Raw genomic sequence first — 72089 nt, forward strand, 5'->3', positions numbered from 1 at the left:
TCTGTATATTCTTGCCACCTCGTCTTAATATCTTCTGCTTCTGTTAGGTCCATACCATTTCTGTCCTTTATAGAGCCCATCTTTGCACGAAATGTTCCCTTGGTATCTCTAATTTTTTTGAAGAGATCTCTAGTCTTTCCCATTCTGTTGTTTTCCTCTATTTCTTTGCATTGATCACTGAAGAAGGCGTTCTTATCTCTTCTTGCTATTCTTTGGAACTCTGCTTTCAGATGCTTATATCTTTCCTTTTCTCCTTGTTTTTTCCCTCTGTTGTTTTCACAGCTATTTGTAAGCCCTCCCCAGACAGCCATTTTGCTTTTTTGCATTTCTTTTCCATGGGGATGGTCTTGATCCCTGTCTCCTGTACAATGTCATGAACCTCATTCCATAGTTCATCAGGTACTCTGTCTATCAGATCTAGGCCCTTAAATCTATTTCTCACTTACACTGTATAATCATAAGGGAAAGTTTAGTAGCCTACATTTAAATCAGCTTTTCAGTCAAAGCTTTCACATCTATGGTTAAATGAGCCGGTTGATTAGGCGCCATAACTTAGGCCAAAAGTGGAGGGGATTCCCCACCCCCAGCCTGTAAATCAGACGTCCAATTTGTCTAAGTGAAAGCGAGAGGGTGAAGTATATTCCCCCAGGGTTTTACTATGCCAGCTGAACCCAGACCAACACCAGGCCTTCCCCAACACTGTACCTGTCAGCCTCTTTTTGAACATCTCCAGAAACCATTCAGCTTCCTCTCCAAGAGAACTGCTTCCTAACTTCTGATCACTTTAAAAATGAATTCGTAATACATTTCTTGACAACTATAATATTTGACAATAGGCATTAAGAGGGCTTCCCTGATAGCTCAGTTGGTAAAGAGTCTGCAATGTAGGAGACCCCAGTTCGATTCCTGGGTTGGGAAGATCCACTGGAGAAGGGATAGGCTACCCACTCCAGTATTCTTGGGCTTCCCTTGTGGCTCAGCTGGTAAAGAATCCACCTGCAATGCGGGAGACCTGGGTTCGATCCCTGGGTTGGGAAGATCCCCTGGAGAAAGGAAAGGCTACCCACTCCAGTATTCTGGCCTGGAGAATGCCATGGACAGTCCATGGGGGTCACAAAGAGTCAGACATGACTGAGCGACTTCGGACTTTAAGATGGAAAGCTTTAGGAAAATATGAAGATATTCTCTTTATCCTTCACTTGCATGATGTTTGTCTCCCTCTTTTAGTAAATCAACAAAGATAATCAGGAGGCTCTCGGGACCTTGTTCTTGAGTCATTTTCACATCTCAGGTTCAAATTCCACTTCTATTAATTTTTAAGATGTCCACTGGTTTGGGGAGAAGAACTTATCACTTCTAAAACATGGTGACTGTGCAAAAAAATGTCAGCATCAAATATGCTAACCGTCTAGACACAGGGCCACATGTCTCCTTTTTAATTTGGGCAGAGTTTAATGTGAAAGTTAATGTCTAGCCAGATCTTCCTGCCTGGTTTTCCAAGCATGTCCGCACAGGCTGGCAAGGGGAGCGGAGTGCGTAGCCTGGTTGAGGAAACAGTAACGGGAGGCCGAGATGCTCCCCAGCCAGCCTGGTTGGCTTTGTGCTCCCAGGCAGAATGAAGAGGGCTGGTGGGGACGCTCCTTGCCCATTCACCACTCCCACGCGGAACTCAGTCTGAATGGCCTCTGGTGTTATTATTTGTTGGCGGATTCTGCCCGCGCCCCCTCGGCGTTACACACTGGCATCTCTGAAGCTGGCTTTGTCTCCCACCCATTGTTGGGTTTGGGCTGCATTTCTGCATTTCAAGGCCCTTAAAGAACCTTACAAAGTAGAAGAGAAAAGAAAGGGGGCAGTCAGACAGGATACACTGGTTGTACTATTCTTACCATCCATCCAATTCCAAGAAGCTCCTGCATCTTGAATAGATAATAAAAGGTTGGTGTGCAGCTGGGCCCCATTGACCCGCTACCCTTCCCTTAAATGCCGGATGAGGGAGGCTTTAGGATGCCTCAGTGAACACAAAAATGACTACCTTAAGAAACAATCTATACTTACAAGTATTCTAGTTAAAAAAAATAAAAGGTCAATGTGGGTCCATCAGTTGTAACAAAGATACCATCCTGGAGCTGGATGTTGAAGGTGGGAGAGACTGTGTATGGCGGGGAGAAGGGGCATATAGGAAATCACTGTACTTTCTCTCAATGTTTCTTTGAACCTAAAACACTCCAAAACATAAAATCCATTAAAAACTAAAAGCCATGAGGCAATCTATTTATTTAAAATAGTTTTCTTAGCCAAACCTTATTCACATATACTGTGGGAATGAAACAAAGTGAAATTTAAATGAACAATAAAAATATTCTTTATCATTAGGCAGCAGATATTTGCATGTTATTTAAAATACAAGTAGTAAATTAAAACACTGATCATCTTGTGCTTAACTATTCATTAAACATCTGCTGAACGATGAACTTCTTAAAAACAACTCTGTCCAGAAAGTGCTATTATTATCCCTTCTTCCCACAAGAGGAAATAGGTTGAAGCAGGTTAAGAAAATTGTGTCCTGTCACACAACCAGTAAATGAGCAGCTGGGAAATTAGCATCCACTGAAGAGAGGGAAAAATAAAGGAGAGGGCATTCACCCAATATTCTTTTGCCTAAAAAGACATAAATTAAGCACATTTTAAAAATTTAATTGAAAAAAAAGAACCTTATCCTTACCTCTAAAAGATAAGCTGTACTTAATAAGTTTGGAGGAGCAGAGAGATAAGGAAAAGAAGAGGGATATAGAAACTGGATACCGTTTTTAGTGGTTTTGTTGTTCAGTCCCTCAGTCGTGTCTGACTGTTTGCAACGCCATGGACTGCAGCACTCCAGGCTTCCCCGTCCATCACCAACTCCCAGAACTTGCTCAAACTCATGTCGGTCAAGTCGGTGATGCCATCCAACCATTTCATCCTCTGTTGTCCCCCTCTCCCCCTGCCTTCAGTCTTTCCCAGCCTCAGGGTCTTTTCTAATTTTCAGGGGAGAGAGAGTTAAAAGAATTCTACTGGGGCAGGGGATGCGGAAGGTCAGGGAGGGAAGCTAAGTTTGGAGACAAAAAGTGAAGAGGGGAAAGGGAGAACATGAGAGAAGAGAGGAAGAAATATATTAAAGAGTGGGACAATTTAATTTCTGTGACTGTCATATTGGAATGTATTGGTTTCAACAAAATGATAGTCTATGGTGGCATCACATGGGCAAATATGCTTTCAAATGAGTCAGAGTCAATTGTATGATTTAGTTAAAGACCTTTAAAATAGTTTTCCATCTTTGTTGCCTGTAGATGCTGCTGCCTCTCTAGGACCTGAGGCTGCTGTTCCTTGTTCCTCAGGGTCAGACCCCCGAGGCCTCCATGGGGGAACATCTCACGATTCACTGTCTGAAATATGTGTTTGGGGTACACCATGCCCCGCCGAGTGCAACCCAGGGACTTCATCTAGTGCTTACAGGAAGAAGCAGCCAATGCCGGGGGAAACTGAGCCTGTTTGTCTTGACTGAGGGCCTGTGAGCCAGTCTATTCCTAAAGGATTTTCAGAAGAAGCCTTAACTTTGCTGGACATTTGCCTCAAGGGCTAGTGTAGAAATTAACCCCATGCACAGACACACTCGAGGGGCCGCTGTCTCTCTACACCCTGCCCACCTGCACCCAAACCCCAGAACTATCCAGGTAGGGGAGGTGAGCCGTTAGGAGAGGCCGCTCCCCAGTATCAACGATAAGTCCTCCTCCTGCGCTCTGTCCTCTTCATTAAAACATTCATTGTAAATGAATGACGCATCTTCAGGTCAGCATTTTTAAAATCAAGGCTACACTGGTGCCTGAAGGATTGATCCTGACTGGCAAACGGCTATCACAAAACTAGGAAGCTGAGATTTCCATGGGCCTCCAGCTCACTACTCTAGGCGATCTTGGGCAAGTCCTCACCGGGGCCCAAATTCCTCAACTTGACAGAGTAAGTCAGATGACCTGACCCTTCCAGCCACAAACTTCCATTATTCTGCTCACCTGCCGCCTCACAGCAGGGGCAAAACTGGAGTTTAAAAGAATCGATCTTGAATTCTGGCCAACGCATGAGCCCACCCAAGACTGACCAGTTCACACTTACACGTCAAAACGCACATTTCCATGTGCCTTTATCTCACATACCATATGCAGGCTAAGGAAGTCATATCTCACAAACAGGAGCGAGCAAGATAAACAGTTTTTATCACTGCATGGGACTCCACGGAACATCCAAGGACAAGTTGATGATAAGGAGTTAGAATAATCCGTCTTTTACCTAAAATATGACTGAACTCCTCAATTTCTATAGACTCTGTTATTATTTTTAAAAGGGCAAAAAAAATTAAAGTGATGAGTTAATATTTAATTATTGAGCAGTCACAAAGAAACCCAGGGGATACTGAGAATGCTTAAACATCCAAATGGTGGACCACTCTGAAACTGTCACATCTAATAACCAACTCGTAATGCATTTGACAGAATGTGGTCCACTGGAGAAGGGAATGGCAAACCACTTCAGTATTCTTGCCTTGAGAACCCCATGAACAGTATGAAAAGGCGAAATGATAGGATACTGAAAGAGGAACTCCCCAGGTCAGTAGGTGCCCAATATGCTACTGGAGATCAGTGGAGAAATAACTCCATGAAGAATGAAGGGATGGAGCCAAAGCAAAAACAATACCCAGGTGTGGATGTGACTGGTGATAGAAGCGAGGTCCGATGCTGTAAAGAGCAATACTGCATAGGAATCTGGAATGTTAGATCCATGCTGCTGCTGCTACTAAGTCACTTCAGTCATGTCCAACTCTGTGCGACCCCATAGACAGCAGCCCACTAGGCTCCCCCGTCGCTGGGATTCTCCAGAATCAAGGCAAATTGGAAGTGGTTAAACAGGAGACGGCAAGAGTGAACGTCAACATTCTAGGAATCAGGAAACTAAAATGGACTGGAATGGGTGAATTTAACTCAGACGACCATTACATCTACTACTGAGGGCAGGAATCCCTTAGAAGAAACGGAGTAGCAGCCATCATGGTCAACAAGAGTCCGAAATGCAGTACTTGGATGCAATCTCAAAAATGACAGAATGATCTCTGTTCATTTCCAATGCAAACCATTCAGTATTAAGGTAATCCAAGTCTATGCCCCAACCAGTAACACTGGAGAAGCTTAAGTTGAATGGTTCTATGAAGACCTACAAGACCTTCTAGAACTAACACCCAAAAAAGATGTCCTTTTCATTATAGGGGACTGGAATGCAAAAGTAGAAAGTCAGGAAACACCTAGAGTAACAGGCAAATTTGGACTTGGAGTACAGAATGAAGCAGGACAAAACCTATTTAATAGAGTTTTGCCAAGAGAATGCACTGGTCACAGCAAACACCCTCTTCCAACAACACAAGAGAAGACTCTACACATGGACATCACCAAATGGTCAACACTGAAATCAGACTAATTATATTCTTTGCAGCCAAAGATGGAGAGGCTCTATACAGTCAGCAAAAACAAGACTGGGAGCTGACTGTGGCTCAGATCATGAACTCATTGGCAAATTCAGACTTAAATTGAAGAAAGTAGGGAAAACCACTAGACCATTCAGGTATGACCTAAATCAAATCCCTTATGATTATACAGTGGATGTGAGAAATAGATTTAAGGGACTAGATCTGATAGATAGAGTGCCTGATGAACTATGGACTGAGGTTCGTGACATTGTACGGGAGACAGGAATCAAGACAATCCTCATGGAAAAGAAATGCAAAAAAGCAAAATGGCTGTCTGGGGAGGGCTTACAAATAGCTGTGAAAAGAAGAGAGGTGAAAAACAAAGGAGAAAAGGAAAGATATAAACATCTGAATGCAGAGTTCCAAAGGACAGCAAGGAGAGATAAGAAAGTCTTTCTCAGCTATGAATGCAAAGAAATAGAGGAAAACAACAAAATGGGAAAGACTAGAAATCTCTTCAAAAAAATTAGAGATACCAAGGGAACACTTCATGCAAAGATGGGCTCGATAAAGGACAGAAATGGTATGGACCTAACACAAGCAGAAGATATTAAGACAAGGTGGCAAGAATATACAGAAGAACTGTAGAAAAAAGATCTTCATGACCCAGATAAACATGATGGTGTGATCACTCACCTAGAGCCAGACATCCTGGAATGTGAAGTCAAGTGGGCCTTAGAAAGGATCACTACAAACAAAGCTAGTGGAGGTGATGGAATTCCAGTTGAGCTATTTCAATTCCTGAAAGATGATGCTGTGAAAGTGCTGCACTCAATATGCCAGCAAATTTGGAAACCTCAGCAGTGGCCACAGGACAGGAAAAGGTCAGTTTTCATTCCAATTCCAAAGAAAGGCAATGCCAAAGAATGCTCAAACTACTGCACAATTGCACTCATCTCACACGCTAGTAATGCTCAAAATTCTCCAAGCCAGGCTTCAGCAATACATGAACCGTGAACTTCCTGAGGTTCAAGCTGGTTTTAGAAAAGGCAGAGGAACCAGAGATCAAATTGCCAACATCCGCTGGATCATGGGAAAAGCAAGAGAGTTCCAGAAAAACATTAATTTCTGCTTTATTGACTATGCCAAAGCCTTTGACTGTGAGGATCACAATAAATTGTGGAAAATTCTGAGAGAGACAGGAATACCAGACCACCTGACCTGCCTCTTGAGAAATCTGTATGCAGGTCAGGAAGCAACAGTTAGAACTGGACATGGAACAACAGACTGGTTCCAAATAGGAAAAGGAGTACATCAAGGCTGTATATTGTCACCCTGCTTATTTAACTTCTATGCAGAGTATATCATGAGAAAGGCTGGACTGGAAGAAACACAAGCTGGAATCAAGATTGCCGGGAGAAATATCAATCACCTCAGATATGCAGATGACACCACCCTTATGGCAGAAAGTGAAGAGGAACTCAAAAGCCTCTTGATGAAAGTGAAAGAGGAGAGTGAAAAAGTTGGCTTAAAGCTCAACATTCAGAAAACGAAGATCATGGCATCTGGTCCCATCACTTCATAGGAAATAGATGGGGAAACAATAGAAACAGTGTCAGACTTTATTTTTGGGGGGCTCCAAAATCACTGCAGATGGTGATTGCAGCCATGAAATTAAAAGACACTTACTCCTTGGAAGGAAAGTTATGACCAACCTAGATAGCATATTCAAAAGCAGAGACATTACTTTGCCAGCAAAGGTCTGCCTAGTCAAGGCTATGGTTTTTCCAGTAGTCATGTATGGATGTGAGAGTTGGACTATGAAGAAAGCTGAGTGCCAAAGAATTGATGCTTTTGAACTGTGGTGTTGGAAAAGACTCTTTGAGAGTCCCTGGCACTGCAAGGAGAGCCAACGAGTCCACCCTAAAGGAAATCAGTCCTGGGTGTTCATTAGAAAGACTGATGCTGAAGCTGAAACTCCAATACTTTGGCCACCTCATGTGAACAGTTGACCATTGGAAAAGACCCTGATGCTGGGAGGGATTGGGGGCATAAGAAGAAGGGGATGACAGAGGATGAAATGGCTGGATGGCATCATAGACTTGAAGGACATGAGTCTGGGTGAACTCCGGGAGTTGGTGATGGACAAGGAGGCCTGGCGTGCTGCAATTCATGGGGTCGCAGAGTCAGACACAACTGAGTGACTGAACTGAACTGAACTGAATGCATCTATCTCTGTTGCACTTCAGAGCCTCAAATTCTGCCTTGGGTCCATACTTTCTTCCTTTTCTCTAGTCTGTCCTTGTTTTTCTGAATTACTTATTCCCAGGATTTTTAATTAAAGAAGTCCAGGCATGAATAAATTTATTAATAATATCAGTGTCTCCTTTGAGGACTGTCACGTGGTGAAGCCATAGCAACACCAACGATGTGCATATAGTAGGTGTCTAAGTGAGTTCAGGGTCTTAGATTCAATTGTTAATACAAGAGATTTATCACAGTTGATCAGTTCAGTCAGTTCAGTCTCTCAGTTGTGTCCTACTCTTTGCGACCCCATGGACTGCAGCACGCCAGGCCTCTTGTCCGTCACCAACTCCCAGAGTTCACCCAAACTCATGTCCATTGAGTCTATGATGCCATCCAGCCATCTCATCCTCTGTCGTCCCCTTCTCCTCCCCCGCTTCAATCTTTCCCAGCATCAGGGTCTTTTCAAATGAGTCAGCTCTTCGCATCAGGTGGCCTAAGTGTTGGAGTTTCAGCTTCAACCTTAGTTCTTCCAATGACTATTCAGGACCGATTTCCTTTAGGATGGACTGGTTGGATCTCCTTGCTGTCCAAGGGACTCTCAACAGTCTTTTCCAACACCACAGTTGATAATCACCATTTATAAAAAGGAAAGATAACAAACAGTGCCTACATCTACTTGCTTATGCTGGGTCCTAAAAAAGCAAAATGAACAAAATGATCTGTTCCTTAGTGTCCAGGTTACTATTTACCTCTTCCTCTTGCAGGGTGGGGTCAGTGCAACAAGGGTCAAGAACCTCCATGTTCTGAAAGTCTCCCCTCTCTCTCCACCTTCTCTCTCCTCCTCCCTCCTCATTATGTCCAGTCCTACTGAGCTACTTAATCTTGGTCCCTGGAGCATGAAGTGCCCTCTTCTCTGTATCTCTGAACATGCCCTTCCCTCTGTCAAAAACTCTTCCTTTCCCGTCCAAGGAAGGCTGTCTCCCTCCAGAAAGACCTAAGGCCCCCTGCCATTTCCTAGGGGACCTCTGGGTTCATCCTTTGGACCACCTGCAGCCAGCCAGTCCCTCCAAGCACCAGGTTTTCATCATCTTTGGTCAATAGCCAAAATGGGAGTCCCTTTGTCATCTCTTCAAGTCAGTTCAGTCACTCAGTCATGTCCAACTCTTCGTGACCCCATGGACTGTCCATCACCAACTCCCAGAGTTTACTCAAACTCATGTCCACCAAGTCGGTGATGCCATCCAAACATCTCATCCTCTGTCATCCCCTTCTCCTCCCACCTCCATCTTTCCCAGCATCAGGGTCTTGTCCTGAAGTCAGCTCTTCACATCAGGTGGCCAAAGGACTGGAGTTAGCTTCAACATCAGTCCTTCCAATGAATATTCAGGACTGATTTCCTTTAGGATGGACTGGTTGGATCTCCTTGCAATCCAAGGGACTCTCAAGAGTCTTCTCCAACACCACAGTTCAAAAGCATCAATTCGGTGCTCAGCTTTCTTTATAGTCCAACTCTCGCATCCATACATGACCATTGGATCTCTTAGACCCACTCTAACCTCCAAAGAGCTCTCAGTTTCCTTGTCCTTGATCACCTCCTATGCCTGCTCCCTTCTCTCCGTAATCTTTCCCCAAGAGCCCTCTGGAACTTCATTCATGATAAACTCTCTCTTGCCCACAACCATGTCACAGTGGGTCTCCCCTTCACCTCTTCGGGCTAAACGAGTCCCAGCGCATCACTGCAAGGCCACCACTCCTCCCCTGTCACTTTTCCAAGGAGATGCCATTCATCCGGACTGGACCCAAGAGCGGGAGGAGAACCACACCGCCGGCTCCCAGTGACAGCTCACCCATTCATGCTGATGCGGAACTAGCCTGTATACTGTCCTCTGTCAATGTCAGATGCCAACCTGCATCATTCTTCGTCCTCATTCAAGGAGCCTTTGGCACCTTGCTCAATCTTCCTGTCCACCGCTAGTCCTGCCATTGTCCTGAGTAGCTTCAATCTTGGTTCTTTGCTCTCAAGAGAATCCGCTCCACGGCACTTAGGCCGCCCTTCCCTTGGCCACCCCTGGACCTTGCCATCACTCTGAACTGTTCTGCCTATGACATCTTAAATCCGACAGCTTATTGTGATCAAAAGACACCATTTTTCACTCCAGCCATCATCATCACATCTGTATTTTATTTCAGCAAGACCTTCTGTATCTTGACTCCTCTGCTTTCTCCTTCTCTATCAACCCCCACCTGGTTTTACTTCCTCCCTGTCAAATCCCTCCCTTCCCAGTTTCCCTAGCAAACCCTGACTCCATGACACATCACATCACTGTCTTACAGCTATCCTCACTCTCCTCTCTTGGCTTTAGGAACACTTAATTTCCCTCCCTTAATTTCAGTATGTCTTTCTCCTTTCCCTTAAGTGTCAGTTTTCTTGAATGCCTGTTGGATTCTTCCCACTCTCCCCTGATAATCTCATGTACACTGCTTGCCTATTTCTGGCAATTAGTTTTTTTGTCTAAGATTCCAAGTCATTTGCTTTGCAGTTTCTTTTCACAAGGAGACTATACAAAATTGGCCTGTATGCAGGTCAAGAACCAACAGTTAGAACCCAACATGGAACAACAGACTGGTTCCAAATTGGAAAAGGAGTACATCAAGGCTGTATATTGTCACCCTGATTATTTAACTTACATGCAGAGTACATCATGTGAAATGCCAGGCTGGATGAAGCACAAGCTGGAATTAAGATTTCCAGGAGAAATATCAATAACCTCAGATATGCAGATGACACCATTCTTATGGCACAAAGTGAAGAGGAACTAAAGAGCTTCTTGATGAAGGTGAAAGAGGAGAGTGAAAAGCTGGCTTAAAACTCAACATTCAAAAAACAAAGATCATGGCATCTGGTCTCATCACTTCATGGCAAATAGATGGGGAAACAATGAAAACAGTGACAGACTTTATTTTCTTGGGCTCCAAAATCACTGCTGATGGTCACATGAAATTAAAAGACACTTGCTCCTTGAAAGAAAAGCTATGGCAAACCTGGAAAGCATATTAAAAAGCAGAGACATTACTTGGCCAACAAAGGTCCATATAGTCAAAGCTATGGTTTTTCCAGTAGTCATATGGTTTTTCCAATAATCCAGAGATTATTTCATGCTTGTGCCAAACATTTTTAAATATTGTATAGTTTTTTTTATTGAAATATATTATATCCAGATTTTGTTTATGAAGTTTACTTGTAAGGAAATCAATTCTATTGGGTCAGTTCTCAACTTTCTTTTTTGCCTTTAGAAACAAGAGTGACACCAAGTTTTAAAACTCCTATATTTCAAACTCAGATCACTGCAATATTTTGTGAAAAATTTATAAGATCTTGAACTTTTCTTCAGCCATAGAGCCTTCAATGGAAACTGACTAAAACTTTGAAACCTGGGAAAAGATGTTATTTTTTACCATACATCCCTATACGTGCATGCTCAGTCACTCATTCATGTCCAACTCTTTGGGACCCCATGGACTGTAACCCACCAGGGCCCTCTGTCCATGGAATGGGTTGCCATTTTCTACCCCAGGGGATCTTCCCAACTCAGGGACCAAAACCCGAATCTCTTGCATCTCCTGCATTGGCAGGCGGATTCTTTACCATTGTGCCACCTGGTAATCCCCAGTACATCCTTATAATACGTCGTATTTTGAAGATATCAATTGATCATAGTCTTGGCCTCTGCTGATCTAAATCCAGCCACAGGCTTCAATAGAGAGACGGCTCTTGGCCTCTCATTTCATAGGAAAATACAGCAATATGTCCTCTAAACTTAAATACCTATTCAAATTGTTCCCAAAGAAAAGTTACTAGGAAAGTTTTTCCTGCTGAGAGGCAGTGGAAGTCCACTGGAAGTCTGCCTGAGGCTTAGTATTTATCCTCAGACTGGATTTGAGTAACCTAAGAGATTAGCAAAGAGGTCATAATGAGTAGGGGCTTCCCAGGTGGCTCAGTGGTGAATGTGCCTGCAATGCAGGAGGCTTAGAAGACTCAGGTTCAAGCCCCTGGAGAAGGAAATGGCATCCCACTCCAGTATTCTTGCCTGGAAAATTCCATGGACAGAGGAGCCTGGTGGGCTACAGTCCACGGGGCGGCAACAAATTGGGCCATGACTTAGCGACTAAACAGTGAAGATGAGTAGAAGACAAGTTCTTCACCTTTACTTGAGCAGATTCGATTTCCAAAGCTCACTTGCAAAAGGAAAAACTTAGTGACTTTCTTTGGCAGAAACGTGAAGATCAAAGGGCACACCAAAGGCGGGGCACAGACAGTGAAGGAGCACAGACTCCTTTCCCAGGGCAGCCCCACGTGGGCTCATCCTGGCGCTGGAGCACAAGCCGGGCCGCCCCCCTGCCGGCACACCCTCAGAGCCAACCGCTTGGGCTGGAGCAGCCGGCCTGGTGTTCCCGGGCACACTCAGGAGACATCCTCCCAGGAGAGGATGCTCCAGGGCAGACATACTGCACTCAGTTCAATGGGCAGTGATGTTGAGCGCTTACTATGTATCAGGCACGGTGTGAGACACTGGGGATGAAAGGCTGAACAAGGCCGCCTTCTGCCCTTAGCTGGTCCCAAACGAGCCCAAGAAACAGGCAGTTGAGTCACAATTGAGCTGGGTTTCCTCCAAACCTCCAGAGCCAGGGAGCAAACCCCAATCTTCCCTTCCAAAGCTCACTGTTCTAAGAACTGGCGAAGGCTTGGAAAGAGCTGCACTCTTTAGGTACACAATGTCCTAACTAGTGGCTATCCTCCAAGGCCAAACAGAGCAGCCTGGGAGCAGACTTCAAAGCCACTCATCTGACGACAGACCAGGACACAGAATGACTCGAAATGAGAATAAGCCCTGGCTGAGCTACGTCTTGCTAGCATTCCAATTATCACCGCTGCTGGCATGCCCGATCTATTCACTCAGAAGGGCTTTCTTCTCTTTGTCATCCCACAGCGAGATAAACTGTTCTTCTGTAGACCCCAAAGTGAAATATTAACAAAATCAATAATTAAAAGGTGTGTAAATTTGACCCTGAAAAATACCATTTTGCTTGAATTCAGGAAGAGAGCTTTTAAAAGCTAGAAACCTGTGAAACTGAGTCATTATATCCCAAAATATGCTTTATTATGCAAAGTTAAAAGTAAACTGGTCTTTACAGCCTTCTGAATGGGAGAAAATAATAGCAAATGAAGGAACTGACAAACAACTAATCTCAAAAATATACAAGCAACTTATGCAGCTCAATTCCAGAAAAATAAATGACCCAATCAAAAAATGGGCCAAAGAACTAAATAGACATTTCTCCAAAGAAGACGTACAGATGGCTAACAAACACATGAAAAGATGCTCAACATCACTCATTATCAGAGAAATGCAAATCAAAACCACAATGAGGTACCACTTCACACCAGTCAGAATGGCTCCGATCCAAAAATCTGCAAACAATAAATGCTGGAGAGGGTGTGGAGAAAAGGGAACCCTCCTACACTGTTGGTGGGAATGCAAACTAGTACAGCCACTATGGAGAACAGTGTGGAGATTCCTTAAAAAATTGCAAATAGAACTACCTTATGACCCAGCAATCCCACTGCTGGGCATACACACTGAGGAAACCAGAATTGAAAGAGACACACGTACCCCAATGTTCATCGCAGCACTGTTTATAATAGCCAAGACATGGAAACAACCTAGATGTCCATCAGCAGATGAATGGATAAGAAAGCTGTGGTACATATACACAATGGAGTATTAGTCAGCCGTTAAAAAGAATTCATTTGAATCAGTTCTGATGAGATGGATGAAACTGGAGCCGATTATACAGAGTGAAGTAAGCCAGAAAGAAAAACACCAATACAGTATACTAACACATATATATGGAATTTAGAAAGATGGCAATGACGACCCTGTATGCAAGACAGGAAAAAAGACACAGCTGTGTATAAAGGACTTTTGGACTCAGAGGGAGAGGGAGAGGGTGGGATGATTTTGGAGAATGGCATTCTATCATGTATACTATCATGTAAGAATTGAATCGCCAGTACATGTCTGACGCAGGATACAGCTTGCTTGGGGTTGGTGCATGGGGATGACCCACTGAGATGTTATGGGGAGGGAGGGGAGGGAGGTTCATGTTTGGGAACACATGTAAGAATTAAAGATTTTAAAATTAAAAAAAAAAAAGTAAACTGGTCTTTAAAAAATCCAGATATTCTAAAAATATCATCTTTTAAACTCATTGTCCTTGCCCCCCAGCAGTTTGTGCTGCTTTTTCTATTTCTTGATGATGTATTGCTCTGTATAATTATTTTCATTTAATTAGCAACATTACCTTTATACATGTGACTCATGTAATTTTCTGAAATTATATCATGGTTTACCATCCTGGCTCACATGTAAATATAGAATTGTGTATAAGAGTAGCCACTTATTTTTTATATCAAAGAAATACATTTTCAAATAATTTCTGGAGAATTGTGTGCTTCAAACCCATTCCTCTGGTTCCTTTCACTAAAGCTCTCTTAATATTCAATATATTCCATTCACAGATTCCTCACTGAAATTGAGGTCTTAGGTCTCCTCCTTCAAGCATGTTTTCGGTTTAGGGTCACAGCACTGTTAAAAACAAGTTGATTACTAAACTGCTACTGCTAAGTCACTTCAGTCGTGTCCGACTCTGTGCGACCCCATAGACGGCAGCCTACCAGGCTCCCTCGTCCTTGGGATTCTCCAGGGAGTGGGTTGCCATTTCCTTCTCCAATGCATGAAAGTGAAAGTGAAAGTGAAGTCGATCAGTCGTGTCTGACTCTGTGCAACCCCATGGACTGCAGCCCACCAGGCTCTGCCGTCCATGGGATTTTCCAGGCAAGAGTACTGGAGTGGGGTGCCATTGCCTTCTCCAAATTACTAAACTAAAGCCCTTTAAACTAAAGCCCTGAACATTTGTTGTTCAGTCATTCAGTTGTGTCTGACTCCTTGCAACCCCATGGACTGCAGCACACCAGGCCTCCCTGCCCTTCACCATCTATCAGAGCTTCCACAAACTCATGTCCATCGAGTTGGTGATGCCATCCAAGCATCTCATCCTCTGTCATCCCCTTCTCCTCCCGCCTTCCATCTTTTCCAGCATCAGGGTCTTTTTTAATGAGTCAGCTCTTCGCATCAGGTGGCCAAAGTATTGGAACTTCAGCTTCAACCCTGAACATAACTTTACAATTTTCCAATCATCATTAAATAAGAACTGGAAACCACGTGGGTTATCTTGGGCAACATACAAATGTCAGCTGACTTGGTTTAAAGCCAGGGTTTGCAAATCCCCCAGGGTCTAGGTGTGAGGGCAAGCCAAGGGCTGGACTGCTTCTTGGCTCCACACCTCCGTCAGCCAGAGCAGCTCAGAGTTATCTGTACATGCCATCGGGTGAGTTGATTCAAATATCCCCCTGCTCGCTCGCTTGCTTTCACCACCACCCCACCTTTCTTCTTTCTCTAGGTGTATCGTGTGCATAGGTCCTTCCCTTCTCCTTCTGAGCATTCGGTCTTAAGCCACTGGGTGGACCACAGGAAGGGAGGGGTCTGTACAGAGGAGCCTGGTTGGGGTAGGGGGTCAGAGCCAGAGAGGAGAGTGCATTGGAGAGGGTGGTGATGGGGTGAGGATTGTAGGCAGCCTGGTGCAGTGAGTCAAAGCCCAGAACAGGCAAGATGTCCACATGCGGGGAGCTGGAGCCTGGTATAGGTGGGTCGGTTGGAGCCGGAGTTCCTCACCCAAGCACAGTGAGGAGGAAGGGCGTTCACACAAGGGTAAGGCTTCAGGCCTGGTGTCAAAGCGGGATGGAGGGCGCTCAGTCGGGAGTGGGAGTGACCCACAGAGGGAGTCAGAGCCCACGCGGAGTCAAGTATCCCCGTGTGTGGATGGCTCAGAATGGGATGGCTAGGCAGGGTGAGGAGGGCATCCTCACAGCTCCCCTGAAAAAAAGCAGGTCACCAAAGACCACATAATGTATGACCTGATTTGTGAAATGTCTACGTAAGGCAAATCTATACACAGAAAAGTAGATCAGTGGTTGCCGGGGGTTGGTGAGATTGGGGAGTAAAAGGGGAGTGATCACTAATGTGTGCAGGGCAACTTTTGAAGTGATGAAAATGTTCTGGAAACGCTGGTGACGGTTTTAAGATTATAACAAAAACCACTGAACTGTGTAACGTCAGCTTAATTTTTTAATTGTATGCTTTAAATGGATGAACTCTATGGTAAGTGAATTATATCTCAATAAAGCTAAAATTAGAGTAAAGCACATTATTTCCTCAAAACATTAAGCTGACTGGAGTAAGTCTGATTAAAGCGATACTGACTACAGTACTCCTTTTTGCTTGATAAACTGTTAGCTAATAACATCAAAGCTTTACAGCAATCATTTCAACTAATGTGAATAATCAAATATAACAATGGTTTGGATGGTGAAAACAACATAGCATTAGCAATGTCATCAACCAACTTCCACTACCTATTACTACTCAATTAAAAGGATAACATTATCAAGCCAAGCAATTCTGTTGCGAATTTGTTTTTGCCAAACACTACATTTAGAGTGGATGCAAAGAGCAATACTGTTGGTTAAAAGGCTTAAAAATTCTACTTTCTAGGGTTGAAATTTGGTATATTAAGTATATTGTTGCGAAAAAATTTTACTTCAGATGCCAAAGTAATTTTTAAGAAATTTTATATTTTTAAGAGAATGCCATTAAAAAAATAACCATTATAGAAATGACCCTTAAGTTTAAAATATAACAGATACTTCATAAATATTGTTGTTCAGTCACAAAGTCACATCAGACTCTTTGCAGCTCCGTGGACTGCAGCCCACCAGGATTCTCTGTCCACCATTTTTCAGAGTTTGCTCAAACTCATGCCCATTGAGTCGGGGATGCCATCCAACCATCTCATCCTCTGTCGTCCCCTTCTCCTCCTGCCTTCAATCTTTCCCAGCATCAGGGTCTTTTCTAATGAGTTGGTTCTTTACATCAGGTGGCCAAAGTACTGGAGCTTCAGCTTCAACATCAGTCCTTCCAATGAATAGTCAGGGCTGATTTCCTTTAGGATTGACTGGTTGGATCTCCTTACAGTCCAAGGACTCTCAAGTGTCTTCTCCAGCATCACAGTTCAAAAGCATCAATTCTTTGGCTCTCAGCCTTCTTTATGGTCCAACTCACATCCATACATGACTACTGGTAAAACTATAGCTTTGACTATATGCACCTTTGTTGGTAATGTGATGTCTCTGCTTTCTAAATGCTGTTTAGGTTTGTCATAGCTTTTCTTCCAAGGAGCAAGTATCTTTTAATTTCATGACTGCAGTCACCATCTGCAGTCATTTTGGAGCCCCAGAAAATAAAATCTATCACTGTTTCCCCATCTATTTGCCAGGAAGTGATGAGACCGGATGCTGTGATCTTAGTTTTTTGAATGCTGAGTTTCAAGTCAGAGTTTTCACTCTTTTTTCACCCTCAAGAAGCTCTTTAGTTTCTCTTTGCTTTCTGCTATTAGAGTGGTGACATCTGCTTATCTGAGGTTGTTATTTCTCCCAACAATCTTGATTCTACCTTGAGCCTCATCCAGCCCAGCATTTCACATGATGTACTCTGTATAAGTTAAATAAACAGAGTGACAACATCGTCTTGATATACTCCTTTCCCAGTTTTGAACCAGTCCATTGTTCCAGGTCCAGTTCTAACTGTTGCTTCTTGACCTGCATACAGATTTCTCAGGAGGCAGGTAAGGTGGTCTGGTATTCCCATTTCTTTAAGAATATTCCACAATTGCTTGTGACCGCAGAGTCGAGGCTTCAGCGTAGTCAATGAAACAGAAGTAGACATTTTTCTCAAATTCCCTTGCTTTTTCTATGATCCAACAAATGTTGGCAATTCAATCCCTGGTTCTACTGCCTTTTCTAAATCCAGCTTGTACATCTCTAAGTTCTAGGTTCATGTACTGCTTAAGCCTAGCTTGAAGGATTTTGAGCATTACGTTGCTAGCATGTAAGGTAATGCTTCCAACTGTGTGGCATTGCCCTTCCTTGGACTGGAATGAAAACTAAATTTTTCCAGTCCGGTGGCCACTGTTGAGTTTTCCAAATTTGCCAACAAATTGAGTGCAGCACTTTAATAGTATCACCTGTTAGGATTTGAAATAGCTCAGTTGGAATTCCATCACCTCCACTAGCTTCGTTAGTAGTAATGCTTCTTAAGGCCCACTTGATTTCACACTCCAGGATGTTTGGCTCTAGGTGAGTGACCACACCTCTGTGGTCACTTGGGTCATTAATACTTTTGTGTAGTTCTGTACATTTTAGGCACCTCTTCTTAATCTCTTCTGCTTCTATTAGGTCCTTGCTGGTTTTATCTTTTATTGTGCCTATCTTTGCATGAAATATTACCATAGTATCTCCAGTTCTTTTGAAGAGATATCTAGTCTTTCCCATTCTATTATTTTTCCTCTATTTCTTTGCACTGTTCACTTAAGACTTTCTTATCTCTTCTTGCTGTTTTCTGGAATTCTGCATTCAGTTGGGTGTTCCCTTTCTCCTTTGCCTTTCACATCTTTTTCTTTCCTCAGCTTTTTTTTTTTTTTTTTGATGGTTTTGGCCACTGCCTCCTGTACAATGTTACGAACCTTTATCCATAGTTCTTCAGGCACTCTACCAGATCTAATCCCTTGAATCTATTCATCACCTCCACTGTATAATCATAAGGGATTTGATTTAGTTTGTATCTCAGTGGTATTCATTTAATACATGTTGAATGACTCTAATTTAGCTTTTAAATAGAAACTTTATAGTCACTATCAATAAACACAATTTCATGTATTTTCATCCTGGTCATTACTATTCAATTTTTTTTTCATTACTATTCAATTTTATTTATCTTCTACAATGTACAATAATCCAGTGGATTTGTAGATAACTAATACTTTACTGTGTAAGGAAAAAACATATATTTGAGAACAAGTTAGCATATCCAAGAGAAAGAAGACTGCAGCTCAACTACTGGAATCTTTCAGGAATAATGGTATAGTTCAAAACTACCTGTTTATAAGAATTTCAGCATAAAAGACATATAAACATTTGACTTTGTACAAAACTGGCCATTTTATGTACTTGACCCAAAGGCATGAACTCCTGTATTAAGGTGTATTCAATTTAACATTTTTATTTGGCATCTATGGGATTTTGTTTCCTTTATGCCACAGTTATCAATTTCATTAATGTACTGGGGATCCAGTATAGTCCAAGTAAGCTTCATTAAAGAGAACAGGATGAGAAATTGGGACCAAAATGATTTCAGGTTTATAAGTAAAATTCTTAAGTTTTACCAAAAACACAGAAAAAAATCTGGAAGCAAACAGTCTGGATTCTATTTGCAGGTAAATTCCATGAAAAAGAGGCAATTTCTGTTCACTGCTTTACTCCTAGTGCCTAGAATAAATAATGCCTGAACCACAGAACAGCGGTCCCCACCCTTTTTGGCACCAGGGAAGGACCGGTGTTGTGGAAGACCATTTTTCCACAGATCAGGGTACAGGGTGGGGTGGGGACATGGTTTCTGTATGATTCAAAAGTATTACACTGACTGTGTACTTTATTTCTATTATTATTACATCAGCTGCAGCTTAGATCATCAGGTATTAGATCCCAGAGGCTGGAGACCCCTGACATAGAAGACACTCACAGCTCTTGAAATGAGGTAAAATATGCATATAACATCTGGAGAAGGCAGTGGCACCCCACTCCAGTACTCTTGCCTGGAAAATCCATGGACGGAGGAGCCTGGTGGGCTGCAGTGCATGGGGTTGCTAAGAGTTGGGACACGACTGAGCGACTTCACTTTCACTTTTCTCTTTCATGCATTGGAGAAGGAAATGGCAGCCCACTCCAGCGTTCTTGCCTGGAGAATCCCAGGGATGGCGGAGCCTGGTGGGCTGCCGTCTATGGGGTTGCACAGAGTCGGACACGACTGAAGCGACTTAGCAGCAGACTTAGCATGCATAACATCTCCGTTAACCTTAGCAAGGGATAAAAAATCTTCAAGTTACAACACGCACAGAACAGAAGATAAAGTTGTAAAATACTTTTTATTGTAAAAACAGAGTCAATAGAGGTTGACAACATAAATGTTATCTCAGAACATTTCCCCTTGGTTCTTGAATTTGCTAGGTTCCTATGTACCACCAAGTCTCCATTAGCACATGTCAGGTTTTATGGTTCTTTTCAGATATGTTTATTGATTATGTGTAAATATTGCTTAGAAACAAAAGTCCATATGACATTAAAACAAACAAAATACCTGCTGTGCCTTTCTTTCATATTTCCTACAGGGAGACCTATCTCAGGTGCTTTCAAATTTAAAAGTTAGTGCCTTAACCAAACCAAAGAATCCCCTATCACAAATGATTAAATCAACCTCTCATGACATTTGCCATACATCCAGATTTAAAGATTTTAAAACAAAAGAATTTAGAATTTAAAACAAACTTCAGGCTGATTTTTCGCATTTGAAAGATTATTTGCAGCATACAAATGGAGAGAGTAGTGCAAAACGCATCAAGTTTTATATGATAAATATACTTTCAACCTAATGGCTGCCTCAAAAGCAAAGAGTGAAAAATTATCCCTTCTCAAAAGCAATCTAGATGGACTCAATAAAGTTCACAATTTAGAAAGATCAATTGCTACTCTATTCCCACAGATTGCAAAATGATTTCAGAAACATATTAAAACATACAATTGTTTTACAAAAATAGAAATATTGTTTGGGACTTTACAAAATTTTATAAAATATAACACTATATTTGTAAATTCAAGATAGTTTCACACTGAAATAGAAAATACTTCCACAGATATGAAGTTAATCAAACTTAACTGGTCTGTACTGACCATCCTCCTACATTATTTCTTCCAAATCTTTATCTGTGCTCTAGCATGAGATTTTTTTAAAGAGACTGTTTATAGTTCAAGAAATTGTATAAGATTTTTCATTCTAGAAACAATGTTAAAGCAGATGAATTTATATCCTAAAAATATGTCAGCAGATATAATGCAACGACCATTTGTCCTTGGCAAATTTCAAACCAATCTAAGAATGACAATTATAATTTGGTACCTATGAAAAGTAAAAATATAATCACAACAACGTTTTATGAAAAAATATTCATACAGAATGAAGGACCTCAAAATTTAGTTACTTGTAGCTGTCAAATGAGAAGTATTTCCTAATTATATCCATCTATAACATTCATTTGATTACCTCAGAAAGCACCAGTGTACGCTTAAAACAAAACTAAAAAGTGAGCAGGTAGGGGCTTATTTCATGCAACAGTGCTATTATGATAAGGCACCACCTGGTATATGAAAAAGTCAAAATATTTCCAAAACATGTATTTCTGTTACTGGTATCTTAACCTTTAGATAGGATGGTTAGAAAAAAGCTAATGACATAATTCACTAACCATATCTTACTCCTTTCTCCGTCGTTCTTTGCTTTTAGTTTTTCCATATAACAGAACATATAATAAACAACGCAACACATGATATGTTAAACATGTCTTCCCAACCATCCAAGAAAGCAGTCTAGAATTAAAACAAGAAACCAAACATCTGTCTGATATATTTGTAGCAGTCTATCCCTGTAGAATAGGGAGCTAGGGGAGGTGAGGAGAGGTTGCAGAGGGAGGGGGTTGATAACAGGACCTATTTTCTATAGAGTATACTGAGGCACATAGGTTGAAAGTTTCTCAGGCAAATTCATGGCAAGAGCAAAATTGAGAGAAAGCTCAGAATTTTACATTCCCCCAGAGCTGATTTCTCAGATAGTCACACCCGATTAAATATTTCAAAATATGCCCTTAGTCACTGCTATCATCATCATCATCATCATCAGATACATCATTTAAAGGAGGCTTCAATGACTGACTGTAAGAGTCCGATCTAGCAGGCTGGCACGCAGCCATGTCCCCAGTAGAAAGCAGGTCATAGCAGAAGTCACAAATCCGCACAGGCTTAGAGGACTGGCTGGGAAGAAGAAATCTCTTTTCAGAGCAGGGCCCACAGACAACAAAACCACATTTGCGGCAATGGTGACGACGATTAACAGGTGTGAATTTTGCTTTCTGACAACGCATACATACAGTTGCCTCAGAGTCAGGAACCCAGACGGCAGCATGTTCATTACTGGGTGTCTTCCCACTTTTGGAGAGTAAATCAGTGACACACTTATTTATATGATTCATCCATTCTGATTTCTCAGTGGCAGTGGCAGCATAAACTGCAAATGATTTTGTTGGTGTCTTGATCAGCCATCCATTTCTCAAGTCTCCCTCATCTTTGATGGAATCAATTGTGACATTTTCCAGGGGAATAATATGTTGTTTGTTATATTTTTTCTTCTGGATGACAATATTGCCATATACAAGAATATCATTAAATAAGAAAAACTGCCTTGCTTTGGGCTTTTTTCTGCACAACTTAGTCAATACGCCTTCACCAATAAGAACACGTCCAGGTATAGTTAACGGTTGGCCAGCTGCTCCAAAACAGTTTTCTACTATATTTATACGTCTAGTATTTGCTTCACTGTTTGCCAAGCGATCCACCATCTTTTGCTAATAGCCTTAAAAAAGAGAGAGAGAGAAATTAGCACATACAAATTATAAATGCATATACGTTTTTTAAAATGGCACCCATGAAATTAAGACACTTACTCCTTGGAAGGAAAGTTATGATCAACCTAGATAGCATATTAAAAAGCAGAGACATTACTTTGCCAACAAAGGTCCGCCTAGTCAAGGCTATGGTTTTTCCAGTGGTCATGTATGGATGTGAGAGTTGGACTGTGAAGAAAGCTGAGCACTGAAGAATTGATGCTTTTGAACTGTGGTGTTGGAGAAGACTCTTGAGAGTCCTTTGGACTGCAAGGAGATCCAACCAGTCCATTCTGAAGGAGATCAGCCCTGGGTGTTCTTTGGAAGGAATGATGCTAAGGCTGAAACTCTGGCACTTTGGCCACCTCATGCGAAGAGCTGACTCATTGGAAAAGACTGATGCTGGGAGGGATTGGGGGCAGGAGGAGAAGGGGATGACAGAGGATGAGATGGCTGGATGGCATCACGAACTCGATGGACGTGAGTCTGAGTGAACTCCGGGAGTTGGTGATGGACAGGGAGGCCTGGCGTGCTGTGATTCATGGGGTTGCAAAGAGTCGGACACAACTGAGCGACTGAACTGAACTGAAATTTAATCTAACAAATCATTGCTTTTACCCCAAAGCAAAGTTCTCCAATTGTTTCTAAAATAATCACTAAGCACACCAAAAGAGCTAATATCTCTCAATTTTTATAATCATCAAAAACACTTATTAACCATCTCTATATAGTACCATACTGGTTAAGAAGGTATTTATGAAAGAATAAACTTTTTACAGACATAAAACAACGAATAATTAGAAAATTAATATAAGTCAACAGTTCCATAAAATTTAATCTCAGAGGTATTCTGAACAAGAGGGTCAAATATTATATTAATATAAACTAAGAGAAATGACTCATTTTTCCAGGAGGCTCTTACCACTGAGCTAAAGCCTCAGTTCTCTCACCTGGATTACCAGAATGGTTTCCCAACACATCTCACTGCCTGAGGTCTTGCCCCTTAAATCAATCTTCAGCAATAATTTCACAAATGCAAATCTGATCATGCCATTACTCAAAATTACTCCCCTTAACTTATAAAATGCAGAATCTTTAGTATGGCATTTAAAGCCCTTCATTACCTGGTTCTTGGTTATCTTCCCAGACTCATCCTAAGTCACTCTACCTCAAATCCTATGCTCTAAGAAAACCCTGTCACTGGCGGCCCACTCCAGCCGCCCGTATCTTCTCTCACGCTGCTGCACCCTGTACTAGTCACTGCCCCCGGCTCACTCTCTGGAGAAGGACACGGCAGCCCACTCCAGTGTTCATGCCTGGAGAATCCCAGGGACGGGGGAGCCTAGCGGGCTGCCGTCTATGGGGTAGCACAGAGTCGGACACGACTGAAGTGACTTAGCAGCAGCAGCCAACTCTTATTATCCTTCAAAACTCAGTTTAGATTTCATACCTACTCCAGGAAGCCTTCCTTAAACTCAGTTAGACTAAACACCTTCCTCTGTGCTCTTCATATTCTCTGTACCTTCTGGACTCACTCTTGTGGAAGGACTGAAATCTGACTTCTCCACAGGCTGCAATGGAAACTAAAAGGCAGAGACCATCTGATGTTTACCTTTGAAACTCACATCGCCTGGCACAGCAAAAGCACTTAAAAATGTTGACAAGAACATCTTAGCAATATGCAAAACCCACATTAATCTAATTTTAAATGAACACAGATTTAAGCTCTAGATCTAATTTTCCCCCCAATCTTGGGTCCTTATAAAGCCTTCTTGCCTTCCACAAGGGTGGACTCTGCCCCTGAAAGTTATTCCCAAGAATTAATGACAATGCATGGCTCCAAACTGTGCTGGCCTCTCTAATTAGGGCAAATCTACCAGCCAATTAAAAGTCTACTGTCCTACACACAAGTGCATCACAGAAGAGGAAATAAAAAACACTAAACAGACAAAGAGGCTCAATTCCATTTGTAATTAAGGAAATAAAACATTAGGATATATTTTCATTCAGCAGATTAACAAAATTTTTTAAAATTTCTTAGGAAGCAGTACTATTAAGGATATAGGGAAACAGTTACCCTCATAGAAAACATGTGTACCTGTAGGTCCAGGTGCTTAAAAGAAAACTGACTTACGTGCATAAAGATATGTAGAAGGATATTCAATGCAGCACTATAACAGGAAAAAAAAAAAAAGGAAAAGCTCCAATGTTTAAAAAAAGGAATTGGTTGAACAATTAATATGCTAAATATCTGTTAAGAATATGACAGATCTAAATACAGTGATATGGGAAAATGTTCAAGATATTTAGGTGGGGAAAGCTGAACATAATGATCTCCTTTTTGTTTCAAATATATACCAAATTTCATCAAATCTAAGATCCAACTGATTTTTAAGATAACAGTCTCATTTTATGTGCTTTGAGAATGAAAAATGCTGCCAATTAAATCATAGTAAACTCATGATTATAAGACATCCCAATTTTAAAGACACAAAATATAGTAAAACCTGTTCATCTTTAGACTCAATGAAATATGATATAAGCACATAATCATAGATAGTAGTTAAGTATGTAAAATTATAAAACTATATATTATAATATCCACAATGGTTATTTAGCTCTGGGAAGTACAATTATGGATAACTTTTCATAATTTACATTATAGTCAAACACTCAACAAGTGTTTGTTAGGCACTGATTTAGGTATAGGGGAAAAAAAATCTAAATAACACAGCAAAGTCCCCACTCTTCAAGGCTTACCTCCTAGTTGGGGATAGGTAAACAGGAAAAAAAAACAAAAATCAAGAAAATTTGTGCAGTGGTTTTCACATTTATTATTTTCCTATTTTACCTTTCTCAAACTCCTGTGAAATAACTAGAGAAGTTTTTCTCTCCCAAAGAAGCATCTAGTTATATTAGCTGAAATGTGAGCTGAAGGAGAATCTAAGGCATGAAGAGAGAGATTCAGGCAAAGTCTGGAATAACTACTCACTGGGAGCCCAAGCAAGAGCTGAACACTTCACATGCATTACTATACTTCCTACCCAGAGCAACTTTATAACAGAATATGCCCTATTAGCTCCACTTTACAGATGAGCAAACGGACATAAAGGAGTTAAGCACCATGCTCATGGCTGTCACAGAACTGGGGCTCAAAGCTGATTCCTCCGTGCTGTAACCAATATATTACGGCACCCTAATTATTCCTTAAGGCTCCACTGACTCAACAAGAACTAAGAAAGTCACTGCTAGCCTCTGGACCCTCACGGTAAACCCTAAACATACTGAGGATAAAGAATACTAATTTGAGAAAATAACCTGAAAGGATAGGTCATCATCATTTATTTGGCCAGTCTTCTGATTTTGCAATGTATGAAGCCTGAATCTCTGTTCATAAATCTTTTCCCCTGTTTAAGAATTATGCAATGGAAGTGCAGTTTAGGGCATTAACTGTTACTTGGCTAGAACAAAGAGCTTTCAAAGTTTGACACTGACACTGATATGAAATGTATTTCATATTGCAGTGTTACAAACATATATAATTCAACTATGTAGGATGTATTCTGCTGCTATTGCTAAGATGCGTCAGTCGTGTCCGACTCTGTGCGACCCCATAGATGGCAGCCCACCAGGCTCCTCTGTCCCTGGGATTCTCCAGGCAAGAACACTGGAGTGGGTTGCCATTTCCTTCTCCAATGCATGAAAGTGAAAAGTGAAAGTGAAGTCGCTCAGTTGTGTCCAACTCTTCACGACCCCATGGACTGCAGCCCACCAGGCTCCTCCGTCCATGGGATTTTCCAGGCAAGAGTACTGGAGAGGGGTGCCAATGCCTTCTCCGGATGTATTCTAGCATCTTCATTTATTTTAATGACAGCTGTAGCCCATCTGATTGACTTCCATAGTGGACTGTGGCCTATTAATACATTTGAAAAACAATGAGCACAAAGAACTTAAGACCTTTGTCCTCCCTTCCCTTATTCCTGTCAGTCCTGAAATATTTTCTGACAGGGAAGCACTGAGCTTGAAAACCCAGGAATATACAAATGCCACACACACACACACACACACACACACAAGAAGGTTAGCCCGGCACAACAGGGAGGGACTGAGAGGATGAGAGGATGCGAGACTATCAAACGGGAAATCAAAATACTACCTTTTGCTGGATAATTGCTAGATACCCCAAAGCAGGTTCTCAATAAACTGGATTTATAAGGCATTACCCTTTGGCCTAGGCTGAAACAGGACCTCTACCTTCTCCCAGAGTCCAAATTCAGTCTACCACCTGAGGTGCCCCAAACAGTAAGAACTCTCAGAGAGTTCTGTGAGGGTATCAGAATACTAGAATACTGACGCTCGCCAAAGAGCGAGCCCCTTGCATATCTGCAGGAAAGGAAGACAACTATTAATATACAATGTGGCCCAACCGAACTTCTGTCTACTTTTCTTCGGCAGGAATACCAGTGAATACAGTAAGAGCTAGGAAGAATAAATCTTCTGGCAGAGAAGGCTTATTCAGGATAGATTCCAAGAAGAAAAATTACTGGGTCAAAAGGCACCAATGTTCAGAGCGCAGGCTGCCTTTTACAGGATTTCCATTCTGAAAGGCAGTACCAATTTACCATGTAGCACAGTGACTGTACCCGACCCATCTTGTCTCACACAGAATATTTTCCTTTAAAAATTTCAGCAGGGTAGATTTTTTTAATTAGATTTTTTATTCATTTCTTGTACTTTTATTTATTATGTTTATCCATTCAAAAACTGTTTTCTAAATACTTCCTAAATGCCAGATATTATTCTTTTCCTCTCAGAGCTCAGAGTCTAGTAGAGAAGAAAGACAGTAAGTAAATGAACAGGTGATTCTAAAAGTGAAGTGCAATGAAGGAAATCAACAGTGTGCCAAGATCTAGGGAAAAAACTCATTTATTCAATAATTGAAAGACTTCCCTGAGGTGGGGCTACACACTGGGTCTTAAAGGATGAGGAGTCAGCTTTACAAAGGAACTAATACTGTGAACAAAGGTCCTAAAACAGGAAAGAAGAGTACTTTCAATTTAATTGAATGTTTTATTTTATAGCTACCTAGTGAGGCCAGCCATTTTCTAATATGTTTACTAATCTGTATTCCTACATTCATATATTTATTAATCTGTATATTATACATAAAGACTATTAACCCATTTACCTCAATGCTTTTCCTAGTATATTATTCTGCAATTTTGTTTATGGTGTTAGACATAGAGGGAGTTTTTAAGTAGTTATACTTACATATATTTTCCTTTGTGATTTTTTTCCCATTACTCCTAAACTTTTCTTATCCAGATACCGGGTGTTCCTATTTAGTATTCTGTTTTATGACATGAATTTTACATTTAATGCTTTTATACACCTGAAATTTATTCTGGCATAGGTAAAAAACCCTTTTTTCTTTTCAAATATTCACATTCTAAAGATGCTAACTGCTCTGGAATCATCAAATGCTGTGTGACCTCAGGTTTCTGCACTTATAAATGGAAATAATAATAGCTAGGTCAGGAAAGGATTAAAGGAGATGTGTAAATAATGTTCAAAGCAAGTAGTCAACATGTGGTAGCTATGATTTATTGGTACTAATAATCTAATCTACTGATTCATGATGTTCCATCATATTAAATTTTTATACAGTATTATAACACTACTTCAGGGCTGTCTGGTCTAATCCTTTACTCTGTTTTTAATTCTTTTGTCAGTAACATGCACCTGGTAAAATCAGCCTAGAGTATTTCCCATGACTTAACATTTTACATGTTTTAGCTAATCGCTTCTGCTTATTCGTCCAGATGACATCTACTCAGAACAGTGGTTCCCAACTTAGCTGCCTGAAACCACAGGGAAGCTCTAACCTTTAGAACACCAGAAAGAACAGTCATCTCAATGTACCATCTGGATCCAAAATATTCTTTTCATTTACTTTGACTATAGAGTCATTTTACAATTAACTTACAGCAATATGAACAAAGGGATAGTAAAAAATAATAACTTCAAGAACACAAGAACAATCTTTATAAAAATTTAAACATAGCAAATTTCTTATTCCATGTTTCTGTTATTGAATGCATACAGATGTAAACAATCTGTATGTTTGCAAAGGATGAAAGACGTATCCTTTAAATGCAGCTAACTGCTCGTAAGTTATCAAGCATGAATCTATAATATTTCCATTTGCTTTTAGGAATATTGTTTACTAATTGTGAGTCTGAGAAATCGTCGAGAAAATCATCAGTTGAAGACCTGCAGTCTGAGATTTCACTAATAATGCTTTACCATCATCATCAAGTCTAAGTGCAGCCTTTTCTTTCCACTTATCTTCTGACTTGTCTAATCACTCTGAAATGTATAGTTTTGTCCTTTTATTGTCATTATATGGAAAATGTAAAATGAAAAATCTATATTCACAAATATGTCAAAAGAAAGCTTAAAATAAACAGAAAAGACTAAGAAGGGCATCTCCAAACTGCTCTTGTATCTTTTTGAAAAATGATGCAATACTTTGGTTAATGTAATAATAAAACTGAAAAATCGTGCAAAGGTGGTGATATATTTTATCACTGTATCATCCTTCTAGGCAATTACTTCTATGTTCTTTGGGGGGGGGGCGCTGTTAATAATTCCTAATAGTAAAATGCTTCAAGATATAGGAAAAATAAGATCACTAAAATCCTGTACTGTATCTTAGATTTATACATGTCTAATAAGCCCATATGGTAATCACAAGCTATGATATTTAGTAAGTAAAATTTCTTTTTGTTTTGAAAATCTCTAAGAAATAATAAAATATATAAATATCAATCATTACAAATAATTAGAACTGATTAAAACAGAAATTCAAAAACCAAAATTGAAACCAATAGACTGTGATGATAACCTTTTATGGTTAAGAAACACGGTTATCTAGATCTCTCCCCAAGATGTTCTGATTTTACTAGTCTGAGGTATGTGGGGTATGGCCTACACTGATATCCTTTAAAATTCCCCAGGCAATTAATTCTACTCTGCAGCCAAGGTTTAGAACCATGTTAAATTACAATAATTAAATGAAAAAAATAAACAGACCAAATCCACTGAAATTTTGATGAATTCATATTTTAGTCATAAATTAACTTGGAATAAATTAACTTCTTTATAATTTCAAATGTTCCTAACAGGTTGATACTATCTCTTCCCAAGGTTTTAAATCTTGGGTTAATGGGCCCAGTAATTTTGTAGGGTTCGTATCACAAGATTATCATGTTACTTACTTACAGAGATTCCCAGGTACTTCATACTTTGGTTGCTATTTTGAATCTAATCTCTGTTCCACATAGTATTTTTTAATTTATTATAAGAAAAGTACTGATATTTTTGTTAGTTTCTTCCCATATCCAGCCACTTCAGGGACCTCTACATTCTAGCCCATTCCGGTATCCTGGCCTGGAGAATTCCAGGGACCAAGGAGCCTGGCAGGCTGCAGCCCATGGGCCGCAGAGGAGGACACGCCTGAGCGTGGCGCAGCACGCGTTCTAACAGTTCTCCGCATGGCTTCCCTTGTCTTCTTTCCCAGCAAATGGTGTCTGGCAGCCTTAATTCATAGTGTAAAACAGCAAAAGCATACCGAAAACAAAACAAAGAAATCCTCTTAACCTTTAAGAAGTCAGCTTTATACACCAATTGTAAAAAATTAAACCATCCAAAGTTTCAAAAAAAGTTTTCCTGTAGACAAGAACTGTATTTGAATTGTCCAAGTTTCACTCTAGTCTTTTGCTAACCTTTTTTCTAAAGTTAATATGTTCTTCAATGGAGTGTCTACCACCTGTTAAAAATGTAATACTAGATGAGGCAAAAACTCTCTTAAAAAGAAGAATACTAGTTACAACTGAGAAGCGAGTCCAACTGTCACAGAATACTATGGCCCAGTTCTTCTTACTGAAAACCAATACTTCGTATCTCACTCTTGCAGGTGAGTTTACAACAAAAAAATCATCTAATTTCTTACTTGAATCCAAGACATCTTATGTCAGCGAGAATGAGCACTCATTCAACTGTGCACTGTACCGGAAGAAACAATAAACATGAACCAAAAGACCTGGACTCTCATCTCAGCTCAGGCACTAAATAAGAGATTTCATACAAGCTCCCACTCTACACCCACCCACACCAGCCACCACGTTGAATAAAATAATCTGCAAAGCCCTTTCTGTCTTTATAATAGATAAATCATACTCCTGGTTTACTACAAGACTGTTGTTTTTGTGTTTGGTCACTAAGTCATGCCCAACTCTTCTGCGACCCTATGAACTGTAGCTCACCAGGCTCTCTGTCCATCGGATTTCCCAGGCAAGAATACTGGAGTGGGTCACCATTTCCTTCTTCAGGAGATGTTCCCAACCCAGGGATTGAACCCGCAACTCCTGCATTGGCAGGCAGATTCTTTACCACTGAGCCACCAGGGAAGCTCACTACAAGCCTTACTTGCCTACAAATTAATTTTCAATCAAATTTTTGACTGTGTCTTAACATCAACCAACATTTTAAAATCTGTGTTACTGCTGAATTCAGACTACAGCAAATGTAGAAGGAAACGAAATCACAAACAGGAAAGCAGGGAGGAAAAAGATATTTTTAAAAAGCAGCAACTATCAGAGGTACATCCTCCTTGGGCAAATGTGTAAGTGTTACAGCAGACTATCCCTCTCCTAATACACCTAAGTCTAAAGAACAATTATTCTACACACCTAAGCAAAGGACAAAAAGGTTTTACTTTCAAAAGTTATATCAATTCTTACCTATATCAATTTACCTATATATAAATTCTTACCTAGAATTTCCTGATTAATATCAATAGTAATAGAAAATAAATTATTATTAATAATCAGGAAATTCTAGGTAAGACGATCAATAAAAAACTAGGATAATAAAGCAAGAAACAGTTGAACATGTGGCAAATTAAATATGGGATTTTAATAAAATGTACTTAATCTATCAATAAGAAAAGACAAAGTTTTTCCCTCCCCTTTCCAATAGGATGCCATTTTTTTTTTAATCCATGGTTTTCCATTATACTTTGCTACCTTCAGAAATAAATATTCCATTCATGTGGACTTTACTATGCACTTGGGGAAAGCCACTGAAGACACAAGAAACCTAAAATATATGGTAATAAGTATTAAATATGCTCAAAATAATTATTCAAACACTAACAGGAAGTGAAAAGTAAAGCTATGACTAATTTAATGTCTCTGTAAAGGCAGTTTCAAATAGGTTAGGCATGATAGAAAAACTCACCATGGTATATAAAGAACAACTAAGCCACAGTTGAAGATTTACTAAAATTAATTTAGAAAACCAGAAGGGTCACACTATGAATTTTAAAAAACGGTCTTTAAAGAGGGGAAGAATATGAACTCAAGCTGAAACAAGTCTAGTCTTTAACTTGCATTTAAACCACATCACACAAGACAACATTAATATTCTTTAACTATAGCTGTGACCAGGTAACTCTCTATTCAACAACTAAAGGTTCCCTGGCCAACTAAATCAAATCCCAAATCCTTAATCTAGTATGTAAAGCCCTTCAGTTAAGCCTCAGCCTGCCTATCTTTTCAGTTTTGCCTCTTTCTGTATGTTCTCTTATAATCAAATCAGACTACCAGTTATTCCCAGGACACGCTCTGGGCTTCCTCCCCTTCACCTGCTACTCTGAAACCTTATCAGTCAGTTCAGTAACCTCACTGCCACGTGGTGTTTCACCTGTACCATTTTATGGCACTTACAATTCTATTAAATTTTATAAAAATGTCTATGTCTGCTTACTTTCAACAGATTTGGAGGTTCCTGAAAAAAAAAGAACATCATTTCCTACAACTTTGTATTCCCAACAGCGCCTACAAAATTGATTGCATATACATACCAGCAATGTGCACTGAGCAGTTAAAAGTGGCAGCAACTTCTCAATCTTGGGTTTTATAAAAATCAAAGACATCACTTTTGACATTCATAGTACTAATTTTCACACAAAACAGGAACCACACCCCACACATCAAATGCTTCACTAGGCCCACAGATTTTTAATTTACAGCAAATGTTCTGGTCTATTTAACTGTAGTATCTAATTATGAATTCTAAGTGTTGAGCATAGCAGATCCTGTTTTTAAAGTCTCAATCTCATGATAATATATAAAAATGATTTCTTCTCTTGCCAAAAAGCACAGCTGTTTAGTTAGCAAATAAAAAATGATGATGTATGCATATTTTCATCAACAAATTTCAGATTAAAAAACTGCATCATTTCAGAAAGTATTTGTACAAGGGCAGCTGTACAGTGCTGACAGCTGTTAAATCATTGTATAATATTTGAAAAATAAAGCCAGTACCCATCATAGCCCTAACAGTAGTTACAATCTCATTAATTCAAGACTTTATGCTTTGTATTAAAGGGATAAAAGAATGAACCAGACACTGGGAATTAAGACATGTTTCCAAAAAGTTTCAATAAAAAACACAATGAAATAAATACTATAATTTTAAAAAGTGGTAAGGAAGAATGTAGCAGGTGAACACTTGAAATAGGTTGTGAAAAAAAAGTTAAACTTCAAAAGACAAAAAAAATGATAAGGCATAAAGCCCTACAAGTAAAAATGTGTTGTAAAAAAGTTACATGTACTCCACTCCTTGCTTTTAAAATCAGAAGAACTGTAAGGACTCCTAATTTTTAAAATGAAGTGTTTCCCCCACCTCCCCTGGAAAAAAAAAGTTACATGTACAGCTGCAGAAGAGGCAGTATAAGAGTTATTTAGCAGAAGAAGTTATTCAGTGGAAAAATAGTGGAGAAAAACAGGGGAGAGATCTTGTTGATTCCTGTGGGTTCTTTTCAAAGCCTTAGGAATGAGTGGCCTGATCTGATCTGGATTCTTCTAAGATAACTGTGGAAACAATGAAAGATTTCAGAAGGGAGAGACTGAAAGCAGGACCCATCTGAAAAATTACTACAAAAGGGGAAAGTTGAGGCGAGTCTGAAGTTCGCAACAGGAAAAGAAAACACTGGTAAGGTTCAGGACTGCCATAACTAATTAGATGTGGAGGAGTAAAACTGAAATTAAATCCCTGCGTTCATAGTCAGTAAGCAATATGAAAGCTAGTAAAATCAGCAATTTTCAATTAATTTCAAGTAAAAAAAAATTTACTGATCACTTTGTACAAAGGTTGAAGTACTCAAAACTCACAATTTTTGTGAGGAAAAGTAGTCACCAAGCTTACATACACAGATATATGTAATTCATGTGTTATACATCAGGGTATGTTTCCAAAGGAAAGAGGATGGGAGAAACTGATAAGGAAGGAAACAAAACAAGAAAGTGTTTGGTACGCATACCATGTGCTATGAACGGAGGAATATGATTACCTCAAATCTGTGCACGCAAAGTCTAAAGGAGCAGAGGAAAAACAAACCAAAACATAAAATTTTTTTAATTAGAAAAATAAAAAGAGTGATGAAACCTCAGGGCAAAGATTATGGTTGGGAGGTAACTTTGATCAGAGGGAATATTTAGAAACAACTCTTAAATGACTAGAAATTCAAGCTAGGCCTTAGAGCGAAAGTCAAACTATTTACGAGAGAGAGAGAGAGAGAGATAAAGAAGATGATGGTGTTCAAATAGAATGAGGAAATAACTGAGCCCGGGCTGGAGGAAGCAGGGTCTGGGGAATGTATAGCGGAAAAGTAGAAATCTGGCAAGATAGTGAAGAGCCAAAATACAAAGGAAACCAAGCATCAGACTGACCAGCTTAGACTTTACTATATAGGCAATGGGAAGACGAAGGTTTTTAACTAGGAAAATATTAGTAAGCACACAGAGGCAGAACACATGATGAGACTACACAATACTGAAGGCAAAAAAAAAAAAAAGCAAGGGTATATTACAATATTCTCTTAACAAAAGGTAACAAGTCTAAGCCACAAATTTGACATCAGAAATAAAAAGGGGAAGATGGAAAAAAGAGAGATTACTGAGGTAAGGCAGAAAGGCTTTAGCTACCAAGTGAATGTGTTTGAAACTGAATGTAAGATAACTTCAAAGGCTTAAGTATAATCCATTGGGCAGATCAGATGCTAGCTTTGTTCCAGGAGGGAGAAGAAATCATACTTATCTTGAAGTACCTTCAGGGTATCTATCAGACAAACATCTATCAGACAACAGAAACACCAAGAAAAGCAGGAAGCTCCAGGACATAAAGGGATTTAAGAGTCATCTGTGAAGAGATGACTGTTGCTGCTGTGAATGAGAGGAGAGGACAGGGGACTAACCTTTGGGGAATGCCTAGTTTAAAAAGCAGGAGAAGAAGCAAGAGAAGAAAGAAGGAGACAAGAGAGCACAAAGCACCTTTTCAACATGCTCTCACATGTCCTACAAGTCTCAGAGTCTAAATAAACTCATTGTGCCAAAAGGCCACAATAAGCACTGGGAAACGTGGGGAAAAAAATCAAGGACTAAAGGTAAGATATAGTAATATTTCAGAAAGCAGAGTTTTTGACCCTGGAATTTTTAACCACAGAAGTTTATCCTGAAAAATAAAACTCTTGGGGGTGGTAGTAGGGGGCTGTAAAACAAAAGTCTTCCCTGTGGCATCAACTCTAATAGCGATAAACAGAACCTAAATTTCTAGCCCTAGAAAGGAACGGCTAAATATAACATTTAAAAAACCAAATATAAGGACTTCCCTGGCGGTCCAGTGGCTAAGAATCCAAACTAAGATATCACATGGAGCAACAAAGCCTGGCCACTGTAACTACGGAGCCTGCGCCGCCACAATGAAGTTCCCTGCATGCCACAACTGAGACTTCATGCAGCCAGTTTTTTTTAAAAAGCCAAATATCATAAAAGAAAACATTTTACTACATTTTAAACATTTAAAACATTTTAAACTTCAACACTGAGGGAGGGGAGAATTAAAGTTAAAGAAAAACTGTTGCACAATGTGGCAAAGGATCACATTTTTAATATATAAAGGGCTCCCATAAATCAATGAGATAAAGGAAAATGTTCCCCCCCCAAAATGGGTAAGATACAAATGGCAATTTCCAAAGGAACAAATGAAGTGAAAAGCGAAAGACACTCAGTCATGTCCAACTCTTTGGGACCCCATGGACTATGGAGAGCATGGAATTCTCCAGGCCAGAATACAGGAGTGGGTGGTCTTTCCCTTCTTGAGGGGATCTTCCCAACTTAGGGACTGAACCCAGGTCTCCCGCATTGCAGGCAGATTCTTTACCAAATGAGCTATCAGGGAACAAATGAAAACAACCAGTAAATGAAAACATTGGCTCTCAGTGCTAATCAATGAAATAAAAATTTAAATGATGTATTATTCACCTAAGATGTGGAGAAAATGAGCATGCACAGTCTTGAGAGTATACTGGAATAGCCTTTCAAAATGCCATTTTTGGCAATGTAAGCACTTTAAAAAGTTTCCACCATTCTACTTCCAAGAATATATGCAAAAAATAATTAGACCAGTGTACAAAGTTGTTCACATGAAGATATTCACTCTAGCTTTGTTTATAATGCTGAAAAGTCAGAAAAAACCTAAACGTTCAACAAAAAAAATTACGGCAAATCAATACAATGATTTTTAGATAGCACTTCAGAGAAAACAGATTAATATTTAAAGTGGAAAACTGTTAAATACGGCAGTTTATGAAATAAAAGCTTCTAAAGTGTTGGAGAAGACTCTTGAGAGTCCCTGACTGCAAGGAGATCCAACCAGTCCATTCTGAAGGAGATCAGCCCTGGGATTTCTTTGGAAGGAATGATGCTGAAGCTGAAACTCCAGTACTTTGGCCACCTCATGCGAAGAGTTGACTCATTGGAAAAGACTTTGATGCTGGGAGGGATTGGGGGGCAGGAGGAGAAGGGGACGACCGAGGATGAGATGGCTGGATGGCATCACGGACTTGATGGACGTGAGTCTGAGTGAACTTGGGGAGTTGGTGATAGACAGGGAGGCCTGGTGTGCTGCGATTCATGAGGTCGCAAAGAGTCGGACATGACTGAGTGACTGAACTGAACTGAAACAGCACATACAATATAACTCTTTTTCTTTAAATTCTGGAAAGACACCCACCAAAGATTCAGTACTACTGGTTATCTCTAAGTATTGATACTAGGGTGAAATATTTTGATACTGCCTAATTATTTTATATTGAACATATTCTCATAAGCAAAGAAATGGGTTTTAAATTAACAAAATACAAAGAATATTTAGAAAAATGAACACAAAATTATGGGTATAATTAGGGGCTTCCTAGGTGGCTCAGTAGGTAAAGAATCCACCTGCCAATGCAGAAGAATACAAGAAGTTTTTTTTTCTTCAACTACTGTTTAAACAAAACAAGTATAAAGAATTAAATGGAATGTAAAGAAAAGAGATGAAAGAGTTGATGCAAAGAAGAAAACAGAAAATTCACATCATAAAATCCATAGAAGGAAGCAAGGTCATCTGTTAAGAGTCAAGTGTTTCAAGACTGGGTTTAGCAACCTGAGTTAGAAGTGAAAAGGCAATAAGGAAAATGAGTCGACTTTGGGATGAAAAAAAATTAGAAATGAACTAACACACAGGCAGCTGGAAAACAAATATTTAACAGTCATGATAGATGTGCTTTTTTCGGGGGTGCTAGGCAGGGACTAAAGAAAAAGTGAAAGGTGATATTTACAAGTTGAAAATTGACCAGTAATATAAGGTCAAGGAGAGAAGGACTGTGTGGTACTAGTGGGTTCATAGTATATGAACTACAGAATTCAAGATTGGGGAAAAAGGAAGAAAACTAACAGCCTGGGAAGGACTGCAGGTGACCATGAGGACAAAAAGTTGGTTCACTGGATAGGATGGAAAAATACAAAGACAGGCTCTAGAATGACAATCTCTGGTCACAGTTTGAGACCTGAGGTCTAAATGATGACAAGGTTGAAGAACACAGTCATTCATGTAGGTCATTAATGTAAAATGGAGATAAAGGTCACTGGACTTAGTGAACTGTAGCTCTGAATGTGGCCTTTCTGGCCTGAAATAAAGGTAACTATTACTTTAATCTCTGTGCACTTCACTTTCTTCCAAATTCATTCTTTCTAACCTGACAGGAATTTGGCTGGTACTTAACCTCTCTCTGCACTTTATTCAACCACAAAATGAACAGAATAAGGAGATGAGAGACTGAATTAAATGAATGGTTCTCAACCCTGACTGCACATTAAAACAAAGAGACCAAAAAAAAAAAACCTAGCAAAGCTATCTATACTTTGATTCCAAAGCCAGTAATTGTAATTAATTTGTTGAAGGGTGGGATTCAAACATCAAGTATTTTTAAGAAGCTACTCAGGGAATTCTAATGTGCGGCCAAAGTTGAGAACTGAACTAGGTATTTCTAAAGGCTCCTTCCCTATAACTCACTGCCACTGTGCTCATTTGCTGATTAACCTACTGAACATCCTGCACCAAGCACTTCCACAAACATCTTAGTAAACACTGGGAGGCAAATGTTTCTGTGTCCATTTTACAAATAAGTTCAATGAAGGTTAAAGAAATGAAGTGACCTGTTCAAGATACAAGAGTCACAAGCTAGAATGGAGCCCAGCTAGAATTGAGGTTTGGTTTGATTTTGTTCCAATCCACCCTACATGTACCTTGCTTTCTCTAGCACTCACAGCAACTACTTGAATGCCTTCTGTTCTCTTCCCAGGTCCCCCTCTCCTCCCACCCCCAAGCAAAGCACAAAGTTTGTGATTTATGGGTTGAATGGAGAGAAAATTATGGGAACAAGGAATTAACCCTAAATTTTACAGTAATTTCATTACAGAATTACAGAACACCACCTAGGGAGGGTTTGCAATTTAAAACAGCACTGTGAGAGTGTATCTACGGAGTACATTTTATTCACTTAAGCCAACATACACCTTGCTATTAAGCACGCAGCTGGTGTACAAAGCTGGTTCCAAAGATAAATTCATAAACAGAAAAGCAATGTTTACGTTTTCCAATAAGCAAGATGTTCTAAAACAAAATTCTAAGACAATTCTAGCAAAACAATAAGTGACAAGAGAAATTAGGGTGTTCCATCAAATAACTTAAATGTATAAACATGATCTTCAAAATTTTAAGGCATTAACTATTTCTACCCAGTGCAAACACTAAATACAGTTGCACTTTAAAAGTATGATTACTATCTTTTTGCTGATCCACTGCTACTGCTTCTTTGATTATATCTACTTGGAAATCTCATAAATATTCAAGTTCTGTACCCCTGGCCCAAAATTAGTTGAGTTACTAAGATAAAATCTCAAAAAAAAGGTGCGGGGTGGGGGGGGGCAATTAGAAAAGGTCTAACTACTTTCACTCTTGGAAATGCAACCTAAAAAGAAATTCATGAAGTATATTTACAAAAAGTGTATGTGTATTCATCCATTCAAGCCTTTTCTGAGCATCATGTTCTCAGCACCCTGAGGATGAAGAGGCAAGTCAGAGCTCATGTAACGCTTGCTGTTGAGGAAGTGCCATGGCAGAAAAATGTAATATTTACTGGGATGCATCTGGATAGATAAGTGACTTATTCTTGGGGAGAAAAGGGAGTGGGATAAGGAGAACTGTGCAAAAAAGTTTTCAAGAGCATAGGCTGAGTATTTTTCAGAGGAAAACTCTCAGTACATAAAACCTTGGAAATGAGGGAAATTCCTAGGAAATACACACACACTCACTAAGGAACTAAATTAAAATCAGAAAGAGAAGCCAGGACAGAAACTGCTCCGCAGGAATGAGTTAAGTATCCTGCAAAGTTATGTTATAAGAAAAATGAGAAGGCTTCAGTTTATAAGACCTCAGTTAAATACCAAGTTGTTTGCTAGATTTGTGACATTAGTTAAATCACCTCTATTCTGGGTAACTTTTCATCCAGAAAAACATATGTATAATGGCAATCACCTGACAAAAAACAAAACAAAAACTAAGAATATTAGCAATCAAATCTGAGCAGAAGTTCTATTTTTACCTACAGATTAAGAAGAGAAATTCTCCAAGACATGTTGAAGTATTTATCTTGTGATTAAGAATGCTCTCAATACAATTAACAGAAATTTGGAAGCCCAGATGCCTTTATTAAAACTAGTAATTGACATTCACTTACTGGGCTGATTCAAGCTGAATCTTTTTTGATGCCTTGGTCAGTGCACCAGTTTTATTTTTTGAGGCGATTACATGTGCTTTCCAAATAAGTAACTCAATACCATTCACCTCCAATGCTGTGAGGACCCGAAGAGATTTAAAACAGAAGCCTTCCTTAATACTGAATTAACCCGAGGACCCCATGAGCTACCGAAGTACAGAAAAATGTAAATGCTCAGAACACGGTAGGCATGCACCTTTATAGAACCAAACGGAGGGGGAAAACTTCACAATGTCAAGATCACTTCACCTTATTCTTAAGGGAACAACACATGCCTTTCTCTCAGTGAACGGTCCTGGCTTTCTTAGCTGAATTTCTTCAGTAACGCACTAAAAAGTCAACAAATCGAGTCTATGAATTACAGAGAAGGGCTTGGTTGTCTGTAACCTTCATACTGCTCGTTCTTTTCACCGCACACTCCCAAGTTACTATTACAACGTAGTAAGCGCACGGGGTATTCAAGTCGCATGAACAGCAAGCTGTCGGCCTCCCAACAAATATGTTAAAGAAAAACTTTGGCATACGACTTTGAAAGACTCCAAATAAGTAAGGCGTCAGACTCAGCCCTTCTATCAGGGCAAATCGTGCGGTGCCATTTTTTTTTAATTTTTTGCCTCAAATCCCATAAAAAGACGCTGCTCAAGTTACAAGGTCCCTGATGCCCAGACCCTTCAAACTTTCTGGAGAGAAAGACGCTGGCACCCCAAGACGCCAGTGGCGACGACGGACACCCGTCTTCACGCCCTCACAACTTCTCGCCGGACCTCGGGGTCCCCCTCCCCGCGGGCTGGACAAGCACCCGCGCGGCCCTCCCTGCGGCCCGCGAGCCCTCCGGCGGGCGGCCGCGGCCCCTTAGGGAGCGGGGAGCCGCCCGGGAGCGCCCCGTTTCTCACAGACCCCAACATGGCGTCGGCCGCCGCCGCCGCCGCCGCCCGAGACGACGACACCTCCCCGCGCCGCCGACGGCCCGGGGACCGCGGGGGGGAAGCGCAGGGAAAGTTTCGCTTCTCTTCTCCCGGCCCTCCGGGGGGCCGCCCGACGACCAAGCCCGGGGTTCACCTACCCAGCCGGGCGCGGACGGCCGCAGCGGCGAAGGTCCGACTTCTCCTCTTTCCCGGGCGCCGCGCGCGGACTCTCCTTGCCTCCCGCCCCAGCTTCGCAGGGTGTGCGGCCCCGCGCAGCCGGCGCGATCCGGACGCGGCGGGCGGGCGGGCGTCGCAGACGCTCGCAGGTGACCCTCCCGCCCCTCCAGTCGAAGCCCACAACGGCCGCCGGGGCTGGCCTCTCCCCTGCGCGCGCGCGCAAAAGCGCGCCGCCACCCACACGCCGGGCGCGGGCGCGGGCGCGGGCGCGGGCGCGATCACACCCCTAGCGCTCGCTCCCCACCCTTTCTGGCCTGCTCCCTCGCCCCGCCCGGGCCGTCCCGCGCGCCGGGCCCGAGGGGGCGGGGCCAGCGCGGAGGCCACACCCGCCTGGGAGGCTTGGGCTCGGGATTGGCTCCTCTGCTCGGAGTTGAGGGCGCGCGCCCTGACGTGGATTGGCTACACGTGCGACGTCTTTTACCTGGGCTGCCGGGCGCAGGCGAGCCCTCCGAAAGGACGGTTCACCTCCTAGCGAAGTGCTTAACGACGCTATAAAAATGGAAGGAGGGCTGGGCCCTTTTCCTCTCACCCCGAACGGGCCTCTGCGGGGAATGCAGGAACTTTCCGCGACCGGGAAATGAAAGCTTTGGATTTAGCTGCCCAAGGCGTCCGGCTAGACGTGTTTGCTACATCCTCTTAGCGCGCCCGTTCCTGCCCCCTCACGTGTTCCACTTGCTTGCCCTAAAAATCCTACCGCTTGAAACACAGGAAACGACGGCGGCAAAAACATACCCCGCATACTCCGCACAGCCTTTTAAGTGATGCGTTTATTCCCTGACTTAGAATTCTGGTCTTTCCCCAAATTTTCTGTGATACCACAAACGTACTTCACACACCTGGAAACAGTGATGATGGTATATAAGGTTGAACGTGCCCTTCATTTATACCGCAGCTAAGTGTGCTGGTGGGTCCGTGGAGACGTAAAAGATGCCTAAGGTAGATAAGGACTGTGGGCCTGGTGAGGAGTGGGGAAGACTGCATATCCACTTCAAACAAAAGTGAACAGGCAGAAATTAGGTTTGAGTAAATTTTCTTTCCCGTTGATCTATTACAACAAGATTTTGAAAAAATACCTCTTTTTCTTTTATATGTTTTCTTTTTCTGTATTCTTCATTTTTTTTGTTTTTTCTTTTCTTTGAAATAGTAACTTTTTTTTTTTTACCGTTGATTGTAGGCATCAGAACCCACGCCACATGAAAGAGCACCCACCTAGGGAACATAAAGCAGGTCTTGGTTCCAGCCAACTTTCTTTTGGTCTGGGGTTTGTCCTCCCCAGATCTTCCACCTCCCATCCTGTTCTGTTTGAATATGTCAGAAACAAAATTAAAAAAAAAAAAAAAAAAACTGGTGGCTAAAACAAAACTGGCAAGGATGAATTTTTAAAATAGGAAAATAGGAAATCACCATCACAGAAACCTTTACAAGTGCTAGCTGTAGTTATCTGTAGACAAATACAAATGTTCCTTTCAACCATCACCATACCCCAACTTCATTTTGCCTCATTCCTCCTCTGCATACAGAACAGCCTCTGTCAGTGGAAAGAAGGATGGATTTACCTCCAAGATTCCTTTAAAGTTTGAGATTAGGAATTGCTCTGTCAGATCGGTTGTCTAAGGTCTAGTCTAAAGTGACAGGAAACATTTTTGATCACTCACCTATTAGTAAAAATGTTTGCCCTCTCTCACCTCCCAATATATTTATTTATCTTACCATAAATGTCATGGGGACTTCCCTCCTGGCTAAGTGGTAGACTCTGTCTGTCAATACAGGAGATGTGGGTTTAATCCCTAGGTCAGAAAGATTCCCTGGAGAAGGAAATGGCAACCCACTCTAGTATTCTTGCCTGGGAAATTCCATGGTCAGAGGAGACTGGTGGGCTACAGTCCACTGGGTTGCAAAAGTCACATGACTTTGTGAGTAAACAACAACAAAAGGCATGGACTTAGCAGCCAAAAGGACTACTCAAAGTTTGGCTTTGTCACCAGCTACACAGTATGAAAAGGCAAAAAGGTATGACATAGGAAGATGAGCCCCCCTCCCAGATTGGTAGGTGCCCAATATGCTACTGGGGAAGGGTGGAGAAATAGCTCCAGAAAGAGTGAAGAGGCGGGCCAAAGCAGAAATGACGCTCAGATGTGGATGTGTCTGGTGGTGAAACTAAGGTCCGATGTTGTAGAAAACACTATTACATAGGAACCTGGAATGTTAGGTCCATGAATCAAGGTAAGTTGGATGTGGTCAAGCAGGAGATGGCAAGAGTGAACATCAATATTTTAGGAATCAGTGAATTAAAATAGATGGGAATGAGCAGATTTAATTCAGATGAGCATTATATCTACTACTGTGGGCAGGAATCCCTTAGAAGAAATGGAATAGCCCTCATAGTTAACAAAAAGAGTCCAAAATGCAGTACTTCAAGAAGCAACAGTTAGAACCGGACATGCAATGAACTGGTTCCAAATTGGGAAAGGAGTATGTCAAGGCTGTATATTGTCACCCTGCTTATTTAACTTATATGCAGAGAGTACATCATGTGAAATGACAAGCTGGATGACTCACAAGTTGGAATCAAGATTGCCAGGAGAAATACCAACAACCTCAGATATGCAGGTGTCACCATTCTAATGCCAGAAAGAAAGCAAAGAGGAACTAAAGAACCTCCTGATGAGGGTGAAAGAGGAGAGTGGAAAAGCTAGTTTAAAACTCAACATTCAAAAAACCAAGATCATGGCATCCAATCCCATCACTTCACAGCAAATAGGAAAAAAATGGAAACAGTGACAGATGCTATCCTCTTGGACTCCAGAATCACTGCAGACAGTGACTGAAGCTTAATAAAATTAAGACCCTTGCTCTTTGGAAGAAAAGCTATGACAAACCTAGACAGCATATTAAAAAGCAGAGACATCACTTTACCAACAAAGTTCCATCTAGTCAAAGCGATGGTTTTTCCAGTAGTCATGTATGGATGTGAGAGTTGTACCATAAAGAAGGCTGAGCACCGAAGAATTGATGTTTTCAAACTGTGGTGCTGGAGAACTCTTGAGAGTCCCTTGGACTGCAAGGAGATCCAACCAGTCCATCTTAAAGGAAATCAATCCTGAATATTCATTGGAAGGACTGATGCTAAAGCTGAAGCTCCAATACTTTGGCCACTTGACTCGAAGAGCCAACTCATTGGAGAAGATCCTGATTCTGGGAAAGATTGAGGGCAGAAGGAGAAGGGGATGGCAAGGATGAGATGTTTGGATGATATCACCAACTCAATGGACATGAGTTTGAGCAAGCTCCAGGAGATGGTGAAGGACAGGGAAGCCTGGCATGCTGCAGTCCATGGGGTCGCAGAGTCAGACACTAACAGGGACTGAACAACAACCTGTGTCCATGGCCACACCCAAATTTTGCCTTAGTTTCTTCATTTGTAACATTAGGGTATTTAAATTATCTACCTCACAGCGTCATATGAAGATATTGAGTTAATATTTGTACAGCATAGTGCCTGGTACATGGGAAGGGCTATAAATGTAAATTATATATACAATTAATTATGTATAAAATAATATATATAATATATGCACACATTGGGGGGCTTCTCTGGTGGCTCAGACAGTAAAGAATTTGCCTGCAATGCAGGAGACCTGAGTTCAATCCCTGGGTCTAGAAGATTCCCTGGAGAAGGGAATGGCTACTGACTCCAGTTTTCTTGCCTGAAGAATTCCATGGAAGAGCCTGGCGGGCTACAGTCTACGGGGTTGAAAAGAGTCTGACACGACTGAGCGACTAACACTTTAGGAAAGTGTAGTTATTCAAATTAAAATGTTCATTCCTGGGGGAATTTCCCTGGTGATACAGTGAGTAAGAATCCACTTTCCAATGCAGGAGACACAGGTTGGATCCCTGATCTGGGAAGATTTCCTTTGCCTTGAAGTAACTCAAGCCCATGCATGGCAACTACCAAGCCCACACTCTAGAGCCCTGTAATGTCAACTACTGAAGCCCATGCCCCAGGGGTCTGTGCTCTGCAAAAAGAGAAGCCACTGCAATGAGAAGTCCTGGCACCGCAACCAACAGTAGCCCCTGCTCACCATAACTAAAGAAAGCCCGAGTGCAGCGACAGAAGAACCCAGCGAACCAAAAAGAAATAAAAAATTTAGTTCCTGGGACTTCCCTGGCAGTCCAATGGTTGCGACTCCGCCTTCCAATGCAGGAAGCTTGGGTTCAATCCCTAATTGGGGAACTAAGATCTGCATGCTGCACAACTTGGCCGAAAAAGAAATAAGTAAATAAGATCACTTCATTAAAAAGTTAATTCCTCCGTCATATCAGCCACATTTCAAGTGCTTAAAGGTCACATAACTACTGAACAGTGCAGAAATATTTCCGTCACTGCAGAGACTCCTATTGGATAACACTGACAAAGCTGAAAAAAGCAAGCAACTCAGGCAGTACTCAAGGCAACTCTTGATTTGAACTTGTAACTGGGGCACCCTGTTCAAATCGAGTGATAAGATCTCTCTCTGAGCCTCACATCTCTATAAAATGAAAATAAAAATAGGAACTACCTCATGGATTGCCACACAGAGAAAATGAGATAGAGTGTGTAAAGTCTTTGGCAGAGTACCTAAGAGGAACTTGGAAATGCTAGTAAAATTTGAGTTTAACCCAATTCTACAAGCCTGAAAGGCAAAGATATGATCCTTGACTCTAAGTTTTTCAAGGATATGTATTTTGGAAAAGACAAGGGTTTGGTTAACTTTTAGTTGAAAACAGAACATTCAGAGGACGATGACAAATACCTGACTTTTAATTACTACTGGATTTTTTTCTTTTTTCTTTTTTTGGTAAAGAATCTGCCTGCCATGTGGGAGACCTGGGTTTGATCCCTTGGTTGGGAAGATCCCCTAGAGAAGGGAAAGGCTACCCACCCCATATTCTGGCCTGGAGAATTCCATGGACTGTATAGTTCATGGGGTCGCAGAGAGTTGGACACGACTGAGCGACTTTCACCTTCACTTCTTTCTTTTTTACTTTTTAAAAATTTTTTGGCTGCACTGGGTCTTCACCGCTGTGAGGGCTGTTCTCTGGCTGCGGCGAGCAGGGGCAACTCTTCGTTGCGGTGCCGGGCCTCTCGCTGCGGTGTCTCCTCTTGTGGAGCACGGGCTCCAGGCGCACGGGCTTCAGTAGTCGCAGCGTGTGGGCTCAGTAGTTGTGGCACGTGGGGACTCGTTTCTCCGCAGCATGTGGGATCCTCCCAGACCGGGGATTAAACCCATGTCCCCTGCGTCGGCAGGTGGGTTCTTTACCAATGAGCCACCCGGAAAGCCCACTACTGGATTTCTTTGTTCTTGCTGGTCCTTTCCCAGTGGTACCCATATCAGTAATGGCACCGCCACCCACAAACCTGATGAGTCGTCACTACACCATCCCCTTTCCCATCTTCTCTAACCAATCCTTTTGCCTCCAAAATATTGTAGGATCTGCTTCCAAAACACTTTATCTGATCTCTTCCCCTCTCTTTGTGTCCCCTCTGCACAGAGAGCATACAGGCTGTATCAAGCCCCACCCAGGTGGCCATATACAGGTTGTGGTAGTGGAACAGCCTTATGGAAGAGCACCTTTCCCTCTGAGGCAGTGTAAATTTTATATTCATCATCTATATCCTCTGGCAGCTGTCAGTAAAGTGTCTTCTTCTAATAAAAGTATTTTACTGCAGTTTTTCAACAAGATGAAAATGTCTTGAGAGGTAGATACCTCTTCTAATTTGCCCAAAGGTGCCATATGGGGTATAACATTTCTCTTTCCCTTAGGACAAAATGCCAGCTCATCACCAGGTCCTACAAGGCCTAGCACAACCCAGCCTCTACTAGTCTGTCTGTCTTAAAACGATGCCCCACTCCCCCAAATTCCAGTGATGTTGACCTTCTGTTGTTTTGAAAATAGATCTTGTTCTGTGGGGTCCACTGCCTCAGCCATTTCTCTATCTCAGTTCAGTCTCAGTTCAGTTCAGTCACTCAATCATGTCCGACTCTTTGCAACCCCATGGACTGCAGCACGCCAGGCCTCCCTGTCCATCACCAACTCCCCGAGTTTGCTCAAACTCATGTCCATTGAGTTCGTGATGCCATCCAGCCATCTCATCCTCTGTCGTCCCCTTCCCTTTCTGCCTTCAATCTTTCCCAGCATCAGGGCCTTTTCAAATGAGTCTGCTCTTCGCATCAGGTGGCCAAAGGATTGGAGTTTCAGCTTCAGCCTCAGTCCTTCCAGCGAACATTTCTCTACCTAGACAGTCCCACCCAACCCTTCACCCGGCTGCGGCCTCTGTTTTCTGTCAGGCCTCTGAGCCCTGAGAGAGCGCCCTGTGTGCTTCCCTCTCAGTACCCGGGGGTCTGTCTGGGAACTGTAAGCTCCTAAAGGCAGGGCGCTCACTGTCTTGCTGTCCTTCTGTCCCCGGGTCCTAACAGGACAGGAGGTCAGTGGTTGTTCATTTTAGCAACGTTGCCACCCCTTTCTACACTCTGCTGTGCAGATGGGGAGAAAACCTAGAACTCTGTTTTCCCCAAGGACTTTTCCCTGAATGGTTCCAGGTTGAAATCCGCCATTGGAGACACATATGTGAGATCTGAAAGGCAGAAGAAAAGGAGAAATCATTTCTCTCCAGTATAGCTTCAGGCAGCTCAAATAACAGGGGACTGTTTTCCTAGACTAGTGGAAAAATATGAGACAAACCTGAAAAAAAAAAATGGCCATTCTATTTTCTAAAGTCGGGGGAAGGGGCCGAATTCTGAAAAAGGGCAGTAGAAATGTTCCAGATTAAAAGAGGCGAAAGAGATGTAACAACTAAATGCAATACAGTCAGCCCTCTAGATCTGCAGATGCCAAATCTGAGCATACAGGGGTCTGACTATTATGCCATTTTATACAAGGGACTTGAGCACCTGCAGATTTCAGTATGTGCACACAGCATGGTGGGGGAGGGAGAGCTTCCTGGAACCGATGCCCCCTGCGGATAAGGAGATATGACTGTATCTGACCATGTGCTGGGTCCTGAACTGATACTGAAAGGGGAGAATGCTACAGAGGATATCATTGGGTCAACGGACAAAATTGGAATATGAACAGAAAACTAGGTAAAAAGTGTTATATCAGAGTTAAATTTATTGTTCTGGGCTAAGAATAATAACTAGAGAATATCCCTACTTTTAGGATATACACACTGAAATATTTAGGGGTAAAGGACTATGATATGTATAACTTATCTGCAAATAATTCAGAAAAAAAATTAATATATATAACTTAGAGGTTAAATATAAAAGAGAGAAATCACCTATGTAAGTGATAAAGTAAATGGAGTAAAACATTAGCAGGTGAATTTGTGTAGAGTATATGAATATATAGGTATGATTTCTATTCTTGCAAAATGTAAATTTGAAGTTATTCCCCCAAAAAACAATAGTTAAAACATCTATATGATGAAGTATTAAATAAACTAAACCAGTGCATTCTGAAGGAGATCAGCCCTGGGATTTCTTTGGAAGGAATGATGCTGAAGCTGAAACTCCAGTACTTTGGCCACCTCAGGCTAAGAGTTGACTCACTGGAAAAGACTCTGGTGCTGGGAGGGATTGGGGGCAGGAGGAGAAGGGGATGACAGAGGATGAGATGGCTGGATGGCATCACGGACTCGATGGACGTGAGTCTGAGTGAACTCTGGGAGTTGGTGATGGACAGAGAGGCCTGGCGTTCTGCAATTCATGGGGTCTCAGAGAGTCGGACACGACTGAGCGAATGAACTGAACTGAACTAAAACTGATTAATGCAAGCCAAACTAGAATAATTGTCTCAAATATCCAATCTCAAAATAAGCCTAGACTGACAGCTCCAATTAAAAAACAATGCATTTTATACTTTTTTTTCTATTAGTAATTCACCAGTGAACAAAAAGTAAATTTACTTTGCTTGAAGAACGCAAGGAAAGAAGACATAGCTCCTTGGCTATGGGAAAATGACCTGTCATGCACAAGGTGACTTACAAAGTAAAACACTTAAACTTTTTAATTAAAAACCCATATAAAATACTTAACTATCTTAGGTAGGATTATGCATGATTCTTTTCTTCTTCTCTGTAATCTACCAATCTTCTATAATAAGTACATATTGTTTTATTTTTGTAAAAAACACTCAAGGCATAGTCATGGGTAAGTATTTGAATGAAGTATGAATCATATTCAAATACTCGTACACAAAAAGACACAATGGCTGCTTTCTTTGATAGAAAAATTCCTAAATGATTTACATATTACCTTCTTAGCCCGTGGTGGCAAATTATATAACGAATGCCTTATTTCTCAACATTAACACCCGTAAATGGCAAATAAAACATTAACTTCAACACGCAGTTATCGAGTAAGCTTACCATTTATAGAACTAGCTCAAAATAAATATAGAACGTGCAAAGTTGGAACAAAAAATTCATCTCAAAGTTTAAATCCATATATTATCAAGGGAATCTATGTTAAAGAGCAATATATTTTTTATAGAATACTTGTATAAATAGGTGGTTCGTAGTTTACATGAACATAGTTTACAATAAGTTTATATAAAGAGAAAAAATTTAAGCATGATTCATTAAAAATTCATTTTAAAATTAAAATTAAAACTTTTACAATTTGGAGCTAGATAGACCTGGGTTCAGATTCTGATACTGTGACATATTAACTAAATAACCTTGTGTAAATGGCTTAACTGTTCTACACCTCAAGTTTCTTATTACTAAAATTTATAAAATGTGAACAATAATCCCTGCTCCCTAGAACTATAAAGATTAGGGGTAATGTAAGTAAAGCACTTAGCAAATAACACGTGCTCAGTACACTGTGAATGTGGTGTTAATAGTTGTAGTAGTAAATGTTTTCCCTTTTTTGGACCTTACCACGTGGCTTGTTGGATTTTAGTGCCCCAACCAGGGATGGAACCCAGGCCCTTGGCAGTGAGAGCACTGAGGACAACGAGGGAATTTCCAAGTTGTTGTTTTTGAAATTATTAACAAAGTCAAAATGTTACCACTTACATGAAAAGGCAGGAAGTAGTATATTAAACCTTGATATGTCTGATTCACAGATCCCTGGCCAATACATGCAAAGAGACCTCCTCCATATTTGTGCCTCTCTGTACACTTACAACTGAGAACAAACAAGGAAAGTTCACAAGCAGCATACATCTTATGTGACAAGTGGTCATTCAGCTGCAATCACCAGACTGTGCTTCTCACCTGGTCTCCCTCTGACTCTGTGAAGTCGCCCCCAACACTCTTCCGCAGCCTCTACTGCCCACGCTACCCACAGGTTTCTTTACTTCTTAGCTAAAGTCCAGCCACCAGGCCTGGTAGGCACCAGGACAGGCAGGACAGACAGAACAGGTTCTGGAAGAGAGGCAAGGTGGCTGGACCAAGAGGTAAGGTCCAAACTCCTTGCAGCACAGCTGCCTTGCTCCACTGCAACTGGGCCTCAGCACACACAATCAGTGCCCGTTTCGTTATGACTCACGCATAAGGAAGTAAAACCGAGTGCCAAGGCAGCCAAGAAGCAGGGAACAGAGCAAGAGATACAGGCTCACAGCAGGACTTGGTGCAGAGGTCAAAACTCCTAAGGGTTGGAAAGGATGTTTTGATCTGGAAAACACTGCCGAGCTTTTTGGTGATCATGCAAAGTTATGAATGGCCTCATCCCATCACACAGTACCTTCTTCTCACTTCCTGCAAGTGCTGAACTTTTTTCCACTTACTTTTCTTCCATAGCATCTCTAGCATACCTTTTTCTTTTCTCCCAGCCTCTACTTTTCTGTAGGAGGATCCTGATACAGTCTCCTTTCCCAGAAGTGGAGTACTGTCTATGTACACATGCGTGCTTAATTACTACAGTCATGTCCGAGTCTTTGTGACCCCATGGATTGTAGCTCACCAGGCTTCTCTGCCCATGGGATTCTCCAGGCAAGAATACTGGAGTGAGTTGCCATGCCCTCCTCCAAGGGATCTTCCCAACCTAGGAATAGAACCCACATCTCTTAAGTCTCCTGCCTGGGTAGGCAGGTTCTTTACCACTAGTGCCACCTGTGTCTATGTATAAGATAGTGCTAAGTCGTGTCTGACTCTTGCAATCCCATGAACGGTAGCCTTCCAGGCTCCTCTGTCCATGGGATTCTCCAGGCAACAATACTGGGATGGGTGCCATTTCCTTCTCCAGGGGAACTTCTCTACCCAGGAAGTGAACCCAGGTCTCCTGCATTGCAGTTAGATGCTTTACCAACTGAGCTATGTGGGAAGCCATGTCTATGTATAGAAATACAAATATGTACATCATCACGGATTTGAAGACCAAAATAATCCACAGACATCTTCCACTTGAGGAAATGGTCCAGGTGGGAAGTGAATTAGCCTTATTTATTTAAGTGGCAATTCACCCATTTACTCAAAAACTACTCTGGACTGCTATAAGCGAGGAATTGTTCTTAGAGTGGAAAATGGCATAGAGTATATAGGGAAGACAAACAAGGACCATGTACATTCCAGCAAGGGGAGAAAAGACAGGTAATAAACATGTTAATTGCAGACAGTGATAGAATGCAATAAAAGAAATACACATGGGAAGTACCATGACATCACCCAGGACTATTTACGGTGTTGTTGTTGTTGTTGTTAAGTCACTAAGTTGTGTCTGACTCTTTTGCAACCCCATGAACTGTAGCCTGCCAGGTTCCTCTGTCTATGGGATTTCTAAGGCAGGAATACTGGATTGGGTTACCATTTCCTCCTCCAAGGGATCTTCCCAACCTAGGGATTGAACCCATGTCGCCTCCATTGGCAGACAGATTCTTTACCACTGAGCCACCAGGGAAACCCAGTGGGGGATACTTTAACCTCATAATATTCATCAACCTCACCACATTACTCTTCCTTGCAAAGGAAAATTGGTAGCATCTTAATATTATGTAAGCTTTCATTATTTCTGGCAAATAGATGGGAAAAAAATGGAAACTGGCAGATTTTCTTTTCCTGGGCTCCAAAATCACTGTGGATGTTGACTACAGCAATGAAATTAAAAGACACTTGCTCCTTAGAAGGAAAGCTATTCTCATGATGTACTCTGCATAGAAGTTAAATAATCAGGGTGACAATATACAGCCTTAACACACTCCTTTCCCAATTTGGAACCAATCCATTGTTCTACGTCCAGTTCTAACTATTGCTTCTTGACCTGCATACAGATGGGGAAACAGTGGAAACGATAAAAGATTTTATTTTCTTGGGCTCCAAAATCACTGCAGAGAGCGACTGCAGCCATGAAATTAAAAGACACTTGTTTCTTGGAAGGAAAGCTATGACAAACCTAGACAGCAGTGTGTTAAAAAGCAGAGACATCACTTTGTCAACAGAGGTGCATGTAGTCAAAGCTTCCCTGGTGGATCAGATGGTAAAGAATCTGCCCGCAATGCAGGAGACCCAGGTTCAATCCCTGGGTTGGGAAGATCCCCTGGGGAAGGAAATGGCAACCCACTCTAGTATCCTTGCCTAACCCACTCTAGTTTCCTTGCCTGGAGAATTCCATGGACAAAACAGCTTGGCAGACTAAAGTCTAAGGGGTCACAAAGAATCAGACAGGACTGTGCAACTAACACTTTCACTTTCATAGTTTTTCCAGGAGTCATGTGTGGATGTAAGAGTTGGACCCTAAAGAAAGTTGAGCACTGAAGAACTGATGCTTTCAAACTGTGGTGCTGGAGAAGATTCTTGAGAGTCCCTTGGACAAGGAGATCAAACCAGTCAGTCCTGAAGAAAATGAACCCTGAATATTCATTGGAAGGACTGATATTGAAGCTATATATACAACACTTCGGCTAACTGATGCAGAGAGCCAACTCTTTGGAAAAGACCCTGATATTGGGAAAGACTGAGGGCAGAAGAAGGGGGCAACAGAGGATGAGATGGTTGGATGGTATCACCAACTCAATGGACATGAGTTTAAGCAAACTCTGGGAGATAGTGAAGGACGGGGAAGCCTGGCGTGCTGCAGTCCATGGAGTTGCCAAGAGTCAGACAAGACTTAGTGACTGAACAACAACAGAAGAATGAAGCCCAGGAATTTTATTTGATAACTGAAAAAAGGATGTACTTTCTCCTGGGAACGTGAACAAGGAATCCCATAACCTCAGGACTTTTGGTATCTATCGTAGGACCATGAAGGAAGTCTCCCTAGGACACAGATCACAGAGTGGAAGCCAGACAGAGAGAGGAAGAGAAATGAGACCTTGATACTGACAAGCCTTATCTATAGCCTGAACCACCTCTGGCCTCTTTAGGTGAGTTAATGAGTTCCCTTCATTGTTTAGGTCAGTGAAGCTGGGTTTTCTGTTGCTTTCAACCAAAAGACTCCTAATTAATAATACCAACACAATGACCCAGCCATCTCGAGTGAAAAATACACATATGTTTTACTTCAAAATATAGTTAAACTGAACTCAAAATGTATAGAGCATAATCACCATAAAAAGAACAACCCAGCTGGCAGTTGAGCAAAATCACCATCTACAGCATCTAGAAAACATTTTCACAATTGAGAGCACTCCAGATTTCCAGCTGCTGAGGAGTATCATTCCTCAAGTGTTGACTGGTTGGCATCTGCCGGGACAAATGACCATGGGAAGCTCTCTGCACTCCAAGCTTTTCTCAATCGGGTTGGACGCCACTGAGAAGAAACCTTGGTGTCTTGTGAAAACCTCATCCGAGGTCTGGCCACCCCTGAACGGAGAGCAGGCCAACAGAAAAACTCCTGTGAAGTCAGAGGCTTCTAACTTTTTGCCGTGTGGTTTGAATGGGGAAGTCTGAGTATGTGCTATGCAGCTCCAAACAGTATGACTGAATCAACCTAGAGCCTTCAAGGTAACATAAAAAGGGGAAATGGAGAAACGTTTCTAAATCCACGGAGTCATATTCTCCCTTTCATTCATATTTCTAATTCTCCTGTCCTCTTACCACATTTGAGCAACTGGAGAAGCCTCCGAGATAGGATGATGTAACAACATAAAAATTGTCAAGGGAGAACTTCCAGAGATTATAGAGTGAATGAAACACATGGTTTGTGGTCTTCTTCGTCATACAAACCCATCTTCTCTTGGGGCACCATATTTTCTTTTTTCCTCTCTACTTCTTGGTGTTGACAAATACTAAGACATTAAAAGAAGAACTTTCTAGGCTTCTGTGGTAATGATGGATAAAGCAGATCCATTAACTGTAAAAAAAATTTTTTTAAGACTTAGCAGTTTGGAAGATGGGCACATGATGTGATAGGTCCCTCAAATGCAAGCTTATCTTGATATACACTTTTGCTTACTGCAAATCTCAGAAGGGCATTTATATTAACTTTTGGGTAATTTCAGATCTAAGTTAAAGCCCTAGTGTCAAAGTTAGTTTTATAAATCTCCATGAACTATCAAAGAAAGCCATATCTGCCCTTTTTGTTGTCATTGGTATTTTGATCTCACAGCAAGAAGAGAATGTAGGTGAAGGTAAGAGCATAATCCTCACCTGTAAACATGAAATGAAAGAAGGCGATTCTAGAACAGTGGAGGAAAATATACACAGAAAGTGGGCAAGATGACTCATAAGTACAGGCACTGAAATAGCTCAGCTTTTGTATGTGGTATGACACGTCCGCCAACAACTAACTAATGTAACAGAATACTGAATCACTTGGGACTAGATTTATTTAACAGCTCCTGTCAAGTGCACCTACATATGTAGTTTCTGCCGCTGACTTTCAGCAAAAATGGCTATCAGTCTGATAGGGCAGGAGGGAGGTCACCCACTGGTCGATGCCCTTGCTTTAATGAGGTCCCCCTCACTTTGCCTTCCACCTACCCGTCTGGCGAGCATGGGGCGTTCAGAGGCGGAGCCCCAGGGTCCCTGCTGAGGCTGAGGGCGGCCTCCCGGACTCTCCTTCCGTCTCTCCTGCACACTGGGCCCTTCCCTCTTTCCAGCCAGCCCCGCGTGTTTCATCTCTGGCTCCATTTGGCTCCTTCGAGGCGGAGGATCCACATCTGCTTGTCTCACCCAGTCTCTGCTCCTTGCTCACAGAAGCACACGCGTCCTTCCCAAGTCAAAGCTTCACGGAGGACTGGTTCAAGGGAGCAGACAGGGAAAGAACAGCAAGTGTGGGGACGCCTCACAGCTCAGGAAAATTTCCCAGGGCCTCACCTCTGCAGTCCTGGCTCCCCCAGACATCCCTCGGCCTCTGCACACCCTGAGTCCTCGGCACTGACCAGTGCCAGGAGGACAGAGCTCACCTCTCTCTGATGTGGGGCGGGGGGTGGGTGAGAGGCCCACATTCCTGCCCCCTCTCCCCCAGGGCCAATGTATTCCTGGGCCTGCAGTTCCAGTCAGGACCGAATGACGGAATCAACTGGTATCCCCTCTGACATCATTTTCTGAAGTTGAAAATTCACTTTTCCGAGGTGTCCTCAGACCAAGGACACATCTTCCTATGTACTTCCTACTCCATAGAAACACAACTCTCTGCAGGCCTTTGCTCACACAGCTCACAGTAGAGCACAGAGTCAGGCGGTCTGTCTTCAGACCTTACTCTGTCACTGGTTTGCTCCCTGCGTGGTCTCGGGCACACCATGGAACCCCTTTAAGCCTCAGTTTCCTTGCCCATGGAACTGTGGTAAGGTCTCAAAGAGACAGTCCACATAGCACTGATTTTGGAACACGATTATAAAGAAAGCTGAGCACCGAAGAATTGATGCTTTTGAACTGCGGTGTTGGAGAAGACTCTTGAGAGTCCCTTGGACTGCAAGGAGATCCAACCAGTCCATCCTAAAGATCAGTCCTGGGTGTTCATTGGAAGGACTGATGCTGAAGCTAACACTCCAATACTCTGGCCACCTGATGTGAAGAGCTGACTCATTTGAAAAGACCCTGATGCTGGGAAAGATTGAGGGCAGGAGGAGAAGGGGACGACAGAGGATGAGATGGCTGGATGGCATCATGGACTCGATGGACATGAGTTTGGGTGGACTCCGGGAGTTGGTGATGGACAAGGAGGCCTGGCGTGCTATGGTTCATGGGACTGCAAAGAGTTAGACACGACTGAGTGACTGAACTGAAGAATTAACACCAGCAAGGAGCTCTACTCAGTGCTCTAAATGGGAAGGACATCTTTTAAAGGGGGTGGGGGAGGGGGGATATATGTATACAAACAACTGGTTCACTTTGCTGCACAGCAGAAACCAGCACAACATTGTAAAGAAACCATACTTCAATAAAAATAAAAACAAAAAGAATTAACACCAGAACTCTTGCCGATATCTGGTGGCCACACTCCCACACGTAAAGGAATAATGCCTGGCATGGCAGGGGCCCCCTGGATTTTGCTCCATCACTGCAGCTGGTGACTGTTCTGACCAGTTGGCACCTTGGCAACCATCCACCAGTTGGCAACCATCCATGGTTGCCAAACATTTTCAATCTTCATGCCGGTTGTACTGTGAGTACTGAAAGCTTAGTCACCTAGAGAAGTATGTGCTAATGGGTCTTTAATGTGTGGGCAGGTGAGACAGGAATATCAAGCAGAAGGGATGGGAGGAGAGGGGAGGGAGCAGATGGTAAGGTGGCTTTTGTCTGCACCGTGAGAGGCAAACAGGATCTTAATGGCTTGCAGCCTGATAGAGAAGCTCAGGAAGACTGTTGTATTACCTTCTGTGGCTACCATAATGAATGACCGTGAACTGGGCTTAAAAATAAAAGATATTTATTCTCTTACAGTTTGGGAAGTCAGAAGTCCAAACTGCCTCTGCAAGTCGTGGCAGGGCCATGCTCCCTCTGAAGATTCTAGAAGAGCATCCTTTCTTGCCTCTCCCAACCTCCGGTGGCTACAAGTGTTCCTTGGCTTGTGGTAGCATCACACCAATCTCTGCCTTCCTCTTCACATGGCTTTGCTCGGTGAGTTTCTATGTCTCAAATCTCCCTTGGCCTTTCTCTTGGAAGGACATCTGTCACTGGAGTTAAACCAAGATGATCTCATTTTGAGAGCCTTAATTATATCTGCAAAGACCTTTTCTCAAGATAAGTTCAATTCACAGGTTCTGGGGGCGAAAACTTAAACATATCTTTGGGGGGGGCCACTATTCTCTACTATCACCCCACTGAAATTATACACAAAAGCAGAAGCCTTTGCACAAAGATGGCACTTAATAAACACTGTAGCTGATACATATCTTCACTGTGGTTGATAATTTTCAGAAGACTGTAATTCTATGACATGGAAGAGTGTGAGGTGGGAGCCTTGGTGCCTACCCAGAAATGTTCCCCAGAAGCATGCTGCTTTGCCCTAGCAGGGAATCTGTCTCCTCGTCTTTTCCAGCTTCTAGAAGCCACCTGCATTCCTTGGATCCTGGCGTCACATCACTCCCTCCTCCACTTACCATCACATCTTCTCTCTCTCACTCTGACCTTCCTGCTTCCCTTTGATAAGGATCCTTATGATTTATTGGGTCCACCCAGATAGTCCAGGATAATCACCCTATCACAAAAGCCTTCATTTAATCTTATCTTCAAAGCTTCTTTTTCTGTACAGTTGGGTTCCAGGGATTAGAATGTGAACATTTTGGGGGGTTATTGTTCTGTTGACCAGAGTCAGGAACTTGGGTTTCATTCTAAGAGCAATAGGACCCAGTGGGTTTCAAGGAAGGGACTGAAACCAGCAGAACTGGTCTGTGATACAAGCAGAAGAATCATACTGAATAGCAGAGACAAACAGACTAGCCATGGCCAGAGGGTTTTAAAGTTTAGAAGCAACTTATACAACACATTTAAACTTATAAGCTAGCTGGCCATGTGTAGGAAAACTGGTTTGGGTCTTTCTCAATCAATCTTTGGAAGTTTTTGTGAAGCCCCGAGTCCCAGGATGCCTTTGGTTATTATTATAGGTGGACAGCTGGGCAAGGTGGACCAGATGACTATTTGGGTCAAGATTCTATGCCCATGATGAGTAGGCCAGGTGTATGTGTGCCTGGGGTAATGCTGTTTTAGTAGACAAGAGTTCCTATCCAAGTGTTGTCCCGTAGAGAAAGATACTGGAACCAATTCAGGAACATGGAAATGGTCAAACAGCCATAGGAAGGAATGCTGTGAAACTTTCAGAAATCCAGAAATGTGGTCACGTTGATTCCCAGAAATGCTTTATTAACACTAAGTACAAAGGGTACACAGAACTGTTTATATGGATTACATGTGTGTTTAAGGAATATGTAAATCACTAAAAATTTTAATAAATTTTAACTTCTCTCTAAAGTTTGGGAGGTTCATTCCAACCCATCTGGGCTTCTGGCAACAGCTTCCTGTCTCTGATCTTGCTCAGAATTGCTCAGAATGCCTTCCAGAGGCTCCTTTAGAGTCGGCTTTCCCTGCTCCTCTCTTCACTGGTTTCTGATCCCATTCCTCCCTGCTTCCACTGTCTTTACAACCTCCATTCTACCTTGTTTAGATGACCTGTTAGGATAAAGCTCCTGAGCCCACTGGCTGGTCCAGGAGTCCTGGCTCACCCTTCACAGATACAGGTGAGCAGGCTCCCTGCCCGTGTCACTCAAAGTCAGACCAGCCAGGCCAGCCAGCAGGTTTCAACTCCAAGTAGGGATCAGAGAGATGAGATAATACTTCCTTTCCAGAAACACATTGCCTGGAAAAGTTACAAGTTATTTACCAACTAGTATAAGAAAAATTGTGCTCAGTGAGAAATTTTTCATAGCAACACAAATCTTAGAGCTGACACTGAATATTGAGATCCAGAAAGGATATTATCCGATGACACCTTGATGAGGAAAATGAAACAAACATTAAGAAGCCAAAAATTGTCGTTCAGGAGACAGGACAACAATATGGTTGTGATGTACAGTTGTCCATTGCATCAAACCATACAGCCTGGCACTGGGGAGCAGGGCAGAATAGTGTAAAGATTCAAAAACGCAAACATCCTGAACTCAGATTTTCTGAGCTCAAGCTCCAGCTCTGTCACTGATGCTTTTGAACAAGTGATTTAACCACTCTTTGTCTTAGTTTCTATACCTTCTCAGTCTAGATAATAATAGTACCTTACTTTATTGGGTTGTTTTGAAGATTAAATGAGTAAATATATAAAAGCACTCAGAACAGTACCTGGAATGTAGCAAGAACTCAGTGTGTGTTAGCCATTATTATTTTTACTGAAATACATCCAACACTGTATATCCCTGACATGGAAAACTGCTTAGATAACCTATCTGGCTTCTCAAATAAGTGGTGCCCATGAACCAAAGCTCACAGAGCATTGCAATTTTATCTACTGATATAAGCTTCACGAAGGCATCTTGATGGTAGCTGGACTGAAGCATGTTCTGTCTGGTGCATGCTTTGTTGGTGCAGCAAGATGCTAATGAGATCACAGGGCAGAAAAGCAAAGTTTCCAACCATCTCTCAAGCATATGCCACTGGCCCGAAGGACATCTGGTCACCATTACTGGGTATTATTGGACTATTGACCTCCTTATTGGGGAAATTACACAGCCATAGTCAACATATGTTAGGTCTTTAGGATCCCATTTCTGAGTACATAAGAATGCATTTTACCACCACCCAGGGGATTGGATAAGGATAATTCAAAGAAAATAGGAAAAGAATCCATATAAGAACATGTTGATACACAACTTTGAATTGCTTGCAACTGAGACAAAATATCACATAAAAGGAGCCAGAGACACACAAACATGCATAATCTTGGAAAAGTCACTTTTCATTTTACCAGTCTCAGTTCCCTTACTAACAAAGAGATGGAGGTGTAGATGGTGACCTAGATCAGCCTACTGGAAGACCAAAGGATTTCTTATGTGAAACACCCAGAATCTCACATAGCACATTATTAGAAAGACTATCTTAGAGGATCTGTAATAAGAAGTATCCCACTTACTCTGCCCCCTGAAACTTCTAATCCAATTCTGAGAATATAAAGAAATACTATGCTGTAGAGAAAAAAAAACAACCATAAGAAATTAACATGTGATATAGTATTATTAACTAAAGTACAGATATTGTTCAAATTTCACAAAATTTTTTGCTAGTGTCCATTATCCTTTATTCAAAATTCCACATTGTATTTAGCTGCATTGAGCAGCTTCAGCTACATGCAACAAATTCTGTAATTTTCTTTTCATTTTTATTCTGTTACAGATATTTTCTGGTTTTACTTATTATGGCTTCTTAGATATAACCATTATGTAAAAGTGGACATTTAACTTCCAAATACGTGGGGTTTTTTAAGTAGCTTTGATATTAACTTCTTATTTAAATGCTTTCTTCTCTGCAATCACCCTCTGTGTTTTTTCAGTCTTTTAACTTTATTGAGGCTTTCAATGGCTAAGTCAAAGATCTCTCTTGGTAAATGACACATTGCATTTGAAAATATGTGGGTTATTTTCAAATATCTTTTGATAATGATTTCTAACATAATTCCAGAGTGATAAGAGAACAGACTCTGTATGATTTCAATACCTTTAGACCATGAAATTTTTTTCATTTTTTTATGTCCCTGGATATGTCCCAGTATCTCCTAGTTTATAGTCTAAGAGAACTTGAATAGAATTTGTATCCTACTGTTGTGTGAAAATTGTATAAATCTTAATGATGTTGAATTGGTTCATGGTGTTTTCAGGTCTGCCAAATGCTTATACTTTTCATATATTCATTCTATTAATTTTTGAGAGTTTGATACTGGAACTTCAACAAAAATCTTAATTTACCTACTTAAAAATAATTGTAGTATATAGTGGAACTATATGCAACTTTGTTCTGTATTTTCCAAGTCTCCTATAAAAATGTTATCATAAATGCTTTTATAGTTTAGCATAATATCAAAATGCTTTCATAATTTAAAAAGAAGCAAGAGAAAAAAAGAGAAAGCAAGAAAACAATTCAATTTATAATTGCATTAAAAAGAATAACATACCCAGAAATAAACTTAATCAAGGAGGTGAAAGACCTAAACTCTGAAAACTGTAAAACACTGATGAAGGAAATTGAAGATGATACAAAGAAATGAAAAGATAGCCTGTGTTTTTGGATTGGAAGAGTTCATATTGTTAAAAATGTCCATACAACTCAAAGCAATCCACAGATTCAATGCAGTCCCTATTAAAATACCAATGGCGTTTTTCACAGAACTAGAAAAAAGTAATTCTAAAATTTATATGGAAATGCAAAAGTCCCTGAATAGCCAAAACTATTTTGAGAAAGAGGAACAAAGCTAGAAGTATCATGTTGCCTGATTTCAGACTATACCACAATATTACCGTAATCAAAACAGATAGTACAGGCACAAAAACAGGCACACAGATGAAGGTAACAGAATGGCCCAGAAACAAACCCAAGCATATATGGTCAATTAATCCATGACAAAGGTGGCAAAAATATACACTGGGGAAAGGACAGTGTCTTCAGTAAAGGGTGTTAGGAAACTGGACAGCTACATGCAAAAGAATCTAAATGAACTACCTTCTTACACCATATGCAAAAATAAAATGAATTAAAGACTTAACAGTAAAATCTGAAACCACAAAACTCTTAGAAGAAAACATTGGCAGTACACCATCTGACATCAATCTTAGTAATTTTTTTTCAGCTCTGGTCTCCTTAGGCTGGTGAAACAAAACCAAAGATAAACAAATGAGACTGTATCAAACTAAAGAGCTTTTGTACAGCGAAGGAAAACATCAACAAAATGAAAAAGTCCACCTACTGAATGAGAAAAGATAGTTGCAAACAATATATCTGATAAGAAGTTAATATCCAAAATATATAAAGAACTCATACAACCCAGCATTAAAAAAAATCAACATGATTAAAAAATAGACAGAGGACCTGAATAAACACTTGTCCAAAGAAGACATACAGATGGCCAACCCATTCAGTTCAGTTCAGTCGCTCAGTCGTGTCCGACTCTTTGCGACCCCATGAATCACAGCACGCCAGGCCTCCCTGTCCATCACCAACGCCCAGAGTCTACCCAAACCCATGTCCATCGAGTTGGTGATGCCATCCGGCCATCTCATCCTCTGTCATCCCCTTCTCCTCCTGCCCTCAATCTTTCCCAGCATCAGGGTCTTTTCAAATGAGTCAGCTCTTTGCATCAGGTGGCCAAAGTACTGGAGTTTCAGCTTTAGCATCATTCCTTCCAAAGAAATCCCAGGGTTGATCTCCTTCAGAATGGACTGGTTGGATCTCTTTGCAATCCAAGGAACTCTGAAGAGTCTTCTCCAGCACCACAGTTCAAAAGCATCAATTCTTTGGTGCTCAGCATTCTTCACAGTCCAACTCTCACATCCATACATGACTACTGGAAAAACCATAGCCCTGACTAGACGGACCTTAGTTGGCAAAGTAATGTCTCTGCTTTTGAATATACTATCTAGGTTGGTCATAACTTTTCTTCCAAGGAGTAAGCGTCTTTTAATTTCATGGCTGCAATCACCATCTGCAGTGATTTTGGAGCCCCAGAAAATAAAGTCTGACACTGTTTCTATGTTTCCCCATCTATTTCCCATGAAGTGATGGGGCCAGACGCCATGATCTTAGCTTTCTGAATGTTGAGCTTTAGGCCAACTTTTTCAATCTCCTCTTTCACTTTCATCAAGAGGCTTTTGAGTTCCTCTTTACTTTCTGCCATAAGGGTGGTGTCATCTGCATATCTGAGGTTATTGATATTTCTCCCGGCAATCTTGATTCCAGCTTGTGTTTCTTCCAGTCCAGCGTTTCTCATGATGTACTCTGCATAGAAGTTAAATAAGCAGGGTGACAATATACAGCCTTGACGTACTCCTTTTCCTATTTGGAACCAGTCTGTTTGTTGTTCCATGTCCAGTTCTAACTGTTGCTTCCTGACCTGCATACAGATTTCTCAAGAGGCAGGTCAGGTGGTCTGGTATTCCCATCTCTTGAAGAATTTTCCACAGTTTATTGTGATCCACACAGTCAAAGGCTTTGGCATAGTCAATAAAGCAGAAATAGATGTTTTTCTGGAACTCTCTTGCTTTTTCCATGATCCAGCCATAAAGCAACTCAAAACCACAGTGACACAACACCTCACACCTGTCACAATGGCTATCATCAGAGAGACAAGAAATAACAAGTGTCGGCAAGGATGTGGAGAAAAGGAAGCCCCTGTGCACTGCTGGTGGGAGCGTAAATTGCTGACAGATGAGAACTGACTTCTTGTGGTGATCGTTTAGGAATGTATAGAAATATGAATCATTATGTTGTACATCTGAAATAATGCAGTATTACAAGTCCATTATACTTCAATTTTTAAAAAAAGAAAGAAATACAGCTGTCAGGGTGATATGAAGGGGATCTGATAGCAACTGCACACACAATAAGGTAACTTACAGGAGGGGCAAGACTAAGGACAAGAAATGTGAATCCTTTATAATGGGTATATACGCAATGCCTTTTGTTTCAGATGAGACATTACCTTTTTAATACTGGACTGTAAGCATAACTGCTCTTTGCTTTACAGGGAGACACTATCTGTATCTTCCAAGGCTCTTCACTACATAAACTTCCCTAGATGAAGCTAAGAAAGATAATCCAGAATAAAAGGAAGTCAGTATCTCTGCTTGCAAGCAATGCAGAAACAAGAAAGATATGTGGAGAATTATCTCCCATTACTAGGTTGGGAAGATCCCCTGGAGAAGGAAATGGCAATCCACTCCAGCACTCTTGCCTGGAAAATCCCATGGACGGAGGAGCCTGATAGGGGTCCCTGGGGTCACAAAGAGTCGGACACGACTGAGCGATTTCACTTTCACAGTGGAGGCAATAGCCCACAAGGTTGTAAAGAGTTGGACACAACTGAAGCCACTTAGCCTGCCCAATGGGGGCTCAGTGGTAAAGAATCCGTCTGCCAATGCAGGAGACACAGGTTCCATCCCTGAATCAGGAAGATCTCCTGGAGTAGGAAATGGCAACCCACTCCAATATTCTTGCCTTGAAAACTCCATAGACAGAGGAGCTTGGCAGGCTATGGAGTCACAAAAAGTCAGACACGACTGAGTGAATGAGCACACACACGGTTCTTACTAGCAAATTCCACTTCCTAACCTTTTTGTATAAATACCCTGATGCTGGGAAAGATTGAAGGTGGGAGGAGAAGGGGACGACAGAGGATGAGATGGTTGGACGGCATCACCGACTCAATGGACATGAGTTTGAGTAAGCTCCGGGAATTGGTGATGGACAGGGAAGCCTGGTATGCTACAGTCCGTGGGGTCGCAAAGAGTCGGACACGACTGAGTGACTGAACTAAACCATGAAACCCATAGGGCTTTATTGTGTGTGCTATGATCTGATGTTCATAAATGTAAAAGTGGACATTCTAAAATCTTTTCTGCATGGTGATTATAATAGACCACTGCAGCAATGCTTAAATGCAAAGGTAAGACACCTATTGTCATTTTATTCTTTTGAGAGTTTTAGAAATAGACCGGTCTTTGCCTGGGCCTTTCTAGGCTGTACTTGGTAAGTATTTACCAGCTCCACCTAAAAGAGTACAGATAGGTGTCCACCTGGTTGAACCAGGCTACCTGGAATGACAGGGCAGGCATCAATCAGGTACACTTCCTCGTGAACAGCTTTCCCCAACACCATGGGAATAAATTTCCAGTAAGTTGCAGGGCAAGATTTCCAGCAAGTTCCCTTGAAATAGCACGACAGTGGCTTGTTCCTCCATCAGAGAGACACAGCTGTGCCCTTTCCAACAAGGTCTGGATCCAACTGTAGGTGGGGAGATGGAAATGCTTTGATCTTTCTCAGGTGCTCTGTCAGCCCTGGGGCAGGACTGCTCCATGTATCCACTCTCCCTGCATTCTTTAGGACTCTACTTTTCCCTAGCCAATCTAATGTTTAACATATCTGGCTATAGTTAATAATTCTTTTTTTCACTTTTTTTATAATTCTTATTGAGATGCAGTTGGTTTACAATGCTGTGTCAACTTCAGATGACAGCAAAGTGAATAATTCTGTAGACTGAACTTTAACCTGTTCAAATGACCTTGTGACTTCTCTCTCCTGGTGGAACCTGAATGACACAGTTTAGGGGGTGGGGGGGCGGGGCAGGGATCAGGCCCTGATGACACTGGCTGGGCTAGAAGGCCTGTTCTTCCTCTGGACTTTTCAGTTATGTAGGCCAATGCTTTTTTTTTCCTTAATGGATCCATGTTGAACTGGGTTTTCTGCCTCTAGCAAATTAAAGAATCTCAATTACATAAGCCACAAAAGAAGGAGCAATTAAAGGAACAAGAAATGTTTATCTAGGAAAAAAGTCACCTTCCTAGAAGGCAGTATGAGAACCATTTACGTTTCCATCGTGTGAAACAATTTGCATATTATGATCAGTTTGAATTATATGACCATAATATAATTTGTCACCTGATGACCACACGACTGAGCGACTCACACTAACTAACATAATTGTCATCTGATGACCAAATTAGAACCAATGGGTAGAAGTTACAGAGAGACAAAATCTCAATTCACATGACAGCGTAAGGGAAACTTCTCAGCAATTCAGGATTCACGTGGAATGAACTGCCTTGTCCTTTGGGGGTGCTCTGTCCCTGGAGGGGTTGGGATACAAGAGGTGGGTGAGTCACTGTCAGGTATGCTATGGGAGGGATGCTTGCTTTGGGTAAAATATGCAACGAAACGACCTGTAAAGTCTTTCCCAAGTCTGCTGCTGCTGCTGCTAAGTCACTTCAGTCGTGTCCGACTCTGTGCGACCCCAGAGACGCCAGCCCACCGGGCTCCCCAGTCCCTGGGATTCTCCAGGCAAGAACACTGGAGTGGGTTGCCATTTCCTTCTCCCAAGTCTAAGATTCTACTATTAGATTGTGGAAATTCCTTAGCCCAAATGCTATTAGTCTGTCCCAGTTAAGAGAAAAACCAGACAAGGGCAACATTGTGCATTATGTGAACCGCTTGGGATTGGAACTTCGGGTTCTGCCAGATGTTATCATAAGATGCAAAGAAAATGGACTAAGTCACCAGATAGGGGTGTTTAAATAGATTTCTTTGCCCTGCTCAGAACACAATGTATTGCATGAAAAACAGGAAAGCAATTACTGTAAATAAAATCATTCTAAAAACAAACATATTAAAACCTTGGTTTTAATTTGGTTTGAGCATATTTACCTGATTCAGATTGCTTGAACGAGAAGGTAAATGAAAAGCACTCCAAGATCCGGCTTCACCCAAGGTATGGAACATTAAGCTGGGAGGCAGCCAACATTGACTCTATTCCTGCTTTTTATAGTGACCTTGGGGCAAGAGGGAGGGGAAGAGAAATAAGAAAAAGAACTTGATTTTGCTGAGGTTTGGCTTGTTCAAGTACAAGAATCAACAAAACAGTAGTCACACCTACATCACAGAGTGTGTGAAAGTTAAACAGGAAATGCCTGCAAAAATAGAAAACAATGTGTTTGTCTCTGAACATAATAGATATTTTGAGTCAGAATCTTTCAATGCAGAGGTTTCTGGGAATAAATTACACTGAAAGCTGCATTATTCAGACAATATTTCCCAACACCTTCTGAATTAATATAACTTCTAAAGTTATCTCAATCAAAACTAGCCAGTTTAGCATGTAGGACAAGTTGGTTTAACATATACCTAAAAAAAGAAAGAAGAAAGTGAAACTAAAACATACCCAAAAAAATCAGAAACACAGTGTACTCAAAGACATAATATATTCAGGAAGTCAGAGGCAACGTTGCATCTGACTATATACTGAATAGTCCTCTAGACCAAACATTTCAGCAAATCAGATCATTTCCTTTTCACTATCGACCTTTTTTTTTCCTTTTCTTTAAGAGGAAAAAAAGAATTTCAACCACAGTTACATTACAGGTTTTATGGAGCAAAACTTGCTTTCAATTTTAATTACTTAATTTGTCCTTCTGTTTACCATTGTTTCTTCTATGTATTCTTTGCATGCAGACCGACCGCATCCTGAGCAGGAAATCATTTTAAAACCTAATTCTTACGGATATCCTCATTTCAAGGACATTTTATTTATTTACACAGACTGAGGGAAGGCAGGAATTGATTAGGAGCCAGGAAAGGTAGGGACTGCCCCTGGACTGAGCCTTTACAATTTGACTTCCCTGATCAATTAAAATCAATTTCTAGATCAGGTGAACCCATCCATGTTTAGTTCACTCCAAAGCCTCGTGTATGACTTAAGGGTTGTTATCTGCAGCCCAGACCAACACAGCAGAGCCTCAACACACTCTGTCCTAGAGGGAAAGGGTTTGGGACAGCACAGTTGCAGAGATTCTCCTGAAGCCTGGAGCAATGAAAGGGGTACCAGAGGAAGCATTAGAGGCCAAACTTCCACTAATAGTTTATTTAATAGGCACTTACAGACGCTCTAGTACAGGTAATGCTTTAGAGGCGAGAAGACAGAGATCGAGTGGCCAGGAATGAAGAGAATAGGTGGGGTGTGCCTCTAGCAAATCCCAGTGAGAAGCCTTGGGCTCTGTAACCTGAGGTGAAGAGACAGAAGGGGCAGAGCACCCAAGAGGCTGGTCTTATGAGAGGAGCTCCCGTCTCTGTTTAGTGCAGGGAAAGTACTAGGAAGTCTTCCTAGGCCACACCGTGCATAAACCATGGAAGTTTTGGCCAGCAGTGGAAGGGAAGGCGTGCAGAGAATGTAAAGGCAATCACCGTGAGCACGGTCATCTTTGTCAGCCAACACGGAAACCCAGGAGACCTGGTCAGGGCTGGCGGGGTCCCATAGGAACACGCCTTGAGAGGGAAGCCACTTTCAGGGGAAATGGGTCTCTCTGGATTAGAAAGTTGCCCTCATAACGTTGGCAGTATTGTGGCATCGACATATGAAGAGAAGCCTCAAGGTTTGAGGTCACCGCGTTGGGGATAGCTCGAGCTGCAGTTTAACATCAGCACTGGCCTGTTGTCATATGCTCAAACAAGACACTAAACATGAGCATGTATCTTCTCAAATTCAAGGACAGGGACACGTTACTCCTTTCTTAGCACACGGTCATAGGGAAGGGCTTGCTGGGAAATGAGGCCTTGGGAGTAAATAGGATTTTAGGATTCAGGGATTCTACCCCACCTTCTCAGTGGTAAAGAACCCGCCCACCAATGCAGGAGCTGCAGGTTCCATCCCTGGGTTGGGAAGATCCCTTGGAGAAGGAAATGGCAACCCACTCCAGTATTCTTGCCTGGGAAATCCCATGGACAGAGGAGCCCAGGGGGCTACGGTCCATGGGGTTGCAAAAGCACTGGACGTGACTGAGCGACTAAACAACAACAATCCCCCCCTTCACCACAACTAGAAGTTTGGCTCTTTCCTTCTGGTGGGCGAGGATGGAGGGTGCACTCCAGTCCCAAAGAAGGGCATGACCAGGTCCAGGTACCACGTAGCCCAGCGCCTGACGCACAGAATTCACAGCGCACAGAGCTCATGTTAACACCTGAACAGATGAGCCAAGAGTTGAAGGGGATGGGAGGAGACAAAACCAGGTCTCTGCCTTGTTACCAGAGCCTCTGAAGGAAGATCGTCCTGTTTCTGTTCTCAAGTCGCAAAGTGAAAAATATTCCTCTCAGTGGGTGCTATCAGGTTAAAAGGTTTCCTTGCTTTTAGTCTAAATTGGCTCAGCTGGTAAAGAATCCGCCTGCAATGCGGGAGACCTGGGTTTGATCCCTGGGTTGGGAAGATCCCCTGAAGAAGGAAAAGGCTACCCACTTCAGCACTGTGGCCTGGAGAATTCCAGGGACTGTATAGTCCACGGGGTTACAAACAGTTGGATACGACTGAAGGAATTTCACTCCACTCACTCACTCAGTCTAAATTGGCCCAAACAAAAAATGGTGGAAGTGAAGCCAGAAATCTTATCTCTCTCTTAGGAAAGATAGTAGTTTTCATACCTGTAGGTTGTTTCGGTTTCCCTGGTGGCTCAGATGGTAAAGCGTCTGCCTGCAATGCGGGAAACTCGTGTTCAATCCCTAGGTTGGGAGGATCCCCTGGAGAAGGGAAAGGCTACCCAACTCCAGTATTCTTGTCTAGAGAATTCCATGAAAGGGAAGCCTGTAGGCTACAGTCCATGTGGTTGCAAAGATTCTGACACAACTGAGCGACAAACATGTATTAACAGTGGTAGGTTCTTTTGTGTTTTATCACACTTGGGAAAAATGTAGACTGATGGTGCACACGTTTATCATTATTAGGTGATCTCAGAAAATTGACTAAACAATAGATTAGTTAACCATTTTTCTTTTGTTTCTATTCTAACAAGTGTAGCTTCTCTACGGAAATAGAAAAGTAAAAAACCATATGATCGTATTTACCTTATTTTGTCAAACAAGTTTCAACAACTGTTAATTTTATGGGATTATTTAAAATATTCTACAGAATGTTGCTTACACATAAGACTTTATATGTAAGTATGTTTATGGACAATTTCAAAATAAAAAAAACAAAGAAACATCCATATAGAATATATTACAAAATGATGCTGGTGAGATTATGTATGGATATGAGAGATCTAATATTAATTAAAGAGAGCAGTGCACAAAACTCTATAATATGCAGTGTAATCTTAATTTTAAATAAATATTATGTGCTTAATTAAAAATCATAAGGGTGGAAAATAGAATGGTGGTTGTGAGTGGCTGGGGGCGGGGAGAATGAGGTGTTGGTGAGGAGCAGGTATAGAGTTTCAGTTTCACAAAATGAAAGAGTTTTAGAGATGATTAGTGATGAGGTCTGCACAAGGATGTGAAACTACCTAACGCCACTGAATTGGACACTTAACAGTGGGTAAAATGATAATTTTTTTAAATATTTTTTTATTTATTTGGCTTAGGTGGGGCACACAGGATGTTTAATCTTCATGTGGACCTTTAGTCGTGGCATGCGAACTCTTAGTGGGATCTAATTTTCTGCCCAGGGATTGAACCCAGGCCCCTTGTACTGGGAGCACAGAGTCTTAGCCACTGGACCAGCAGCAAAGTCCCTAAATTTTATGTTATGTATATTTTTACATTTTATACATATATTTTTATGTATATACTATAATTTTTAAAATTATACATCCAAGTTAAAAGTCTAGACAAAAACCCCAGAAGTCATTATTTCAGAGTGGCGGAATTATAGACGGTTTATTTTCTTTATGATTTTCCACAACAAATATTTTTTAATAAAAACATAGTTTAAAACACCTCTTTTCAAACTCCAGCTTTCTTAGATTTCTCAAGTCATCAGTCTACTTTGCAACTTCCTCAAGAATTCGCCAAGCACAGCTACTAGGCTTTCTTCTTCTCGGGACACAATCTGTAGAATTTCCCATTCAGATTTCATAGAATTAGAAAAACCGATCTCCCAAATAGTCCAAGAGATTTCAGTTCCATCCTCGAAGTCGTAATGTCAATTTTAAATTCAGAGGGTGTGGTCACTATACCCGTAAAGTTTTCCAGCTTCTCCAGGGCCTTTGCCCACCTAGTTTTCTCTGCATGTTCTCCCATCTCCTCCCTCTGTGGTTTAAGAATCGCGGTGACAGATGAGGTTTCACACCTTTCGCCATGACTGCCATCAGTTCACTGAGTCATTATACTGTGCTCTACACATCTCTCAGTTCTGAGCACTCAAGATGTAATAATAGACATTCTTTTTTTCCTTTTTTAATCTGTTAAGAAAATTTACTTTGGGAAAGCAGAACAGTCCTGATCAGCATATCACTGCTAAGGCAGAAGCTGCTCTCACCTGAAACTCTTTGGAAGCAAGGAGTTGTCGGAAATAAAGGACTACCATTTCAATAAATGAATCTTGGAAGGAAGTTCTTTTGTGAGCACATCAACTCCCAAAAGTTTAATTTTCATCTCAGGCATCAATAATATAAACATTATTGTCATAAAACTATTAAAAGATAAAAATATGAAACATTATTTTAACAACTGCATAGGATTCTACATCTATTGTTGAACATTTCCATTGTTCCTAATTTTTTCCTTTTACCAATCACCCATTACCAATAAGGGAAGTACTTTCAAATTCTCAAATCGAGATGTCATGATTTAATCTTTGTTATTCGTTCTTAACTTCATTTCACATGCAGTCAAGGACTGTGGCCGAGGCAATTCCCCATTTGGAAATTTGGGACATAGTGCATCATATATTTTGGTCATTTCCCATGAATGCTTGAAAAGAAGATTCTCTCTGAGTCCATAAGGTGCTTTGAAAAGGGACAATATATCCAGCCACATGTAAAAATGGGAAAATGAGTTTGTTCTTGGACCCAAGGGCTCTACGATCTGCAAAGTTTAGGTGACTCCTTACCTCCCCTCAGGCCTTTTTAGATGGGATTCCACCAGCATTGCTGCTGATGAGCAATGCTACCAGAGACTACTCCATCTCCAAGTGTGCAAGATCTCGGCTTCCACTTTGGCAACTGCAGTAACAGTAGTAATAGCAGAATCGGCTCTGTCCTGCAGCTTTCCTCATATGAAATCCTCAAAATCCTTTTGATCCGTGGAGTCTCAGATACTGACTGAAATGGAAGCTTTGGGGGAAAAAAATCAGTGTGGACCAGGGGCTCAAAGAAGATGATAAAAGTGAAAAGGTCAAAACATGATCCAGTTTGGGTTAGATATTCCAATACTCTGGCAAGATGTTTATACTTATAGTTATTATTAAGACATATGTATCTTAACATTTACTGGATGACTATAGCCTCCACTACTTACTAGCTCTGCACTTTCCACATCCATAAAATGGGAAGAATAATGCTGGCCTCTTAAGGTTATAGGGAAGCCTAATGAGCAACGTCTGCTTAATAATATTAATTCTTTCTTTTATCAGCTGTTGTTTCTTAGTCTATTAACCAAGGACCCCTTTTCATTCCTATTCATCTTGATTACTTGAATTGTTCATAAATTTGCAGAGAAACACACCTTGTCAGCCTGACCTCCTGCAAGGCCAAGTAATTTCTTCTAAGTCCCGGTTATGATGTCCCTCCCCTTCGCATTCTTCACCTTTTGACCCTTTCCCACCCCAAGTTTCTGTGCCCACTGCCCACAGCTCCCAAATGTGCACACACTGCTAAATAAGGAGAACTTGCATCCTGGTTTGACCTGAATTGGCAATTAAACTATCGGTGAATTGGGTCAAGTATC

At 41.4% G+C, this 72089-nt stretch overlaps 1 protein-coding gene across 1 annotated transcript; it reads right to left on the bottom strand.

Annotated features, from left to right (window-relative positions):
• Positions 1 to 19963: 19963 nt before the first annotated feature.
• On the bottom strand, positions 19964 to 40844 carry PLEKHF2 (pleckstrin homology and FYVE domain containing 2). Its single transcript, XM_068983752.1, has 2 exons — positions 40747 to 40844; positions 19964 to 22425 (listed from the first exon to the last, which is right to left on the bottom strand). Exon 2 carries the CDS (start codon positions 22409 to 22411, stop codon positions 21662 to 21664), a length of 750 nt encoding a protein of 249 aa, XP_068839853.1. The 5' UTR covers positions 22412 to 22425; positions 40747 to 40844; the 3' UTR covers positions 19964 to 21661.
• Between the last annotated feature and the right edge of the window lie 31245 nt (positions 40845 to 72089).

The sequence above is a fragment of the Capricornis sumatraensis genome, chromosome 11, assembly GCF_032405125.1.
Source record: "Capricornis sumatraensis isolate serow.1 chromosome 11, serow.2, whole genome shotgun sequence".
NCBI lineage: Eukaryota > Metazoa > Chordata > Mammalia > Artiodactyla > Bovidae > Capricornis > Capricornis sumatraensis.

Excerpts from the sequence above, each read along its gene's own strand:
- PLEKHF2 (XM_068983752.1), bottom strand. The coding sequence starts at position 22,411 with ATGGTGGATCGCTTGGCAAACAGTGAAGCAAATACTAGACGTATAAAT.